We start from the raw sequence: 72,089 nt of genomic DNA on the forward strand, positions 1-72,089 counted from the left end.
TGGCAAATCTAAATTGCACCTAACCTGGAATAATACATTGTAGCTTTTCTATTGCATTTTAAACATCTTTATTATTATTTTTTTTATTCACTTTTTTTTGTAGTATTATCTCCGACATTAATTTCACATTTCCACAAACTTCAAAGTGTTTCCTTTCAAATGGTATCAAGAATATGCATATCCTTGCTTCAGGTCCTGAGCTACAGGCAGGTAGATTTGGGTGTCATTTAGGTGGGGGAAAAAAGAGAAAAAAAAGAGGGTCAGATCCTTAAGAGGTTTTAATGACAAAGCGCACTGGTATCTAAAATGTCAAAGCATACAGTGTGGTGAAAGTATTTGTCCCCTTTTATAATTTTCTCAACTTTTGCAAATTTTTGATCTTCAACCAAAACCTAATATTAGATAAAGGGAACTGGAGTGAACAAATAACCCAATACATACTTAATTCATTTATTTCATGAACAAAGTGATGCAACACCCACTGCACCTGTGTGAAAAATGAATTGCCCCCTTACACTCAACTTGTTGTGCCACCTTTAGCTGCAATGACTCCAACTCTGTTTTAGTGTTTAGAAATACAGTAGACGCACTCTGTGTATCTAGTCCCCCCGACCCCATTTTAAAGGCTAATAAGTATTTGTACAAATTCACATATAGTGTATTAAATGTAGTCCAAAGTTTTATTTGGTCCCATATTCCTAGGAACTTGTTGGGTGCATTTGGTTTGGTTGTGTTGCGGATTAGAAATGAATAGTAAGTAATGTATTGGATAATCATGAATGATGAGTGAATAATGATGAGTCAGAAAGATAGAGGAACATTGATCATACCCCCCCCCCCCCAAAAAAAATGCTAACATCCCATGTTATTGGTAATGGTGAGAGGTTAGCATTTGGGGGGGGGGTATGGTCTTTGTTCCTCTGTAACTTTCTCACTCAGCATTATTGACGATTCATGTTTATCCATATGAAAGTTGCTACACAGGATTTCTTTGAATTTTTGCATTGTAATTTTAGAACATTTCCATAATATACTGGATCTGGCGCTAATAGTGGAATTATAGTGTTTCACAGTACAGGTTTCATACGCATTTAGACCGATGGAATTTTGGGACTTTTCCATGACTTCTAACAATATTTCCATGACCAACCATTAGCGGCGCCTCTATGTACGTTTAACGAAGTAAGTGTAATGTGGTATTGACACTGGGAGGCTGCTCTCTGATCCCATGGACCATCTCCTGTGGTTGTGCAAGGCACTTAACCCCACGCAAAGTAGAACACCTGTTAGGCAACTCTATAAAACACCTGTGGCCAACCCTTCATCTGGAGAGCTAATGGGTGTGAAGGCTTTTGATCAAGCCCGGCTCAAACACATCTGAGTGATTTTTATCAAGGTCCAGTTGAGCAGCTCATTTCTAAAATGTGGTTTGTTAAAGGGGGACTGGGGAAAAAAAGCCTGCACACCCATTAGCTCTGCTGGAGGATGGTTGGCCACCCTTGATGTACAACATTACAACCAAATACATTTCATGACTTTTGAAATAACTTACTAATTGAATACACCGAGTGTACAAAACATTAAGGACACTTGCTCACCTGCTCCATGGCAAAGAATGACCAGGTGAATCCTGGTGAAAGCTATGATCCCTTATTGATGTCACTTGTTAAATCCACTTCAATCGGTGTAGATGAAGGGTGTTTGAGCCTTGAGATATGGATTGTGTATGTGTGCCATTCAGAGGGTGAATGGGCAAGACAAAATATTTAAGTGCCATTGCACGGGGTACATTAGTAGGTGTGAGGCACACTTGTTTGTCCATGTTCAACAGTTTCCCATGTGTATCAAGAATGGTGAACCACCGGACATCCAGCCAACTTGACACAACTGTGGGAAGCATTGGTGTCAACATGGGCCAGCATCCATATGGAACGCTTTCAATAAGTTAAGTCCATGCCTCGACGAATTGAGGCTGTTCTGAGGGCAAAAGGGGTGCAAACTCAATATTAATGTCTGTACATTCAGTGTATATCAAATGGCTCTGGTTGGCTACAAATATTTTTTATTCAGCTGAAGCAAGCTCACACATTTTTTTTTAGTTTAGTCATGTTTATCTTAGCTACTTTAGAAGTGTTTGCAGGCTGACTGAACCGAATCCAAACTAATACAAACTCGAAGTGAATCGTTCGTTTTGTAAAAACAAGAATGATGTCAACTTCTTTTGTATCGTTTAAATGAATCAACTTTGTATGGTCTTATTCGCGAGTGTCGGTAAGTTTTTGGGTACATGACGAAAACATCAATATGTCTTAATAATAGCTAAACGGATAACTAGAGGTTATAATATATTGTAACGACCCTGGGTTTAAAACCGCGGAAATCGACTCTGCCGCACGAGGAATATTTTGCGGCACAGTCGTTAGCGGACCTCGGGCTAGAAGGTCGAGGGTTCGAGACCTGCTCCCTGCCTGTTTCATTACAATATGTTTTGAATTGGCTACCTAGTTATTAGTCTGTTCTCTATCATATTTTGTAGGGTATATAGGCCAACCTGCTGCTGCAATATCCGATTGTCTCTCCTTGACCAACGGCCCACTCGTGTACGCCCAAACACAGACAGGCTAAAGTGACATTCCGATTCTGGCTGATATGTAGATTTTTATTTGATTGATAAAATATTTAAAAACTGTGCCAAAATCAATTACATTAAAATAAATTCCCATTACTTTTCCAAAAATGTTGGGATTTGATTATTTCCCCAAACTTTTCCAGGCCTGAAAAACACCAATTTAAAATTCCATGACTTTTTTCAGGATTTTCATGACATTATTACCACAGATAGAACAATTAGACAGATATTTTACTGGATGTATAAATGTGAAGCATCCGGTTGCTGTTTCCACGAAGCCCACTGGCGGGCAGTAGGGGAGATGGAACGTCATGGATTTTGGCCGACAGTCTGCAAATATTCTCATCAATTAAACATTGGATCTCAGTATAATTTTCTGTTCCGAAAACTAAAATATAGTATGAAAAGAACGGACTAAGTTTAGTAGACTTTACTCTTTGCAAAAGTTTTTTAAATTTTTTAATTGTGCTGTTTAGGAGTGCAAAGGCGAATTGAGTTATTGAACACAGTCGCACTCCCTAAAAGGAATATGCAGATGTACCTAGAACGCACCAATAGGATATCGCTAGGGTTTGTTCTTGCCCACCTCCTTGCTTGTTCTGCTCGCTATGACTCATTTGTTCCCATTGGAAACGACAAGCTATGGTCTATCTTGGTGTATTGGTATTACTGTCGGCCAGTGTTGTTGATGGGCTGTGATATTCGCCTACTGATTTCTCCTACCAAAGCGGCATATGTTAAATTAGAGAAAGCTCTTCTGACTTTGTGGCTGGGGTATCTAGTGGAAATCGCTCTTTAATTTCCTGGTTGCTACCACCACCTTCAAACAGCGGTTTTGGCCCACCAGATTTAAATCGTTTTTACAGCTATGTATTGGTTTTATTGAAAAGATATCTACAGAAATGTAGATGGTACAATGACTCGCTACATTATTCAGTGCTTGTTTTCTTAACTGAAATTGAGCGAACAGTGTCAATTTTTAGCAACCAGGAATACATCTATTTCCACTAGATAACGCAGCCACAAACTCAGACCAGATTTCCCAGATGCCGCTGAGACAGACAGGATAAATCAATAGGCGAATATCAAAGCCAATCACAACACTGGCAAGTAGGTAATACTGTAAAACACTTATAATTCCACTGTTAACGCCAGATATATTATGGACATTTTATGAAATGACAATGCAAATGTGTTTTATGTAGAAGTGTTCAGAAAATGTTATATTCTTACTTACAATTAAAGTGACACGAAAATGCACAGGTGAAACATACGCATGACACGCGTGACACATACGCACAGAAAGCCTATTTGTCTAAAAAAAATTGTTTTACATCCCTGTTAGTGAGCATTTCTCCTATGCCAAGATAATCCATCCACGTGACAGGTGTGGCATATAAAGAAAATGTGCAGTTGTCTCACACAACACAATGCCACAGCTGTCTCAAGTTGAGGGAGCGCGCAATTGCTATGGTGACTGCAGAAATGTCCACCAGAGATATTGCCAGAGATTTTAATGTTAACATAAGCCTCCTCCAAAGTTGTTTTCGAGAATTTGGCAGTACGTCCAACCGGCCTCACAACCGTAGACGATGTGTAACAATGCCAGCCCAGGACATCCTCATCCAGCTTCTTTACCTGCAGGATCGTCTGAGACCAGCCACCCGAAACCGTCTCAGGGAAGCTCATCTGCATGCTCGTTATTCTCACCAGGGTCTTAACCTGACTGCAGTTCGGCGTCCTAACCAACTTTAGTGGGCAAATGCTCGCCTTCGATGTCCGCTGGCACACTGGAGAAGTGTGCTCTTAATGGATGAATCCCAATTTCAAATGTACTGGGCAGATGGCGTGTATGGCATCATGTTGGTGAGCGGTTTGCTGATGTCAATGTCGTGAACAGAGTGCCCCATGTTGGCAGTGGGGTTATGGTATGGGCAGGCATAAGCTACAGTCAACAAACACAATTGCATTTTATCTATGGCAATTTGAATGCACAGAGATACCGTGACGAGAGCCTCAGGCCCATTGTCGTGCCATTCATCTGTCGTGCCATTCATCTGCCGCCATCACTTCGTTTCAGCATGGTAATGCACGGCCCTATGTCACACGATTCCTGTAAGCTGAAAATGTCCCAGTTCTTGCATGGCCTGCATACTCACCAGACATGTCACCCGTTTAGCATGTTTGGAATGCTCTGGATCGAGGTGTATGATAGCGTGTTCCAGTTCCAGACAACATTCCAAAGGCCACAATCATTAGCCTGATCAACTCTATGAAAAGGAGATGTGTCGCGCTGCATGAGGCAAATGGAGGTCACACCAGATACTGATGTGTTTTCTGATCCACGCCCCTACTTATCTGTGACCAACGGATGCTTATCTGTATTCCCAGTCATGTGAAATCCATAGATTAGGGCCCAATGAATTTAATTGACTGATTTCCTTAAATGAACTGTAACTGAATAAAATCTTTGAAATTGTTGCATTTATATTTTTGTTCAGTGTAGTTGGCCCCTTCGACGACAGCCCCAAGGCTATAAATGACTGCCTACCTAGAGCAGAGAGTTACATTAGACTGTGACTTTACAGTGTAATCACTGTTACGGCATATACAATATATATTCCATTAGTATAAAAGCTACAGTATGCTTCAATTCCCAGTCATGTGTGCCAGGAAGCTCCCTTTGCTACTTGAGACCTGTCTTGTGCAGACAACCGAGGATGGATCACTGAATATGAAACATGAAATCCATGCAATTCATGAAGTTTCCTACAAAACAATTTCCTTTGGCCCATTTTAGGCAAACATAAACACGCCACATTCCCTTCAGTATGGGTCAGTTACCTCTTCCTCTGTGACCTGTTCCTAGTGTAACAATTCCCCATCCCCTGGCTTAAAGCACTGGAAGGAGGGCAGCCATGATTGATCCCTGAACAAGGGGCAGCCCCACTGAGCTATATATGAACTGGTGACGGCGTCCAAGATGGTCAACCGTTGTTTTCAATGTAATCTTCACACATCCGCGTACACTGTTTCATGGGTTGTTGCCATCGTTCTAGAGAGCCGATTACACCTGCACTCAGTGCTCACTGGAGCAGCGCAAGCAGCGACGACGTCATCCAGAAACATGACAGATAGTGGATTCATATAAAAACATATCATCTTTGGCTGTGAGTGCAAAAAAAAATGACACTTACGTGAATACTTGAATGGATCTTTTGTGTACAAAGGTGATGTATTATTGGCAATTTTCAAATTTGACTTATCTATGAGGCCGTCTATAGACGGGTTGGTTGTTTAGCAACAAAACCAATGCGGGCACAACTATGGGGTAAAACAGACGTGGTTGGCTTAGATTGTTGACAACATGTAAGCTGTATTTCGTCTCCAATGTTTATTGAAAACATAAATACATTTGAGCACTTGTCTCAAATACATTGTTACAGTTGTTGGTTAGCTAGCTAGCTAACTGTATCCATATTAGCATTGACATAAAATAAGTCAAAACAAGACATGGTATCAAGAACAATATGAAACTAGCTGAAATGAGTCATTTACGATTCCCCACATGGCAGTTTCTTGTCATTGTTAGTAGCTATCTGGAGTTCTGCTCCATTGCAGCGTGTGCATCATTTTTGTGATGTTGTCAGCTAACCCATCTATGGGAATTGTGTTTTTGGGCTCAACTTCAGCTAAACTGCAATAATCCTAGGCCTGTAGGCGCAGTGGAAAGCAGCTTCCAGACAGGAACCCTGGGCCTTGGGCAGGCCTGACTGACTCCCCTTTAGCTTCAGACACACAATCAGAGGCTGAATGTTTTTGTTGAAGTGCAGGATAACCGACCTCAGCTAAGGGTTAGTTCCTGTTGTAGGAAATGTTACTAAACTCAGCAAAAAAAAGAAATGTCCTCTCACTGTCAACTGCGTTTATTTTCAGCAAACTTAACATGTGTAAATATTTGTATGAACATAAGATTCAACAACTGAGACATAAACTGAACAAATTCCACAGACACGTGACTAACAGAAATGGAATAATGTGTCCCTGAACAAAGGGGGGGGTGTCAAAATCAAAAGTAACAGTCAGTATCTGGTGTGGCCAATTACAATGGCAAAGTCACAATAATGGCTTCAGATCAAAGTCTACATTGAGACCTGATTATTGTGACTTTGCCATTGTAATTGTTTGTAAGCTTGTGTAGTCTAAAATTAATTTATGATCGTATTCTATCCATTTGTTTTTTTGTATGCTGTTCTTTGTATGCAATTTTAATATTTGAGAATTAACCAATGGATATTAGGCCACTCTTGGCCATGATTACAGACACCCGTGTGTCTTTTGACACAATATAAACGAGTCATCTCGCAGTGTTTGATTATACCCTGATGATTATACCCTGTCGGATATTACATTTTTTTGCATCTGAGCTCCTAGAGTGTGCGGCTCTCCTTTATTTTCAAATTTTCTAATCCGCTAGCCAGCACCTCGCCTTAATAGGTGTGCATTTCTTTTTCTTCTCGATGGGGATGTACATATCATATAAATGATAAGGCCTCAACAGCTTTGGCCCATCCTATGTCGACTAAAGCTCCTATGAACAGAAAGTGCACAGTCTACAAGAGAAATAAAAACATGGCTCGGAAAGGCAGTGGTAAAGAAATACCCAAAATACAATGATATTAGTGCAATTTTTTTGGGGACAAACAAAAGGGAATGGGGGTTGATCCAGTTGAGACCAAGCCACAGTAACCTCAACACGGCAGAACTCCAGTCGAGTATCTTATCGGACCTGGAGAGCTACAGATGAGTCTAAACTGTCCACTGAAAATAAGAGTAAAGCCAGAGCCATACTGTAGATGAGTATGATGTTACAGTCTGTCTGGATATATTTCTCTGGATAAAACAGTGCCGAGGGGAGAGAACAGAAGGATGCATAGAAGCAGAACTCAAGACTCCAGGGCCCGTACCCCAATCACTCAGAACAAAGGGAATGTTTTGAGAGAACAAAATGATTTACCGGACAAATGACATGAAATCCATAATATAATTAGAATTATATTAATTATATAATTATTCAAAGCCTGGATTAAATAGTAACGGATTTTGATTGTCAATCCCAACCCATCCTCTGCTTTTTAGAGAACGGGAATGTTTCTGAAGATGATGTGTTTTTGTTTTTCAAAAGGTAGTTTTACCTTCAAGTCCTTAGAGCTCAACAGTTTGATGAACAGTAGCAACATACAGTTTTGCTCTGTGTGAGTGGGTAGCACCATGAGCAATGTGAGAGACAGCTGGGCTTTACCATCCCCCACTAAGGTCAAAGTTCACAGTAAAAACCCAGGGTCATATTCATTAGGGCACACTAGCAAAACGTTTCAAAAAAAATTGTGCAAATGAAAACATTCAGGTAGTCTATATTCAGTTTGAGTTAGTTTTCTTCCATGTGTTGCCTATCATCCCCATCACCCAGGACTAAGAGACAGTGGGGTATTTTTACACCACCTACAGTAGCTCAATGAGCTAAGTCTTTTACAGTTTATAGTCTTTCGGGTCTCTGGTCTTCTCTGGACTAGTTCTGTCCTAGTAATTCCTTGGGTTGTTGTCGGACACCGAGAGTGGGGGTGTGCTGGTGTTTGGTGCGGCCACAAGGGAGCCGAGCTCTGGGGCGTATGGCTGCAGGCCCAGTTGCTTGTTGTCCTTGAGTTTGCGGACCACCACGCGGCAGAAGTCCTCGCTGTGACGGTGGCAGGTGTCAAGGAGCTGGCGGACCTTGGCAGTGCGCGTGGCCCGGTTCACCACCAGCTCGTAGTCCTCGCGCATCAGGAGAGAGCACGCAAGCAGGGCGTCCAGGCTCTGGTTCAGGCAGGCCTCCGTCATCTTGGAGACGATTTCCTCGCGACGTGCCGCGATCCAGCATGCCATGGGGCCCAGCCTGGGGCCGAGGGGGTTCGATGGCAGGGTGAAATCTGGGGAAGGTGGGGGGCAAAGTAGGTATTAGATGAGAGGTAATATACAGTGCCTAAAGAAAGTATACGCACCAAGACTTATTCAACAATTTAGATATGGTGTAACAGATCTACACACAATACCCCATAATGTCAAATTGGAATTTCGTTTTACATCAAATTAAAATTAAATGCTTACATTTCTTGAGTCAATAAGTATTCAATCCCTTTTATGGCATGCATAAATATGTTCTGGAGTAAACATTAGCTTTTTTTTTTTAATTTAACCTTTATTTTACTAGGCAAGTCAGTTAAGAACAAATTCTTATTTTCCAATGACAGCCTAACCCAACCAAACCCTCCCCTAACCCAGACAACATTGGGCCAATTGTGTGCCACCCGATCAAGGCCGGTTGGGATACAGCTTGGGATCTAACCATGGATTGAACCAGGGTCTGTAGTGACGCGTCTAGCACTGAGATGCAGTGCCTTAAACCGCTGTGCCACTCGGGAGCCTAATGTGCTTAACAAATCACATAATATAAGTTGCATGGACTCACTTGTGTTCAGTAATAGTTATTAACATGACTTGAATGACTACCCAATCTCTACCTCACACACAAATATCTGTAAGGTCCCTCAGTTGAGTAGTGAATTTCAAGCACAGATTCAACCACAAAGGCCAGGAAAATTTTCCAATGCCTCTCAAAGTAGGGCACCTATTGGTAGATGGGTAAAAAAATATCAAAGCAGACACTGAATATCTCTTTGATAATGATGAAGTTATTAATTACACTTTGGATGGTTGTATTAATATGCCGAGTCACTACAAATTTCAAGCCTCCTTCCTAACTTAGTTGCCAGAGAGGAAGGAAATTGCTCAGTGATTTCACCAGGAAGCCAATGGTGATTTGAAGACAGTTACTGTTTAATGGCTGTGATAGGAGAAAATGAAGAATGGTTCAGCAACATTGTAGTTACTTCACAATTCTAACCTAATTGACAGAGTGAAAAGGAAGCCTATACAGAATACAAATATTCCAAAACATGCATCCTGTTTGCAACAAGGCACTAATGTAATACTGCAAAAAATGTGGCAAAGCAATTTTATTTTTGTCCTGAATTTACAGTGCTATGTTTGGGGCAAATCCAATACATTACTGAGTACCACTCTCCCTATATATTTTCAAGCACAGTGATGGCTGCATCATGTAATGGGTATCCTTGTAATCGTTAAGGACTGAGGATTTTTTTTCAGGATAACAAAAATAAATGAAATGGAGCAAAACACAGGCAAAATCCTAGAGGAAAACCTGGTTCAGTCTGCTTTCCACCAGACACTGGAAGATTAATTCACCTTTCAGCAGGACAATAACCTAAAACACAAGGCCAAATCTACCCTGGCGTTGATTACCAAGAAGACAGTGAATGTTCCTGAGTGGCCGAGTTACAGGTTTGACCTAAATCTACGGCAAGACCTGAAAATGGTTGTTTGGCAATGATCAACAACCAATTTATCAGAGCTTGAAGAATAATGGGGAAATGTTGCACAATCCAGGTGTGGAAAGCTCTTAGAGACTTACCCAGAAAAACTCACAGCTGTAACTGCTAAATCCCGCTAAATCAACACCTCCACTTCGCTGATTCTCAACACACGGGCCACATCAAGGGTGCGTGCTCAGCCCCCTCCTGTACTCTGTTCACCCATGACAGCATGGCCACGCAGACCTCCAACTCAATCATAAAGTTTGCAGACGACACAACAGTAGTAGGCCTGATTACCAACAATGACAAGACAGCCAAGACAGCCTACAGGCAGAGGGTGAGGGCCCTGGCGGCGGAGCCAAGAAAATCTCCCTCAACAAAATGAAGGATCAGATCATGGACTTCAGGAGACAGCCGAGAGAACACGCCCCTATCCACATCGACGGAGTAGAGAAGGTGAAAAGCTTCAAGTTCCTCTGCGTACACACCACTGACAATCTGAAATGGTCCACCCAAACAGAATGGGTTGGGCTGTTGGGCCTGGTACAGCAACTGCACCACCCGCAACCACAGGACTCACCAGAGGGTGGTGCAGTCTGCCCAACGAATCACCGGGAGCACACTGCCTGCCCTCCAGGATACCTACAGCACAGTAAGACCAATGTCACAGGAAGGCCAAAAAGATCATCAAGGACATCAACCACCCGAGCCATGGCCTGTTCACCCCGCTACCATCGAGAAGGCGAGGTCAATACAAGTGCATGAAAGCTGGGACAGAGAGACTGATAAACCACTTCTATCTCAAAGCCATCAGACTGTTAAATAGCTATCACTTGCCAGCCTCTACCCAGTTCCCTGTCCTGAACTTGGTCACTGTCACTGGCCGTCTATCACCCGGTTGGTTACTCAACCCTGCACCTTAGAGGCTGAAATGGTCCACCCAAACAGAATGTGGTGAAAAGGCAGAATAGCGCCTCTTCAATCTCAGGAGGCAGAAAAAAATGTGGCTTAGCCTCTAAGATCCTCACAAACCTTTACAGCTGCACCTTTGAGAGCATCCTATTGCTCTATGTATATAGACATGGAATCACTGGCCACTTTAATAATGTTTACATACTGTTTTACTAATTTCACATGTATATACTGTATTCTAGTCGATGCAAATTGGAATGTTGACTTAAGTAAATGTGATATTTCATTATTTATTCATATTTAAATGTTTTATATATCATCCACATACACACATGTTGAAGTCGGAAGTTTACATACACCTTAGCCAAATACATTTAAACTCAGTTTTTCACAATTCCTGACATTAAATCCTAGTAAAACATTTCCTGTCTTAGGGCAGTTAGGATCACCACTTTATTTTAAGAATGTGAAATGTCAGAATAATAGTGATTTATTTCAGCTTTTATTTCTTTCATCACATTCCCAGAAGTTATACATACATACACACATACACATACACATACACACACACACACACTTAGTATTTGGTAGCATTGCCTTTAAATTGTTTAACTTGGGTCAAATGTTTCAGGTAGCCTTCCACAAGCTTCCCACAATACGTTTGGTGAATTTGGGCCCATTCCTCCTGACAGATCTGGTGTAACTGAGTCAGGTTTGTTGGCATCCTTGCTCACACACGCTTTTTCAGTTCTGCCCACACATTTTCTATAGGACCGAGGTCAGGGCTTTGTGATGGTTACTCCAATACCTTGACTTTGTTGTCCTTAAGCCATTTTGCCAAAACTTTGGAAGTATGCTTGGGGTCATTGTCCATTTGGAAGACCCATTTGCGACCAAGCTTTAACATCCTGACTAATGTCTTGAGATGTTGCTTCAATATATGCACATAATTTTCCTATCTCATGATGCCATCTATTTTGTGAAGTGCACCAGTCCCTCCTGCAGCAAAGCACCCCCACAACATGATGCTGCCACCCCCTTGCTTCATGGTTGGGATGGTGTTCTTCGGCTTGCAAGCCTTTTCCCTCCAAACATAACGATGGTCATCATGGCCAAACAGTTCTATTTTTGTTTCATCAGACCAGAGGACATTACTCCAAAAAGTACGATGTGCAGTTGCAAACCGCAGTCTGGCTTTTTTATGGCGGTTTTGGAGCAGTGGCTTCTTCCTGGCTGAGCGGCCTTTCAGGTTATGTCGATATAGGACTTGTTTTACTGTGGATATCGATACCTTTGTACCAGTTTCCTCCAGCATCTTCACAAGGTCCTTTGCTGTTGTTCTGGGATTGATTTGCTCCTTTCGCACCAAAGTATGTTAATCTCTAGGAGACAGAACGCGTCTCCTTCCTGAGCGGTATGACGGCTGTGTGGTCCAATGGTGTTTATACTTGAGTACGATTGTTTGTACAGATGAATGTGGTACCTTCAGGCGTTTGGAAATTGCTCTTAAGGATGAACCAAACACGTGGTGGTCTACAATTATTTTTCTGAGGTCTTGGCTGATTTTCACATGATGTCACACAAAGAGGAACTGAGATTGAAGGTAGGCCTTGAAATACATCCACAGGTACAACTCCAATTGACTCAAATGATGTCAATTAGTTTTTTAGAAGCTTCTAAAGCTATGACATCATTTTCTGGAATTTTCCAAGCTTTTTTAAAGGCACAGTCAACTTAGTGTATGTAAACAATTGTTGGGAAAATTACTTGTCATGCAAAGTAGATGTCCTAACCGACTTGCCAAAACTATAGTTTGTTAACAAGAAATTTGCGGAGTGGTTGAAAAACAAGTTTTAATGACGCCAACCTAAGTGTATGTAACCTTCCGACTTCAACTGTACATATGTATAGCAATATTAAAGTAACATAAGTTTTAATTATTTTATACATTTTTTTGTACATATTTTTACTTTACAGATATGCAAAGTATGGATGGTGTTCTCCGTTTTGCTCTGAACCCCCAAGTGTCAAATAGCTAATACACACTGTGCATTCGGAAAGTATTCTAAAATTGATTACATATCTTTCCCCCCCTCAATCTACACACAAAACCACATAATGACAAAGTAAAAAAAAAACATTTTTTGCAAATGTATACCTTATTTACATAAGTATTCAGACCCTTTGCGATGAGGCTCAGGTGGAACCTGTTTCCATTGATCATTCTTGAGATGTTTCTACAACTTGATTGGAGTCCACCTGTGGTAAATTCAATTGATTGGACATGATTTGGAAAGGCACACACCTGTCTATATAAAAAGGTCCCACAGTTGACATTGCCTGTCAGAGCAAAAATCAAGCCATGAGGTTGAAGAAATTGTCTTTAAAGCTCAGAGACAGGATTGTGTCAAGGCACAAATCTGGGGAAGGGTACCAAAAAATGTGAGCAGCATTGAAGGTCCCCAAGAACTCAGTGGCCTCCATCATTCTCAAATGGAAGAAGTTTGGAACCACCAAGAGTCTTCCTAGAGCTGGTTGGCCAGCCAAACTGAGCAATCTGGGGAGAAGGGCCTTGGTCAGGGAGGTGACCAAGAACCCAATGGTCACGGTAGGGACTTGAAGACTAGTCAGGATCGAGGGAAAGATGAACGGAGCAAAGTACAGAGAAATCCTTGATGAAAACCTTCTCCAGAGCGTTCAGGATCTCAGACTGGATTGAAGGTTCACCTTCCAACAGGACCACAACCCTGAGCACATAGCCAAGTCAATGCAGGAGTGGCTTCTGGACAAATCTCAGTTTCCTTGAGTGGCCCAGACAGAGCCCAGACGTGAACCCGATCTAACATCTCTGGAGTGACCTGGAAATAGCTTTGCAGTGACGCTCCCCATCCAACCTGACAGAGCTTGAGAGGATCTGCAGAGAAGAATGGGAGAAACTCCCCAAATACAGGTGTATCAAGCTTGTAGCGTCAGATGATTTGAGGCTGTAATCGCTGCCCAAGGTGTTTTAACAAAGTACTGAGTAAAGGCTCAGAATACTTATGTAAAATGTGATATTTCATTTTTTTTTTGCTTTGTCATTTTGGGGTATCGTGTGCAGATTGATTTAATACACTTTAGAATAAGGCTGTAACGTAACAAAACGTGGAAAAACTCAAGGGGTCTGAATAATTTCTGAATGCACTGTACATAAATTCAGAAAAAAAAGAAACAGCCCTTTTTCAGGACCATGTCTTTCAAAGATAATTTGTAAAAGTACAAATAACTTCACAGATCTTCATTGTAAAGGGTTTAAACACTGTTTCCCATGCTTGTTCAATGAACCATAAACAATTAATGAACATGCACCTGCGGAACGGTCTTTAAGACACTAACAGCTTACAGACGGTAGGCAATTAAGGTCACAGTCATGAAAACTTAAGACACTAAAAGAGGCCTTTCTACTGACTCTGGAAAAACAACAAAAGAAAGATGCCCAGGGTCACTGCTCATCTGCGTGAAATACTCCTCAGCACCTGCCCACCCCCCTCAGATGATCCCACAGGTGAAGAAGCATGATGTGGAGGTCCTGGGCTGGCATGGTCACATGTGGTCTGTGGTTGTGAGGCCGGTAGGAAGTACTGCCAAATTCTCTAAAACGACGTTGGAGGCAGAAAATTATATTCTCTGGAAACAGCTCTGGTGGACATTCCTGCAGTTATGCCAATTCCTGCATGCCAATTGCACGCTCCCTCAAAACTTGAGACATCTGTGGCATTGTGTTGTGTGACAAAACTACACAAATTAAAGTGACATTTTATTGTTCCCAGCACAAGGTGCACCTGTGTAATGATCATGCAATTTCATCAGCTTCTTGATATGTCACACCTGTCAAGTGGATGGATTATCTTGGCAAAGGAGAAATGCTCACTAATAAGGTGAGCACAACAATAAGGTGAGCACAACAATAAGGTGAGCACTATTTTGTGTGTAGATTTATTATTTCAGCTCATGAAACATGGGACCAACACTTTACATGTTGCGTTTATATATTTGTTCAGTGTATTTCTTAATTCCAGTCTTCTACTTTTAGATTTGTGTGTATTGTTCTGAATTGTTAGATATTACTGTACTGTTGGAGCTAGAAACACAAGCATTTCGCTACACCCGCAATAACATCTATAAAATGTGTATGCAACAACAACAAAAAATCTTTGATTAAGATTTTCTACAAAGTATTGACTCAGGGGTGTGAATACTTATGCAAGTGAGATATCAGTATTTTAGATTCAATACATTTTCAAAAATGTTGAAAAACATGTTTTCATGTTGTCATTATGGGCTATTGTGGATTACATCTATTTAATCCACTTTGAACTCGGGCTGTGACACAACAAAATGGTGAATAACTCAAGGGATATGAATACTTTCTGAAGGCACTGTAGGTAGTGAGACTAGGAGGGTGTAATGTTAGTCATGTTGTGATTTGGTTGTGAACTTCTATTACCTGGCTGTGGTTGGTATGGCTGTGACTTCAGGGTGAGGTTGTCCAGGTGCATCACACACTCCGTCTCCGGCAGGCCTGGTTTGAGGGGAATATTGAGGTTATTCAGCGGCCTGGCACTCTGGGGGTAGTCGTTGAGGGGGTTGTCCTCTAGGGTCTGCTTTCTGAGGGGCTCCAGGTTGTGGGACATGAACGACGTGAGGGATACTTCTAGGAGGGATGAGAAGGAGGGGTTGGGGGGGAATGGGAGACGAGGAGAGATGGGTGTCAATCAGAGGAGGCTCCTCCAGGGAAGAAGAGGAGGATATTCTCCTCATTAACTTGAGGAAAGATGTATCAATTCAAAGTATTTTCAAAAGAGAAGAGTATACAACGCAGCAACAGAATAGTACTTAGGAAACTCTTCAGCAGTCATTTGCAGCTGTCAATCACAGTACAGGAAAGGAGGTAGGCTTACCTTTAAAAGGTGGAGCATTGGTGCTAGTGAGGGAGCTCGGTCGGGAGATGTCCGTGTCCTGGGAGGAGCAAGACTCAGAGCCAGAGCTTCCCTATGGCAGTGAGAGAAGGACGGTAAGAAAATCTGGTTACCGCTCCAATCTACTACACCTTCCTAATATTGAGTTGTTCCCCCTTTTGCCCTCAGAACAGCCTCAATTTGTTTTGGCATAGACTCTACAAGGTGTCCATAGGGATGCGTTCCATAGGGATGCTGGCCCAAGTTGACTCAAATGCTCACAGTTGTGTTAAGTTGTCTGGATGTCCTTTTGATGGTGGACCATTCTTGATTCACACGGAAAACTGTTGAGAGTGAAAAACCAGCAGTATTGTAGTTCTTGACACACTCAAACCGGTGTGTCTTGCACCTACTACCGTGTCCCGTTCAAAGGCACTTAAATATTTTGTCTTGCCTATTCACCCTCTGAATGGCATACATACACAATACATTTCTGAATTGTCTCAAGGCTTAAAAAGTATTACACTGCTCAAAAAAATAAAGGGAACACTAAAATAACACATCCTAGATCTGAATGAATTAAATATTCTTATTAAATACTTTTTTCTTTACATAGTTGAATGTGTTGACAACAAAATCACACAAAAATTATCAATGGAAATCAAATTTATCAACCTATGGAGGTCTGGATTTGGAGTCACACTCAAATTAAAGTGGAAAACCACATTACAGGCTGATCCAACTTTGATGTAATGTCCTTAAAACAAGTCAAAATGAGGCTCAGTAGTGTGTGTGGCCTCCACGTGCCTGTATGACCTCCCTACAGCGCCTGGGCATGCTCCTGATGAGGTGGCGGATGGTCTCCTGACGGATCTCCTCCCAGACCTGGACTAAAGCATCCGCCAACTCCTGGACAGTCTGTGGTGCAACGTGGCGTTGGTGGATGGAGCGAGACATGATGTCCCAGATGTGCTCAATTGGATTCAGGTCTGGGAAACGGGCGGGCCAGTCCATAGCATCAATGCCTTCCTATTGCAGGAACTGCTGACACACTCCAGCCACATGAGGTCTAGCATTGTCTTGCATTAGGAGGAACCCAGGGCCAACCGCACCAGCATATGGTCTCACAAGGGGTCTGAGGATCTCATCTCGGTACATAATGGCAGTCAGGCTACCTCTGGCGAGCACATGGAGGGCTGTGCGGCATCCCAAAGAAATGCCATCCCACACTATGACTGCCAAACCGGTCATGCTGGAGGATGTTGGAGGTAGCAGAACGTTCTCCACGGCGTCTCCAGACTCTGTCACGTCTGTCACGTGCTCAGTCTGAACCTGCTTTCATCTGTGAAGAGCACAGGGCGCCAGTGGCGAATTTGCCAATCTTGGTGTTCTCTGGCAAATGCCAAACGTCCTGCACGGTGTTGGGCTGTAAGCACAACCTCCACCTGTGGACGTCGGGCCCTCATACCACCCTCATGGAGTCTGTTTCTGACCGTTTGAGCAGACACATGCACATTTGTGGCCTGCTGGAGGTCATTTTGCAGGGCTCTGGCAGTTTTCCTCCTGCTCCTCCTTGCACAAAGGCGGAGGTAGCTGTCCTGCTGCTGGGTTATTGCCCTCCTACGGCCTCCTCCACGTCTCCTGATGTACTGGCCTGTCTCCTGGTAGCGCCTCCATGCTCTGGACACTACGCTGACAGACACAGCAAACCTTCTTGCCACAGCTCGCATTGATGTGCCATCCTGGATGAGCTGCACTACCTGAGCCACTTGTGTGGGTTGTAGACTCCGTCTCATGCTACCACTAGAGTGAAAGCACCACCAGCATTCAAAAGTGACCAAAACATCAGCCAGGAAGCATAGGAACTGAGAAGTGGTCTGTGGCTCCCACCTGCAGAACCACTCCTTTATTGGGGGTGTCTTGCCAATTGCCTATAATTTCCACCTGTTGTCTGTTCCATTTGCACAACAGCATGTGAAATTTATTGTCAATCAGTGTTGCTTCCTAAGTGGACAGTTTGATTTCACAGAAGTGTGATTGACTTGGAGTTACATTGTGTTGTTTAAGTGTTCCCTTTATTTTTTTGAGCAGTGTATTTTATCCTGTCTCCACCCCTTCATCTACACTGATTTGAAGTGGATTTAACAAGTGACATCAATAAGGAATCATAGCTTTCACCTGGATTCACCTTGTCAATCGATGTCATGGAAAGAGCAGGTGTTCCAAATGCTTGTATTATTGGTTGAAATTATGTTGGATTTAAGATTTGATTTAAACACATGTTATTTGGCCTTGTTTCAGTGTTGGTAGTGCAATGGAATGTTTAAATCAATGTCACTGTTTCAATGCCATGCCATCAATCTAAATAAAGACGTACTGTATATTGAAATAAAAGGAGAAGGCACAGTCCAACGATTCCTGCCTGAACAGTGACTCCTACTGTTAGGAGGGGTAATGCACTTAAGTTAGAATTGGTCTACCATCCAGATGCCTACCTCTATAAACACCTGCTTAGCTTTGGTAACAAGCAAGCTGTGTATGTTTCAGTTTTAGCTATCATGTCAACACATTTTGACATTGATCAGCTTCCATATTCATTTGCGTATTCTACCAAAATAACATTGAATAGTTGAAAGTAACAAACGTTTCTTACACAAGTTGTATGTGGAGTGAGTTTGGGTTTATGTAGGCTACATTGACATCTGATGTGTCCAACAAAGGACACCATCATGTTATCGAGTAGCTTGGGTATACTGTCATTCATCCATGGTTGACTGGATCTTTGGAAGTTTAGTAGTAGTTACTATTCACCTTATAAATAGGATGCCAAATTCACAATATTAATAAAACACTTTTATCTTTTGATATTGTCTTGTATACGAAGGATGTTGGTTGATTTCACATTTTATCTACAAGTTCTTAATATGTTGGATTCACATCTCCATCAAAAAAAATGAAGTTGAAGAATAGGAATAAATCAAATCAAACTTCATTTGAAGTGCATTTAAAAAGTTTGATTTAGTGACATTTAGTACATTTTTGTGTGCAAATGTATTAAAAATAAAAAAACGGAAATATCACATTGACATAAGTGTTCTGACATAAGTGTTCTCAGTACTTTGTTGAAGCACCGTTGGCAGCGATTACAGCCCCGAGTCTTCTTGAGTATGACACTACAAGCTTGGCACACCTGTATTTGGGGAGTTTCTCCCATTCTTCGCTGCAGATCCTCTCAAGCTCTGTCAGGTTGGATGTGGAGCGTTGCTGCACAGCTATTTTCAGGTCTCTCCAGAGATGTTCGATCTGGTACAAGTCTGGGCTCTGGCTGGGCCACTCAAGGACATTCAGAGACTTGTCCCAAAGAAACTTCAGCATTGTCTTGGGTCTGTGCTTAGGGTTGTGGTCCTGTTGGAAGGTGAACCTTCACCCCAGTCTGAGGTCCTGAGCAGGTTTTCATCAAGGATCTCTCTGTACATTGCTTATTTCATCTTTCCCTCGATCCTGACTAGACTCCCAGTCACTGCCACTGAAAAACATAATCACAGCATGATGCTGCCACCACCATGCTTTAGGGATGATGCCATGTTTCCTCCAGACGTGACGCTTGGCATTCAGGCTTGGTTTCATCAGATCAGAGAATCTTGGTCTGAGAGTCTTTAGGTGCCTTTTGGCAAACACCAAGCAGGCAGTCATGTGCCTTTTACTGAAGAGTGGCTTCCGTCTGGCCACTCTACCATAAATGCCTGATTGTTGGGATCTGCAGAGATGGTTGTCTTTCTGGAAGGTTCTCCCATCTCTGCAGAGGAACTCTGGAGCTCTGTCAGAGTGACCATCGGTTTCTTGGTCACCTCCCTGACCAAGGCCCTTCTCCCGCGATTGCTCAGTTTGGCCGGGTGGCCAGCTCTAGAAATAGTCTTGATGGTTCCAAGCTTCTTACTTTTTAGAATGATGGAGACCACTGTGTTCTTGGGAACCTTCAATGCTGCAGACATTTTTTGGAACCCTTCCCCAGATCTGTGGCTCGATACAACCCTCTCTCTGAGCTCTACAGACAATTCCTTCGATCTCATGCCTTGGTTTTTGCTCTGACATGCACTGTCAACTGTGGGACCTCATATAAACAGGTGTGTCTTTCCAAATCATGTTCAATCAATCAATTTACCACAAGATGCACCTGAACTCAATTTTGAGTCTCATAGCAAAGGGTCTGAATACTTAGGTAAATAATGTATTTCAGATGTTATATTTGTATACATTTGCTAAAATGAGCTTCTTTCCCTCAAATGTTATGCAGAAATGTATTTACATCCCTATTCTTGAGCATTTCTCCTTTGCCAAGATAATCCATCCACCTGACTAGGGACTAGGGCCACTTTAAAATGTGCAGTTTTTCACACAACATAATGCCACAGATGTCTCAAGGTTTAATGTCCACCAGAGCTGTTGCCAGATAATTTAATGTTTATTTCTCTACCATAAGCTGCCTCCAAGATCGTTTTAGAGAATTTGCCAGTACGTCCAACCAGCCTCACAACCACCACATCCGGCTTCTTCACCTGCGGGATCGTCTGATGGGGGGTGCTGAGGAGTATTTCTGTCTGTAATAAAACCCTTTGGTGGGGAAAAACTCATTCTGAATGGCTAGGGCTGGCTCCCTAGTGGATGGGCCTATGCCCTCCAAGGATCACTCATGACTGCAATTACATATTTTTTCATTTTTGTCATTTACGAGATGCCCATATCCAGAGCGACAATGGCCATATCCAGAGTGAGTACATTTTCATACTGGTCCCCTGTGGGAATCAAACCCACAACGCTGGTGTTGCAAGTGCCATGCTCTACTAACTGAGCCACAAGGATCCAACACCCCTGCGAAGTCATGTGAAATTCATAGATTAGGGCCTTATGAATTTAATTAAATTGACTGATTTCCTGATATGAAATTAAACTCATAAAATCATTGAAATTGTTGCGTTGATATTTTTGTTCAGTATAATATACACAGTACCCGTCAAAAGATTGAACACACCTACTCATTCCAGGTTTTTTCTTTATTTTTAACATTGTAAAACATGGAATCATGTAGTAAACAAAAAAGTGTTAAACAAATCAAAATATATTTTATATTTGAGATTCTTTAAAGTAGCCATCCTTTGCCTTGATGACAGCTTTGCACACTCTCAACCAGCTTCCATGAGATAGTCACCTGGAATGCGTTTCAATTAACAGGTGTGCCTTGTTAAAAGTTCATTTGTGGAATTTCTTAACTTCTTAATGCGCTAGAACCAATCAGTTGTGTTGTGACAAGGTAGGGGGGTATACAGAAGATAGCCCTAATTGGTAAAAGACCAAGTCCATATTATGGCAAGAAAAGCTCAAATAAGCAAAGAGAAACGACAGTCCATCATTACTTTACGACATGAAGGTCAGTCAATTCGGAAAATGTCAAGAACTTTGAAAGTCTCTTCAAGTGCATTCGCAAAAACCATCAAGCGCTATGATGAAACTGGCTCTCATGAGGACCGCCACAGGAAAGGAAGGCCCAGAGTTACCTTTGCTGCAGAGGATAAGTTCAGTAGAGTTAACTGCACCTCAGATTGCAGCACAAATAAATGCTTCACAGAGTTCAAGTAACAGACATCTCAACATCAACTGTTCAGAGGAGACTGTGTGAAATCAGGCCTTCATGGTCAAACTGCTGCAAAGAAACCACTACTAAAGGACACCAATAAGAAGAGACTTGCTTGGGCCAAGAAACACAAGCAATGAACATTAGACCGGTGGAAATCTGTCCTTTGCTCTGATCAGTCCAAATTTTAGATTTTTGGTTCCAACCACCGTGTCTTTGTGAGACGCAGAGTAGGTGAACGGATGATCTCTGCATGTGTGTTTCCCACCGGTGAAGCATGGGGGAGGAGGTGTGGGGGTGCTTTGTAGTGCATTGACTGCTTTCAGAATATGGCCCTCTTATTGCTCTCACAACTTGAATGTGCCTCAAGCCGACTAGGTAAACTATTCTACTATGGTGTTGTCTGATGTTCTTTTAACAATGTTAGCACTGGAAAGTTATATCCTGAGTGATAAAGTAGAGGCTTTGAATTACTTATCCAGCAGCTAGAGTACGCAACATACATCTGAGTTGAGCGCCGCTGTGAAGTACATTAGAAACTATTTAAATTCCCTTCATCTGAACATTGGTGTTTCAGCAACAATCATGCATGTCAGTTCTGTGCACACGGCATAACTGAGAAAATCTAATATTTGAGAATACATTTGTATTCTGTCTGCATTAAGCCGTGTCATCTCAAACCAAACCAGCCCCCCCCCCCCCCCCCAAGAGATTTTTATTGATCTACACCGATCTCATAAACGTCCTCTCCAGAATCTATATGACGGAAATCCATTGCAGTGACAGAACTTTATCCCCTGTGGATGGTGCTGTTTCAAAGGTCAGTGTACTCACTTGCCAGGGACCGGGGTTGTCCTTCAGAATGTTTAAAATCTTCTCCTCCCTCCCCTTCTCACCCGCCACGGGTGTGGCAGAGTAGCAGCCTGCCCTCCTCATCAGCTAGAGAGAGAGAGGGGGACGAGAAAGAGAGGGAATATGATATCCGATGCCACAAACAGATGCAAATCACCGTGTACATTTTCTTCCACCTCCTAACGTTGAAGAATAAAGTAAAAGTAGGCGGTGCCGGATTATTTGTACCAAAACGTCAAGTCATCCATTTGTCTCTCTGTTCGTCATTTGTCGAGTCATCTATTTCAAGCCATATCACGAAACACGACGCTGCAAACCCTGGTCAGGTCTGATGTCATCAAATTTGTGCAACGAAAACCTTTCGCAATACACACATACAGTGTTACTTGAGTCGTACTGAATGACTTGGAACTCTGTATGTATATTGACAAACGTATTTGCACTGCCAAAAATATCCTGCCAAATTATGTTCCTTGTGACCTGTGTCCTGTGCAGTCTCGCACTGACAGACCTTTGACTTCTTGACCTCCAGCACGGCCTCCAGGATGTCGATTTCATCAAACCTCCTCAGCATTGGCTCCAGCTCTATCACACACACTGCACAAGACAGGGAGAAGTGGTTATGGCTGTGTAGCTTTCAGGGTCAAATGTATACTTGCAACACCTACATAGATAATACATTGATAATACATTGAAATATTGCGTTAGACATGTTGATCAAGGACGGTTTCAGCTCCAAGTAACAAGGTAAGGTGACAGGGGCAGATCCAGAATCAGACAGAACCTTAACTAACCATTTGGGTTAGGAAAGCACCAAACTGATCTGAGATCTGTGTCTAGGGGCAACTTCATCCTACGTTAAGGTAATGAGTTGGAGGTCATGGCTCTTACAAATTAATTGAGGTCAAAGGTTAGAGCTCGCAAGCTAAAATATGATTTGAACGATGCAGCAACACCGATCAGCAGCATCAACTTGTTGGCCTGCCCAGGTTCCCGGAGGGAAGTGGACTGCGTGTGAGGGGATGGAGTGGCTCGCCTCATAGGAGGCTTCTCCGGACTACTGCCGAGGTGTGGTGGTCTTACTGCCCGCTAAGCATCACCCAGGTGGGTGCTACACTTCTTGTGGTGGACGATCCAGCCTAACCTCAAAGGAAGAGCTGTGAACGTCGAAGACGACGAGGTGCCCGATGAAGCACTCTGGGACCTGTCTGTCAGAGGATCTCTACCTCCCTGCCTGGCTGCACCATCAATGCTCTCTCCCTTCAAGATACTGCTTTTCCAAACTGCATCTGAAGTTGTGGAAGACTATTTCCCAAGAACTCCCTTATTTGATTTAAGTGACTTTGAGATTCTACTTGTAATGAAAAACACTATAGAAAATAAATATACTATTATTATTATTATGTCTCTTACTGAGAAAGCAGGGCCGTTCGTAAGGGTTGGCGGTCCAGCCGCAGGTCATGAGGTTGATGAGTGTCTCCCTGCTGGGGATGTCCCCTGGCAGACAGTCCAGGCCTATGTCGGGACGTATCCCACGCAGTACGCTGAACATGACCTGCATGGGGTTGGTTGCCTCTGTACAGAAAACATACCAATTCTCACTCAGCGTTTTAGTTCCAAATGAAGATTTAATATCACTTGAGGCTGGAAATCCCACCTCTGCCACCAACTATATTTGGTCTTTGTTTTTCCTTTTTTCGAGCATGCAGAGGACCAGAAACGTCAACTCATGAGTTTGGTATACGTCACTGACTACAAACACAGTGAGGTCATGTGGCTAATCTATATGTATGGAAGCATATAGCTGACAAAATTATATTTTTTGAATGAAGCTACAGTATATGCTTCCACAAAAGTGAGGTCATTAACATCCATGATTCTTATACAGAACTAATGTTGGCAAATGCAATGCATTCTAACAGTAAAGAAAGCATCTACACAATGACTTACCTTCAAATGGTATCCTCCTGGATAGCACCTCCCACATAATGATAGCGTAACTAAAAACAGGAACATCACGAAAAACAGGAACATCACATTATATGGCTCACAGTTAGAATAGCAGCCTCTGGGGACAAATAACCACTTATGTCAGATGAGTTGGCCTTCCCTTAAAGGGAGGAAGTCACACATTTAATTTCCTCAGTCTTACACCAACACAATTTCCAGTGACAAAATGACTCAGTCATAATGACTCATCTGTTCAAGTCCCAAAAGCCCCAGTGAATGTAAATCAGAGGTTAGGGGAAGTTGAAGGGCTAGTGTCATATCTTTTTTTATACATTTCCTTTTTGACATATTCGCTCTAACAAAAGATTCATTTAAGGGGGCGTTCATCTAGAAAGGGCAAGCTCCCTATAGTCAATCACTGAGATGAAATTGAAATTGGAGCTTAACACAAAATACCTCACTGTTTGTGAGGAATGTGGTCCGATTTACCGTAGGCTAAGTAATAGACGTGCCTTGTAGTTTTACCGTAGGTTAAATAATAAACGTGCCTTGCAGTACAGAGACGTCTCTTTTAAAAAGTTATATAAAAAATCCTTAGCTGGCTGACACACTTCTGCTCCTCTCCCTTTAAAAAGACACACTGAGAATGTTGTAGTTGTGTTGTAAAGTGGTGGGTCACCACAGAAAGACTGCTCAACTTCCAGAGAAACATATTTTCTATTCAAATTTCACCCACGTTTCAAATTGCGTTTGATTTGGTTAAGGGAGTTATTGTCAGTCATTATTACTGCAAAACATTTTTTGTTTGTTAAATCATTGAGTAGATCTGGGTAGGTTTTATATTACACATTGAATCGTGAAGGCACCTTTAAGACAGTGGTCTGAAGAAATGTTAATATTCTTCCTCGGTAGCCCGGATGTCATATCACTTCATACTTTAGCCTAGTGCACGGATTTTCATTGTCATGCCAGAGATGCTCTGTAAAGCACAAAGAGATCTGTCAACATAGCTAGAACTCAAACCCTGGTTCTGGTTGGCTGGCTCACCTGTAGATGTCGTGTTTGACGACTGCACAGCGGTTCTTGGAGGGTTCGTACTCCTCTGGGGGCATGTAGATGATAGTGCCTCCCATCTCAGGTGGCTTGGATCCCGAGCCTTTACTGATCGACAGCTGGTGCCACTTAGACAGGCCAAAGTCTGCTATCTGGACAGACATTTACATTACATTTGAGTCATTTAGCAGATGCTCCTACCCAGATAGACTTACAGTTAGTGCATTCATCTTAAGATAGCTAGGTGAGACAACCGCGTATCAGAGTCGTAGCCCTAGGTAGATGTTTCCTCAATTAAGATGTTGTCAACAAAGTCAGTACTGGTAGGAAAAGACAAGTGTAAACTTATGGGAATAAGGCAGATATCTTATTTAAAGATACTCTTTGAAGAGGTAGGGTTTCAGACGTTTCCAGAAGATGGGCATGGACTCTGCTATCCTAGCATCAGGTGGAAACTGGTTATACCATTGGGATGCCAGAACAGGGAAAGAGCTTGGACGGGGCTGAGCGGGAGCTGCCCTCCTGTAGGGGTGGATAGGCCAAGAGACCAGATGTGGCAGAAGAGTGCTCGGGTTGGGGTGTAGACAACAATGACAACAACCTGTTGGAGAGCTGGGTCATGTTCAGTAGGGCACACGTAAACAAACTGTTTTGTAGTGAAAAAGTGAAAATCAATGTTCTTATTGGACATGGAGTCCAAGTAGTACCGACCCACTTCGCTCAACGTTCTCTCCCTACAGAACACAACCCTGGACTTCCAAAAAGACGCTGACAATCAGACTAACCAAATATTTAGGTCTACATTAGGGGTCTCCAACCTTTTCTAGCATGAGATCTACTTTTAAAATGATAAAACATGTTGCGAGCAACTTATTATTTTTCGCTTTTCACTCTCAAAATTACAATTGTTCATTGAGTATTTCTCAGTGACATTGGAAAGTGGAGTTGGTGCACAACCAAATTAAATCTGGGCCAAGTTAAAAGACACATTAGGCAACTAGCATGAAAATAAGGACAAATTAAGATCCAATTGGTTGATGCAGGATGGTTGCTTTGGATAATGGAGTGCCGATTCATTCATATTCTAACCCTCTCTCCTGACCCCCACTGGCTTTCGCCGACTGGTCAAGCACCGGTTCAGATGTTGCTCTACCGGAGTTCCACAGTAATAGGGTCACTGCTCTTAGCTTCACGACTGACATTTTTGGACCAGCGATATCTGCCCCATGAGCATGCCGATTCGGACAGCAGAGTGGGTCATCTAGGATTTCTTACTGAGGTAAGTCGTATTTGCACGCTCATGAATGTGCTGGTTGTCATACCGCTGCTGCCACTTCAATGGCATTTGAGAACATGTTTGAAACATGAACACACTAGCTAGCTCCATTCGAACAACTGACTCGAGAAATAAGCTCATCAACTGCGTTTGCAGCAGACGTAATACACTCTGTCATGGCGTTGAAATACCTGCTTAACAAAACTGCAGACACAGGCTGTGAACAAGAGATTCAGTTGCATTCTCTTTACTGTGTCGCCAACATGCTCGATGCTATGTACAAGGACCACTACTTTGATGCAGAAAAGAAACAGGGTTTACGTGAAGTGTTAAATACACAGCTGGACAGGGTGGAAACGGACAAAGTGACAGTACGCAGTGAGGAAGAGAGGCCACGGACAGACAGAGATGAAACTTCATCATGTAAAGCAGTGAAATCCTGGTTGAGAATGAAACGACTGAACAAATGAAACGGCACAGGAAGTAAGTGAAAGAAATAAGTTCTGATTATGTTTTACTGGTAAATGCGGACATACAGTTGAAGTTGGAAGTTTCCATACACCTTAGCCAAATTCATTTAAACTCACTTTTTCACAATTTCTGACATTTAACCCTAGTAAAAACTCCCTGTCTTAGGTCAGTTAAGTTTATTTCTTTCATCACATTCCCAATGGGTCAGAAGTTTACATGCTCCCAAATGCTAATTGATTGTATTGCCTTTAAATTGTTTAACTTGGGTCAAACGTTTCGGGTAGCCATTCCTCCTGACAGAGCTGGTGTAACTGAGTCAGGTGTGTAGGCCTCCTTGCTCACACACGCTTTTTCAGTTCTGCCCACAAATTTTCTATAGGATTGAGGTCAGGGCTTTGTGATGGCCACTCCAATACCTTGATATTTTTGTCCTTAAGCCATTTTGCCACAACTTTGGAAGTATGCTTGGGGTCATTGTCCATTTGGAAGACCCATTTGCAATCAAGCTTTAACTTCCTGACTGATGTCTTGATATGTTGCTTCAATATATCCACATAATTTTCCTACCTCATGATGCCACCTATTTTGTGAAGTGCACCAGTCCCTCCTGCAGCAAAGCACCCCCACAACATGATGCTGCCACCCCCGTGCTTCATGGTAGGGATGGTGTTCTTCGGCTTGCAAGCCTCCCCTTTTTTCCTCCAAACATAACGATGGTCATCATGGCCAAACAGTTCTATTTCTGTTTCATCAGACCGGAGGACATTTCTCCAAAAAGTATGATCTTTGTCCCCATGTGCAGTTGCAAACCGTAGTCTGGCTTTTTTTGTGGCGGTTTTGGAGCAGTGGCTTCTTCCTTGCCGAGTGGCCTTTCAGGTTATGTCGATATTGGACCTGTTTTACTATGGATATAGATACTTTTGTACCCATTTCCTCCAGCATCTTCACAAGGTCCTTTACTGTTGTTCTGGGATTGATTTTCACTTTTCGCACCAAAGTATGTTCATCTCTAGGAGACAGAACGCTTCTCCTTCCTGAGCGGTATGACGGTTGCGTGGTCCCGTGGTGTTTAAACTTGTGTACAATTTTTTGTACAGATGAACATGTTACCTTCAAGCGTTTGGAAATTGCTCCCAAGGATGAACCAGACTTGTGGAGGTCAAACATTGATTTTCTGAGGTCTTGGCTGATTTCTTTTGATTTTCCCATGATGTCACGCAAAGAGGAACTGAGTGTGAAGGTAGGCCTTGAAATACATCCACAGGCACACCTCCAATTGACTCAAATGATGTCAATTAGCCTATCAGAAGCTTCTAAAGCCATGACATCATTTTCTGGAATTTTCCAAGCTGTTTAAAGGCACCATCAACTTACTGTATGTAAACTTCTGACCCACTGGAATTGTGATACAGTGAATTAATGCACTGCCCTATGGGATTCCCAATCACGGCCGGATGTGATACAGCCTGGATTCAAACCAGGGACTGTAGTGACGCCTCTTGCACTGAGATGCAGTGCCTTAGACTGCTGTGTCCATGTGTGTGTGCGTTAGCTGTACTAGAATGTTTAAAAGCCCGCAAAAATGTAAAAATAACGGTTATCAGTTTCTTTGGCAAGGAAAATATCGGATATCGGTATCGGCCAAAAATGTAATATCGGTGCATCACTAATTGAAACCATGAAGACAACTGTCATACTAAATGTAATTTAAAATGTAACAAATTGCCTTTGCAAACAGGAATTAGACTTTATAATGTGAGTCCAAGCTTCGTAAGACTGAGGGTGACACACACATACACACACACCTTGATATGAAACTCTCCATCCAGCAGAATGTTCTGTGTCTTGAGGTCGTGGTGCAGGAGGGGGGGGGTCATGTTGTGTAGGAAGTTCACCCCCAGAGCTATCTCGTACAGGACACGCAGCCTCAACGACCAGGCCAGCGGGGGGTAAAGGTTATTCTACAGAGTGTGGGAGGAGACAAGGGGAAAGAGTACATGTGAAAAAAAAAGTCTACACAGAAGGTAGAGAGGAAATAGTAGGGAGAGAACGAGAAAGTGAAGCAGAATGTATTGGTTTGAAAATTCGGCATTGGCTTTGATACTACAGTGAAGAGGCGACTCCGGGATGCTGGCCTTCTAGGCAGAATTGCAAAGAAAAAGCCATCTCTCAGACTGGCCAATAAAAAGAAAAGATAAGATGGGCAAAAGAACACAGACACTGGACAGGTGAACTCTGCCTCGAAGGCCAGCATCCCGGAGTGGCCTCTTCATTGTTGACCTTGAGACTGGTGTTTTGCGGGTACTATTTAATGAAGCTGCCAGTTGAGGATTTGTGAGGTGTCTGTTTCTCAAACTAGACACTCTAATGTATTTGTCCTCTTGCTCAGTTGTGCACCGGGTTCTCCCACTCATCTTTCTATTCTGGTTAGATCCAATTTACGCTGTTCTGTGAAGGGAGTAGTACACAGACTTGTACGAGGTCTTCCGTTTCTTGGCAATTTCTTGCATGAAATAGCCTTTATTTCTCAGAACAAGAATAGACTGATGAGTTTCAGAAGAAAGTTAATTGTTTCTGGCCATTTTGAGCCTGTAATCGAACCCACAAATGCTGATGCTCCAGATACTCAACTAGTCTAAAGAAGGCCAGTTTTATTTCTTCTTTGAAATCAGCACAACAGTTTATTGCTGTGCTAACATAATTGCAAAAGGGTTTTCTAATGATCAATTAGCCTTTTAAAATGATTCACTTGGATTAGCTAACACAACGTGCTATTGGAACACAGGAGTGATGGTTGCTGAAATTGGCCTCTGTACACCTATGTTGATATTCCATTAAAAACAATCTGCCGTTTCCAGCTACAATAGTCATTTACAAAATGAACAATATCTACACTGTATTTCTGATCAATTTGATGTTATTTTAAAGGACCAAAAAAAGGACATTTCTAAGTGACCCAAACTTTTGAACGGTAGTATATATAGTATATATATATATATATTTATTAATTATTATTAATTTTTTACAATTTGTTTTGGGGGGGTTTGCAAAAAAATGTGGGGCTCAAAACAGATGGCCCCACCGACCCTGAATGACGGGTCGCCGCCATATACAATAATAACAGGTTTTTGGAGTACCACAGCCTCTTATAAATGGACAGGTTTCTTCTGTATTGAGAAGGAAGAAAGTATTGCCAAGAAAAGGTTAGTCAAAAATATCCTGATTACGGCTAAAGAGAAGCCTATGCACGACCTCAGAGGGGCTTTAGCTCTGCTGTGGAGTTTTGTGTTTACATGGCTTACATGTAAACACTTTGTACCAACATTGCAGCACTCACATTTCCCGTCCTAGTAGGAGCATAGCAGTAATCTGATACCAAAGCCTGAATTGTCAGTTTTTCTTTTTTATTTAACTAAGGTAAGTTGACTGAGAACACATTATCATGTACAGCAACTACCTGAGGAATAGTTACAGGGGAGAGGAGGGGGATGAGTGAGCCAATTGATAGCTGGGGATGATTAGGTGACCGTGATGGTATGAGGGACAGCTTGGGAATTTAGCCAGGACACCGGGGTTAACACCCCTACTCTTACGATAAGTGCCATGGGATCTTTAGTGACCACAGAGAGTCAGGACACCTGTTTAACATCCCATCCAAAAGACAGCACACAACACAGGACAGTGTCCCCAATCACTGCCCTGGGGCATTGGGATCTTTTTTAGACCCGAGAAAAGAGTGCCTCCTACTGGCCCTCCAACCCCACTTCCAGCAGCATCTGATCTACCATCTAGGGACCAACCAGGAATGCCAAAAGGTTATCTAATCATGACCCTGCTTAGCTTCGGAAACAAGCCAGCAGTGGGATGCAGGGTGGTATGCTGCTGGCCGCTTCAGTGGCTGCTTCTCCATTGAAAATGATTGAACTCATACTATAACTCTGTTTGAAACAGTGTATGTAGGCCTACCTCGTGAAGCAGCTGATCCAGTGAGCCATTGCTCATGTACTCGGTGACGATGCAGAAGAACTCAGGCTCGTTGCACACGCCAAAGATCTGGATGATGTAGTTGAATCTGGCCTTGTGGAGCACTTCTGCCTCCTCCAGCAGGCAATTCCTCTCCCTGCAAACACAGTCCTAGATTAGATAACCTTTTGGCATTACTGTCATGGTGTCATGATGGCACATGAATTAACATTCATATTGCTTTCTCATGTGTATAGAGAAAGTACATTCGAATGATATAAAACAATTATATTTATTTCACTGTCTCCCATTCATAGGGGCATGCATGAGAAGAAATCATGAATGATTTGAACAAAAATACCTTTCGCCAACAGGAGAATCCAATTTCAGGCACTTGATGGCAACGGTGGTCCGCCAATCGGAATGCTGTGCCTTGAACACGCTTCCGAACCCACCTTTGCTCAGGTAATGTAAATCCGTCAGCTTTTGATAGGAGATCACCGGTAGATTGCTCGTGAGACTACAAAGGTTCACACAGCCCATGTGGTGCTGCTCCATAATTATTGTGAGCCTAGAAAAAAAGGAACTCTTTCAAAAGGCTTGTCCTTTGCCTAAAAGAGAAAGGGGAATTGGGGGTTCCTGTTTCCAGACGAAACAAAAAAAAAACATTGGTGGAGTGATAGAGCAGAGCATCGATTGATAAATTCTCCATTCAGTTTAGGTACAATAGCCACCTCACTTGATGACGTTTGACTCGCATGCCAACCACGTCTGTTTTGCCCCATAGTTGTGCCCGCATTGGTTTTGTTGCTAAACAACCAACCCGTCTATAGACGGCCTCATAGATAAGTCAAATTTGAACATTTCCAATAATACATCACCTTTGTACACAAAAGATCCATTCACAAGTAAGTGTCTTAAAGGCTGCTAAAACATTTTTTTTTGCACTCACAGCCAAAGATGATATGTTTTTATATGAATCCACTCACTATCTGTCATGTTTCTGGATGACGTCGTCGCTGCTTGCGCTGCTCCAGTGAGCACTGAGTGCAGGTGTAATCGGCTCTCTAGAACGATGGCAACAACCCATGAAACAGTGTACGCGGATGTGTGAAGATTACATTGAAAACAACGGTTGACCATCTTGGACGCCGTCACTGCTCAAAAAAATAAAGGGAACACTAAAATAACACATCCTAGATCTGAATGAATAAAATACTCTTATTAAATAATTTTCTCTTTACATAGTTGAATGTGCTGACAACAAAATCACACAAAAATTAACAATGGAAATCAAATTGGTCAACCCATGGAGGTCTGGATTTGGAGTCACACTCAAAATTAAAGTGGAAAACCACACTACAGGCTGATCCAACTTTGATGTGATGTCCTTAAAACAAGTCAAAATGAGGCTCAGTAGTGTGTGTGGCCTCCACGTGCCTGTATGACCTCCCTACAACGCCTGGGCATGCTCCTGATGAGGTGGCGGATGGTCTCCTGAGGGATCTCCTCCCAGACCTGGACTAAAGCATCCACCAACTCCTGGATAGTCTGTGGTGCAACGTGGCGTTGGAGGGTGGAGCGAGACATGATGTCCCAGATGTGCTCAATTGGATTCAGGTCTGGGGAAAGGGCGGGCCAGTCCATAGCATCAATGCCTTCCTCTTGCAGGAACTGCTGACACACTCCAGTCACATGAGGTCTAGCATTGTCTTGCATTAGGAGGAACCCAGGGCCAACCGCACCAGCATATGGTCTCACAAGGGGTCTGAGGATCTCATCTCGGTACCTAATGGTAGTCAGGCTACCTCTGGCGAGCACATGGAGGGCTGTGCGGCCCCCCAAAGAAATGCCACCCCACACCATGACTGACCCACCACCAAACCAGTCATGCTGGAGGATGTTGCAGGCAGCAGAATGTTCTCCACGGCGTCTCCAGACTCTGTCACGTCTGTCACATGTGCTCAGTGTGAACCTGCTTTCATCTGTGAAGAGCACAGGGCGAATTTGGCAATCTTGGTGTTCTCTGGCAAATGCCAAACGTCCTGCACGATGTTGGGCTGTAAGCACAACCCCCATCACCTGTGGACGTCGGGCCCTCATACAGTCTGTTTCTGACCGTTTGAGCAGACACATGCACATTTGTGGCCTCCTCCACGTCTCCTGATGTACTGGCCTTTCTCCTGGTAGCGCCTCCATGCTCTGGACACTACGCTGACAGACACAGCAAACCTTCTTGCCACAGCTCGCATTGATGTGCCATCCTGGATGAGCTGCACTACCTGAGCCACTTGTGTGGGTTGTAGACTCCGTCTCATGCTACCACTAGAGTGAAAGCACCACCAGAATTCAAAAGTGACCAAAACATCAGCCAGGAAGCATAGGAACTGAGAAGTGGTCTGTGGTCACCACCTGCAGAACCACTCCTTTATTGGGGGTGTCTTGCTAATTGCCTATAATTTCCACCTGTTGTCTATTCCATTTGCACAACAGCATGTGCAATGTATTGTCAATCAGTGTTGCTTCCTAAGTGGACAGTTTGATTTCACAGAAGTGTGATTGACTTGGAGTTACATTGTGTTGTTTAAGTGTTCCCTTTATTTTTTTGAGCAGTGTATAATGAATGCATTGCTGATACTATGCATTGGCCATTGAGGGCCTTTGAATCCACGGGTCGGCCATATTTGGCACTCCCCAGTTTTTGCAGTCCTCCATAGGAATTAATGGTATTCTACAGTATTTAAATTACATGTTTAAAGGACAAAATTGCGTGCATTTAAATATGTTTATGTTGTATTGGGGATAGTAACATTGGTCATCTCTTTACTGTTTCACTCACATTATATATTTTAAATGTATACATTAAGGCGTCTGTAATATAATACATTTGGCAAAAACGAGTGACAAGATGGATGCACGGTGTCTTCAAAACAGCGCCCCATAAAAGTAATCTAGTGTAAATATAAATGATTGGTCACGGCATCGGGGCATGTTCTTCTTGACCCTGCAGAATAAGTCCGACATGAGATTACATTGTCTATGGGTAGGCGGCCTTTAGATTTCCGAAACTTGTTCTGTTCTTATCTAATGCCGCGAGGTATTATTATCAAGTGGAAATATGCCGCAATATTTACCTTTCTCTAGCTGTTTTACATCAATATATTTTCTACAAAGCCAAGTACTGTAGTACTTTATTTAGGTGCATACCTCCCTGCAAAAAGCCATCCAAATAAACTTGATCGATCTTTTAATCGAGTCACACACAACACAAACTCTTGAAGTGACATGAATCGAAAAATCAAGGAATAAACTTTAGTTCTTCAATTCTTCCTTCAGCCAAAAGGATCATCATCTACGTAAACATGGGAGCAAAAGCCAGATGGTACCGGTAGGCAAATGGGAATAACGTAACTTCCCCTGTTTAACCACAAGGTGGTACTGTAAACACACTTTCTTACAGTTCACTCTAGGCTGAACTGTTACGTAACATGTTAGATATTGAGTTGAAATGTATTTAAGTTTCAGTTTACATTCCAATATTCCACTTCATATAATCTCTTGTGGACAGACTAAACATAATTGGTAGATGGTAGATCTGTCGGCATGTTTTGGGATGTGTGAGTCAGTTAAGAAAAAAAATATTGTTTACAATGACAGCCTAGGAACAGTGCGTTAACTGCCTTGCTCAGAACGACAGATTTTTACATTGTCAGCTCTGGGATTCAATCTAGCAATCTTTCAGTTACTGGCCTAATACTCTAACCACTAGGCTACCTGCCCCCCCACCCCAGATATTCATACATACATATTATTTCCATTTTCCTATTATTCTTCCATCTAACAGATAGCTAAAGCTCCACATGCTTCCCATGAAGTCTCAGCATGGGCTTAAGAACAGGAAACACTACTCCGAGAGAGGCGAAAAAGGGAAAGGGTGTGATTGATTAACCTCTAAAAGTCTAAGCCGTTGGGGTGGTACTAAGCTAGCATATGGAATTGTTTTAAGATGGTCATACCATGGGTCATTTAGCTATTTGATTTAGAATTTTAGGACCCCTTTAGGTATAAAAAATATATATATAAAAACTATTTTTTAAATAAAATATTGAATTTGGCCTTTACTACTAAAGGCCATAGAAACGCATTGAATAACACATTCAGAAAAGTAAAACAATGTATCACAGGGAGTAAGCTAATAAAGCAAATGTAATTGAATTGAGTAAGGTCTATGACTAGGAGATATAAGAATGCTCAGGAAATATTTGTAATTAACCCCTTATTATTGTTCGCACAATGTTACCATGGGTTACCTTCGGTTGAGTCCCGTGACACTCGTTGGGGTCATAGAGCAAAACGGAGAACGCCATTGTGTTTGTGAGTCTCCCCTTTCCATAGAGTGAGAAGACCCATTTTTGAGATGTCTCATGATCTGACAAACACCATTGTAACTCGGCCACCTTCCACCACAGATGCGGAAGGCCGATATAGGCGGATGCGGTGGATTGAGACCCAGCCCATGCAACAAAAAAACAGATCTCTCTCTGGCTTAAATTGACGGGGATTTTTTATTATATTACTGTGTGTCAAATACACTCTAAAGGATTTTAAAGGTTTGCTGTGTGAAGTACTTGTACATAAAGAAGCACAAAGTACAAATACTTTGCCAAGAAGAATCACTCCCAAGATGTGCATATGCGATAAAAAAGTACACAGATTTGACTGTGTTATAAACATCCATTTCCAAACTCCTCGAGGTGTTTTTTTTTTTTTTTTTTGCCGTTTTTGTACTTTTCTGCCGTTTCGTCTCTAAAGGATACTCAATGTCCTGGACATATATTATGTTCTTCTCCTATAGCTTTCCGGCCCTATACAGTGCTTTAGGCCAGAGTCCTGATTGGGTCAGATTTGTGTTTGATTTTACACATTATGAGAGAGAGAGGCAAGGGCAGGGAGGAAAGATGTTGGGCAAAAGCACCAACAAAAATGTCTCTTCACATGTTCAAGGTCCCACATTTACAGTGGATTGGCTATTCACACAGACAGTTTGTTTGTTTATTGCTGTCCAATACACTTTGTAGTAATTGCAGGGCCGTTATGGTTGGCTGGTGGTTATTGAATCTGATCTCAAGAACACCTGGACTGAGTGGAAAAATCAGATAAAAAAATGAAATTCCTACATCAGTAGAGGCAGTTTTCCGTTAGTCCTCAGTGTTTGTTTTAGATGCATTAGCCCCAACAGTCTTTTTGCAGAGCTTTTGACCCTTCATTTTAAAGTCTTTGAAACTCACTTCTGAAACCCAGTGCAGAAATTCCATTATCTGCCATGATTTGAATTAGGGTCTGATTCTTCTAGTTCTGTATGTGGGGCTTTTCTAACCTGCACAAGTAACCAAGCGGTAAACATATGACACGCAAACCTCTTATTGCCGTCATTTTCTGGTTGTGAAGTTGGTTATAACCAGGTAAAGATGTATTTTTCATGCCGAGGTCAAGACATAAGTGGATACACCTCATATTTTGGTTGTTATCTAGTTAGATAACTAGATTACAACCGGATTAAGACATATTTCTCTGGTTGCTAAATACAAAAGTCATGAACAGTGAAAATCGTGTTTATCATCTAATTCGATATTTGGATGAAACCTGTTCATAGTTGGTACTCGGGATTGTCTCAAGGTAGGAAGTTTGTGGTCTGTTGATATTGATATCCCTTTAGTGGCGTGGGGGCTGTGCTTTGGCAAAGTGGGTAGGGTTATTTCCTGCCTGTTTGGCCCTGTCTGGGGGCATCGTCGGACGGGGCCACAGTGTCCCCCGACCCCCCCCCGTCTCAGCCTCCAGTATCTATGCTGCATTAGTCTATGTGCCGGGGGGCTAGGGTCAGTCTGTTTATCTGGTGTAATTATCCTGTCCTGTCTTGTCTGGTCGACTCTCTCTCTCTCTCTCTCTCTCTAATGCACCTGCTGTCTCGACCTCTGAATGCTCGGCTATGAAAAGCCAACTGACATTTACTCCTGAGGTACTGATCTGTTGCACCCTCTACAACCACTGTGATTATTTGCCTCTGCTGGTCATCTATGAACATTTGGACATCTTTAAGAACAATCAGGCCTTATTGGCCATGTACTCTTATAATCTCCACCCGGCACAGCCAGAAGAAGACTGGCCACCCTTCAGAGCCTGGTTCCTCTCTAGGTTTCTTCCTAGGTTCCTACCTTTGTAGGGAGTTTTTCCTAGCCACCGTGCTCCTACATCTGCATTGCTTGCTGTTTGGGCTTTTAGGCTGGGTTTCTGCATAGAACTTTGTGACATCTGCTGATGTAAAAAGGGCTTTATTAATATATCTGATTTGATTTGACATTTGATTTGATATCCATAACATGATGCAGCCACCCCTATGCTTGAAAATATGGAGAGTGGTGCTCAGTAATGTGTTGTATTGGATTTGCCGCAAACATAACACTTTGTATTCAGGACAGTTTTTGCAGTATAACTTTAGTGAGTGGTTGCAAACATGATGCATGTTTTGGAATATTTATATTCTGTTCAGGCTTCCTTCTTTTCACTCTGTCAATTAGGTTAGTATTGTGGAGTAACTACAACGTTGTTGATACATCCTCAGGTTTCTCCACAGCCATTAAACTCTGTAATTGTTTGAAAGTCACCATTGGCCTACTGGTGAAATCATTGAGCGGTTTCCTTCCTCTCCAGCAACTGAGTTAGGATGGACGCCTGTGTCTTTGTAGTGACTGGGTGTATTGATGCACCATCCAAAATGTAAGTTAATTCAATGTCTGCTTATTTTTTTACCCATCTACTAATCTGTGTTTGAAATTCACTGCTCTACTGAGGAACCTTCCAGATAATTGTATGTGTGGGCTACAGAGGTGAGGTAGTGTCACAGACGTCAAAGGAAGTGGACCAAGGTGCAGCGTGGTGAGCGTACATATTCCCTTTATTAGAAATGACGCCGACAAAAAACAATACAAAAACAACCGTGAAGTTTAAGGACTATGTGCCACAAACAAAGTTAACCTCCCACACTGAAAGGAGGGGAAAGGGCTACCTAAGTATGGTTCCCAATCAGAGACAACGATAGACTGCTGTCCATGATTGAGAACCATACCCGGCCAAAACATAGAAATACGAAATCATAGAATGCCCACCCCACATCACACCCTGACCTAACCAAATAGAGAAATAAAATGGCTCTCTAAGGTCAGGGCGTGACAGGTAGTCATTCAAAAATCATGTTAAACTATTATTGCACACAGAGTGAGTCTATGCAACTTGTTATTACTGAAGAGGAGACTCCGGGATGCTGGCCTTCTAGGCAGAGTTGCAAAGAAAAAGCCATATCTCAGACTGGGCACCCTCGTTGCGGGCCCCGGAATGGAGAATGTCGCTGGAGACTCCGGACTGGAGAACGTCGTGGGAGGCTTCGTGCCATGACTCCTCACTGGAGGTTTTGTGCCCTGGATCATCACTGGAGGCTTAGTGCCATGGATCATCACAGGAGCCTTCGTGCCATGGATCATCACTGGAGGCTTTGTGCCATGGATCATTACTGGACGCTTCGTGCCATGGGTCATCACTGGAGGCTTCTTGCCATGGATCCTCACTGGAGTGGAGAGACACACAGGAGGCCTGGCTCTGGGAGCAGGCACAGGACTCACCAGGCTGGGGAGACATACAGGACGCTTTGTCCTTGGCCGAGGCACCGGATACACTGGGCCGTGGAGGCGCACTGGAGGTGCCTCCCATGGCACGAAGCCTCCCACGACGTTCTCCAGTCAAGGCACCTGTCCTGGCTGGGTGGTTATCTTCGCCCTGCAAATGCGGGCTGTGCAGACGTACCGGAGACACAGTGCGCAGAGCCGGCGCAGGATATCCTGGGCCGAAGAGACACACTGGAGACAAGGCGCGCTGAACCGGCACCATCTGTCCTGGCTGGATGCTCACCCTAGCCCGGCCCGAGCTGGATGTAGTGCACCGGGCTATGAACAAGCACTGGAGACACCGTGCGCTCCACCGCATAACACGGTGCCTGACCAGTACAACGCTCGCCACGGTAAGCACGGGGAGTTGGCTCAGGTCTATAACCCGACTCTGCCAATCTCCCCGTGTGCTCCCCCCCAAAAAATCATTGGGGCTGCCTCTTGGGCTTCCTTGCTAGCCGTGTTCCCTCGTAACAATGCCGTTACGCCTTTGCTGCCTCCAGCTCCTCCTTGGGATGGCGATATTCCCCAGGGTCCTTTACCGTCCAGGATTTCCTAAACAGTCTCCATCACAGGGATTTTCCCCACACGTCCCATTTATCAGCTCCTTCCATCTGCAGACACTTTCTACATGTCTAAACATTTGACATCGCTTACACTGCAAAGGTCTGGATACGAAGGCCCTGACTGGATAGTACACATATCCCAGCTGCACTCCACATAAAAAAAACCCACAAAGACAGACAATCTCTTCTCTTTCCTGCCATTAACCACATGATTCTTCCAGCGTACATCAATCACTCCAGAAATGTATTTTAACATTTCAATGTCAACTTCTTACGAAACACCAGAAATTACTCCTTTAATAGGTGACCTTGAGTGAGATCCAACAGCCTTTTTCTGATTGTCAGAAACACAAGAAATCAAAACAAGCCCACTTCTTGTGATCTCCGGCGATTTTAATTTACCCAACGCTTTCTTCACCAGAGCTGGAACATCTAATTCAACTTGTCAATTAACATAAAAATAAAACATAAAGAATTGTAACAATATTATATGGATAACCAGAAGGAAAAAGGATCTACAAAGAACCTTTGAGATTGAGCAAGGCCCAACTTGCCTGACGAGGATTCAGTCTCCTAGCTTCCCGGATGTACTCCAGGTTGCGGTGGTCAGTCCAGATGAGGAAAGGGTGTTTAGCCCCCTCAAGCCAATGTCTCCACGCCTTCAAAGCCTTAACCACAGCCAACAGCTCCCGGTCCCCCACATCATAATTCCTTTCCGCCGGGCTGAGCTTCTTGGAGAATAAAAAACAGGGGCGGAGCTTCGGTGGCGTGCTCGAGCGCCGAGAGATCCCAACCTCTGACGCGTCCACCCCCACTATGAATGCCAAAGAGGGATCCGGATGGGACAGCATGGGAGCCGAGGTAAACAGAGCTCTTAGCTGCCCAAAAGCCCTGTCCGCCTCAACCGACCACTGCAGACGTACAGGACCCCCCTTCAGCAGTGAGGTAATGGGAGCAGCCACCTGGCCAAAACCCCGGATAAATCTCTGGTAGTAATTGGCAAACCCTAAGAATCGCGGCCAATGACGCACGGCTGCTATGCGGTCACTCTCCATCTCCACCCCTGATGTGGAAATGCGATACCCTAGGAAGGAGACGGCCTGCTGAAAGAACAGGCATTTCTCAGCCTTGACGTACAGGTCATGCTCCAACAGTCGTCCAAGTACCTTGCGCACCAAGGACACATGCAACCGACCACTGACCACTGTGTAGCGTGTAGCTGAGTATATCAGAATGTCATCGATATACACCACTACACCCTGCCCGTGCAGGTCCCTGAAAATCTCGTCTACGAAGGATTGGAAGACTGATGGAGCATTCATAAACCCGTACGGCATGACGAGGTACTCATAATGCCCTGAGGTGGTACTAAACGCCGTCTTCCACTCGTCTCCCTCCCGGATACGCACCAGATTGTACGCACTCCTGAGATCCAGTTTAGTGAAGAAGCGCGCCCTGTGCAGTGACTCAATCGCCATGGCGATAACAGGTAGCTAGCGGGTAACTGTACCTCACCGTGATTTGATTGAGACCTCTATAGTCAATGCACAGGCGCAGACCTCCATCCTTTTTCTTCACAAAAAATAAACTTGAGGAGGTGGGAGGACCAAATGTACCCCTGAAGCAGGGATTCGGAGACATGTCTCCATAGCCACCGTCTCCACTTGTGCCAGGGGATACACATGACTCCTGGGAAGTGCAGCGTCTACCAGGAGATTTGTCACACAATCCCACCGTCGATGGGGTGGTAATTGGGTCGTCTTAATTTTACAGAAGGCGAGAGCCAAATCGACATATTATGGGGGATGGCGCATGGTGGAGACCTGGTCTTGACTTTCCACCGTGGTAGCACCAACGGAAACCCCTACACACCTTCCTGAGCACTCTCGCGACCACCCTGTGAGAGCCCTCTGTTGCCAGGAAGGTGGGGTTATGACGAGCCAACCAGGGAAGACCTAGTACCACGGGAAACGCAGGAGAGTCAATGAGAAAGAGACTGATTCTCTCCTTGTGACCCCCCTAGGTCTCCATGGCCAGGGAGATGGTGGCCTCCCTGATTAGCCTGGACCCTAATGGTCGACTATCCAGAGCGTGAACCGGGAAAGGTCTATCCACAGGAATAATGGGGATCCCTAACGCTCTGTCGATAAAATTCCCAGCTGCGCCTGAATCGACAAGCGCCTTATGCTGGGAATGCGGGGAGAACTCAGGGAAACAAACAGGTACAAACAGGTGGACAACAGAGGACTCTGGATGAGAGTGGTGCAGACTCACCTGGGGTGACGCCAGAGTACCCTGCCTGCTGCCTCGACTCCCAGAGGGACCAACCCGGCACCGACCGGCAGTATGCCCTCTGCGGCCACTGATGGTGCACGTGAAGGCCCCTCCTCCAGCCTTCCTATGCGCAGCCCCTCCCAACTCCATGGGAGTGCTGGGAGATGGAACCCGACAGAGCCCCCTCAGGACGTCCACGGATGATCAGCAGGTTATCCAACCGGATGGACAGATCCACCAGTTGGTCAAAGGTGATGGTGGCATCCCTGCAGTTCAACTCCCGTCAGATGTCCTCATATTGGCTGCATCGATACTGGTCGATGAGGGCCCTGTCGTTCCATCCTGCTCCGGCTGCCAAGGTCTGGAACTCCAGCATGAAATCCTGTGCGCTCCTCATCCCCTGCCTCAAATGGAAGAGTCGTTCCCCTGCAGCTCTACCTTCGGGCGGATGGTCAAAGATGGCCCGGAAGCGGCGGGTGAACTCCTCAAAGTGGTCTAACGCCACGTCTTCCTCTCCCCACACGGTGTTTGCCCACTCCAGAGCTCTCCCCGAGAGGCATGAGACGAGGGCGGATACTCTCTCCCTTCCTGAAGGAGCTTTGTGAATGGTGGCCAGGTATAGGTCCAGTTGTAAAAGGAACCCCTGGCACTGTGCGGCCGTCCCATCATACTGGATCGGGATGGGATGGGTAGAGACTTCCTGTCTCTCCCAGCGGTCCATGGTCTGGACAACGCGATCCATCATGGCACCGAGATGATGTAGCATTGCCGCGTGTTCCTGGACGCGTTCCTCAACTCCTCTGATCGGGGTACCTGCTCCTGCTGACTCCATGGTAGGTGTAAGATTCTGTGATTTTGTGAAACAAGTGCACACTTTATTGAGACAAAAGTGCAAAACGCACAAAACAGTCACAATAATTATGTTTAACAATAAACATCTTTGTGAAATACCACAGAAAAAAACAAACCAATCTGGCGCGTCAACAACTAACACGTAACAAAAAAGAGCCGTCTCTTTTGGCTCCCAAATGGCTCTTTAAAAAAACATGTTTTGTATTTTTTCAAGTCAAACAGTTTGCGATAGTTTGACTATGATTGGTGTAATACAATTCTAATTAAATTATTAAAAGAAATCCTACTCTACCTTAACCACAATGTATATAGAAATGCATTGGTTTGTTACGAATTAAACATTTTCATTTAAAGTATATCTGTAATGTATATTAACAAAGTGCATATAAATCTAACCATTCAAAATGAATAGAATCTGAACAGCATAATAGAATATTGCACCATATCAAAGAAAAATACATAATAATTTGCAAAATTGCAGCATCCCACAAATTGAAATAAATGTAAAAAAGAAAGATACTATTATATGTCCATTTAAATTATAACTTTAATGTATATAAACAAAGTGCATAATAATGTAACAATTCAAAACAAATACAATCTGAACAACATAATAATAGAATATTGCACCATGTCAAAGAAAAATAAATAACAATGTGCAAAACTGCAGCATCCCACTTAAAACATTAAACTGGTCCCTCTTTTCTGTCTCTTCTTTATTGCCATGTTATAACCAGCAGCACACCGCAATGTTGACCATATTTTGTTTTTATGAGAGATTTGCATTCAGAAATGCAAGCTGCCTCACTTGAGGGGCTGATGGGGTTTCTTCTCTCAGGAATTATTTGTCCCGTTTTCGAGAAGACCCTCTCAGAGGGAACGGATGTGGCCACGATACAGAGTCTCCCTGTCATGACTTTAGTAAGCGGTTCAAGTTGAATTCCACCTTGTAGTGCAGTCTTGTTTAGGCCTCAGCTCAGGCGTCTCCATCTGGCATGTGTAGACTTTAGTTTTCAGCACCTACTGTGCTCCTATGGAAGTATTCCACAGCTGCTTTCACTTTTTCCACAGTGGGCTTCATCACCTTCAGAGCATCTCTTACAATCAGGTTGATTGTGTGGGCAAGACATGGATGATGGGTCCATTTTAAAATGTTCATGGCTTTGGTTATGTTAGCTGCATGGTCGCTAACACAACAGACCACTTTTCCATCTACTTGCCATTCTCTGACCAGGCTCAACAGTTCCTCTGCCAGGTTCTCTGTGGTGTGTCTGTTGCTGAACTCAAAGCAGTCCAGAAGACAGCTAGACATCAAACCATCTTCAATGAAGTGACATGTAACCGACATGTAAGAAGTGGTTACCCTTGATGTCCAGCAGTCCAGCAGTAAGGCAAACTGCAGTAGCTTTTTGGACTCTTTCCCTCACTGAAGCCTGTGTGCTCTCATATAGTTGTGGCATAAGTGATTTTGAAAGGGTTTTCCTGCTTGGAATGGTGTACATTGGATTTAGACTATTGCTATAATTTCTTAAACCTCTGTCCTCCACGATCGAAAATGTCTGGAAATCGGTGTCAATCATTTTAGCCAATGCCATATCAATTTGGCCTTGTTTTATCAATGGTTCTTTATAGAACCTTATATCAATGGATCTTTATAGAACCTTAGGAAATGGTTATTTATAGCACCATAAAGGTTCCATTAGAATCCATTAATTATATAAAACATATGTTTACAAAAAACATATGCTGATTGGGTTCAAACCCTGTTCAAATATGGTATGATTAAAAGCCCTGCTCCATTAATGTGCAAACCTATCAACCTGAGTGGTAATGACAGACATCCAGGGCAGGTGCCAAAACAAATCAGTTGGACGGGTCTTTTGGGCACGTTTTTTTCATGGGACCTCCTGTGTGCGCCCGCGTGTTAAATGGGTGTAATAGTAGGCTAATAGTAAAGACCATAAGAAGCTTGTGAGTTTCAAGTTTGTGGAAACGTACAATTTATCCTGCCATTTCTACCGATCTGCGTGCCAGTTATGATTATTTTTTTATGCACATTTTCATGGAACAGTTGCATTTCAATAATAACGTTCTCTTTTCTCAAAATCATTGTAGCATGGTTAATCATAAAAATCTGAAGCAAAGTTATAAAAAAATCTAAAAGTTAAAATTCTACTAAGGCGAGAGCACCAGCCTCATATGGACACATTAATACACTGTGATCCATTGTATATTTCACTGGTCATTCCCAAAGCCAACATTTCATTTGGCCGCCTTTCCTTGCAGTTATCTGCTGCCAATGACTGGAACGAATTGTAAAAATCACTGAAGCTGGAGACTTATATCTCCCTCTCTAACTTTAAGCATCAGCTGCCAGAGCAGCTTACTGTGCCTGTACACAGCCAATCTGCAAATAGCACACCCAACTACCTCAACCCCATGTTGTTATTTATCTTCTTGCTCTTTTGCACCCCAGTATCTCTACTTGCACATCATCATCTGCACATCTATCACTCCAGTGTTCATGCTAAATTGTAATTATTTCACCTCTATGGCCTATTTGTTGCTGTCACAGTTGTTAGAATGGACGGACCAAGGCGCAGCGTGATTAGAGTTCCACATCTTTATTTACAGTGAAACTTCCAACAAAACAATAAACAAACAATGAAACGTGCTCTACGTTGTGCAGCAAGCACATACACAAAACAATATCCCACAAATGCAGGTGGGAATAGGGACACCTTAAGTATGATCCCCAATTAGATACAACGATAATCAGCTGCCTCTAATTGGGAACCACACTCAAACCCAAACATAGAAATGTCATCGACTAGAACACCCCCTAGTCACGCCCTGACCTACAACACCATAGAGAACCCCGAAGGCTCTCTATGGTCAGGGCGTGACAATTGCCTCAACTCCCTACTCTTCTACATTTGCGCACACTGTACATAGATTTTTCTATTGTGTTATTGGCAGGTAGTCTAGTGGTTAGAGTGGTGGACTTGTAACTGAAAGGTTGCAAGATCAAATCCCTGAGCTGACAAGGTAAAAATGTGTACATATGGAATCATCAAATCTGAATATTTTGCTCTTTCACACCAAGGCTTGGTGATTATCGAGGCCGGGAGTGTTGGAAAGATTTATCAAATATAGATGAACTATCTTTCGATACAGATTTCGTTGACTAACTGTGTGTGAAGCTCAACGTATTGGTGGTGTATGTGGTGAGTTAATACAATCAGAAATCAGACGTTGCCAAAATGGCCGCTTTCGTGCACATGCATGTATTCTGTAGAGGAACCATATCTTCACCACACACCCCTCTTCTTCTTGATGCATCAATTTATACTCAAGACACATTATCTTCACACATATGTTAGATGCTTTTCACTGACAGCTGCAACTCAATCAGCTAGACCGTTTACGCACACTTCCCAAATTGCGGGCTTTCGTAAATAGGCATAGGCCTACACACTTGTGGTTCGAAACAATCCAGTTATATTTTTAAAAGAAGGTAATGATCCTCTGTGTCTACGTCATGCTCCTTGGGGGAAATGTTTTGAATTACTTTATTTAGACGGGAGTAATTATATAATTTTGGCGAAACATCTATTTACTTGTCACGCCCTGACCATAGAGCTTTTTATGTCTCTATTTTGGTTTGTTCAGGGTGTGATTTGGGTGGGCATTCTATGTTCTTTTTTCAATGTTTTTGTTTTGGCCGGGTATGGTTCTCAATCAGAGACAGCTGTCTATCTTTGTCTCTGACCATACTTAGGTAGCTTTTTCCCACATGGTTTTTTTGTGGGTAGTTCATTTCTGTTTAGTGTTTTGCACCTTACAGGACAGTTTCGGTTATTCTCTTTGTTATTTTTGTTATAGTGTTCAGTTCCAATAAAAAGCATGAACACTTACCACGCTGCGCGTTGGTCCGATGATTCCTCTTCCTCTTCTTCAGACAACGAATACCGGTTCAACTTTAAGACAATCCAGCATCCTGACGGTGCACTATGCACACAACTTTCCAATTCGCAAGAGACAATGGGAGTCTTTGTCCCAAAGGAGGGAATGCAGGTGACAAGCTTAGATCTGCATAATAAGCCCATAGAAACGCATTGGGTTTATTCTGGACTGATTTTGACGAGTGTGCCCTCTTGCTTCGTCACACACACACACTACATGTTAATGTTTTTAAATGTATGTCAATTGTAAAGTCTTTTGTCTAGTGTATTTTTCATTATGTGTCGGACGCCAGTAAGACTAGCTTTCACCATTGGTTTTAACTAATGGGGACCCTATTAATTCAAATAAATGATTATTCTCTGCTGAAACTATGTCACCGGAGAAAACAGCGCCCCTCTATATTTAGCCCATGTATCTGATGTCTGGTCAGAAATAGTATGACATGCCCTACTCTTTTGTTCCACAGCATCAGAATCTACACAAACTGAGACAGAGAGGAGATGTTTCGCTCTCTCGGATGCTTTAACTGAGATCAAATCAAATCATATTGTATTTGTCACATACACATGTTTAGGAGATGTTATTGCGGGTGTAGCGAAATGCTTGTGTTTCTAGTGCAGTGCAGTGATATCTAAAAATTCACAACAATGCACACAACCTAAAAGTAAAAGAATGGAATTAAGGAATATATAAATATTAGGATTAGCAATGTTGGAGTGACATAGACTAAAATACAGTAGAATAGAATACAGTATGTACATATGAGATGAGGAAAGCAAAAATATGTAAACATTATTAAAGTGACTAGTGTTCCATTATTACAGTGGCCAGTGATATCAAGTCTATGTATATGGGGCAGCAGCCTCTAAGCTGCAGGGTTACGTAACCAGGTGGAAGCTACCTAGTGATGGCTATTTAACAGTCTGATAACCTTGAGATAGAAGCTGTTTTTCAGTCTCTTGGTCCCAGCTTTGATGCACCTGTACTGACCTCGCCTTCTGGATGATAGCAGGGTGAACAGGCAGTGGCTTGGGTGGTTGTCATCCTTGATTATCTTTTTGGCCTTCCTGTGACATTGGGTGCTGTAGGTGTCCTGGAGGGCAGGTAGTTTGCCCCCGGTGATGCGATGGGCAGAACGCACCACCCTCTAGAGAACCCTGTGGTTGTGGGTGGTGCAGTTGCCATACCAGGCAGTGATACAGCCCGACAGGATGCTCTCAATTGTGCAGCTGTAACATTGTGAGGGTTTTAGGTGCCAAGCCAAATTTCTTCAGCCTCCTGAGATTTAAGAGGCAAAGTTGCGCCTTCTTCACCACACTGTCTGTCTGGGTGGACCATTTCAGATTGTCAGTTATTTGTACATTGAGTAACTTTCCACCTTCTTCACTGTTGATGAGGATGGGGCATACTACCTCTGCTGTTTCCTGAAGTCCACGATCAGCTCCTTTGTTTTGTCGACATTGAGTGAGAGGTTATTTTCCTGGCACCACACTCCCAGGCTCTCCCCTCCTCTCTGCAGGCTGTCTCGTCATTGTTGGTAATCAGGCCTCCTACTGTTCTGTCATCTGCAAACTTGATGATTGAGTTGGAGGTGTGCATGGCCACACAGTCATGGGTGAACAGGGAGTACACATACACCCCACATACACCCCCTGTTCACCCAGGACTGCGTAGTCATGCACACCTCCAACTTAATCATCAAGTTTGCAGACGACACAACAGTAGTAGGCTTGATTGCTAACAATGATGAGAGCCTATAGGGAGGAGGTGAGGGCACTCGGAGTGTGGTGACAGGAAAACAACCACTCACTCAACGTCAACAATACAAAGGAGATGAACGTGGACTTCAGGAAACAGCAGAGGGAGCACCCCCTATCCACATCGAAGGGACCTCAGTGGAGAAGGTGGAAAGTTTTAAGTTCCTCTGCGTACATTTCACGGACAAACTAAAATGGTCCAACAGTTTTCAGCTGTGCTAACATACAGTGCCTTGCGAAAGTATTCGGCCCCCTTGAACTTTGCGACCTTTTGCCACATTTCAGGCTTCAAACATAAAGATATAAAACTGTATTTTTTTGTGAAGAATCAACAACAATCATGAATCAACACAATCATGAAGTGGAACAACATTTATTGGATATTTCAAACTTTTTTAACAAATCAAAAACTGAAAAATTGGGCGTGCAAAATTATTCAGCCCCCTTAAGTTAATACTTTGTAGCGCCACCTTTTGCTGCGATTACAGCTGTAAGTCGCTTGGGGTATATCTCTATCAGTTTTGCACATCGAGAGACTGACATTTTTTCACATTCCTCCTTGCAAAACAGCTCGAGCTCAGTGAGCTGTTTTGAACAGCAGTTTTCAGTTCTTTCCACAGATTCTCGATTGGATTCAGGTCTGGACTTTGACTTGGCCATTCTAACACCTGGATATGTTTATTTTTGAACCATTCCATTGTAGATTTTGCTTTATGTTTTGGATCATTGTCTTGTTGGAAGACAAATCTCCGTCCCAGTCTCAGGTCTTTTGCAGACTCCATCAGGTTTTCTTCCAGAATGGTCCTGTATTTGGCTCCATCCATCTTCCCATCAATTTTAACCATCTTCCCTGTCCCTGCTGAAGAAAAGCAGGCCCAAACCATGATGCTGCCACCACCATGTTTGACAGTGGGGATGGTGTGTTCAGCTGTGTTGCTTTTACGCCAAACATAACGTTTTGCATTGTTGCCAAAAAGTTCAATTTTGGTTTCATCTGACCAGAGCACCTTCTTCCACATGTTTGGTGTGTCTCCCAGGTGGCTTGTGGCAAACTTTAAACAACACTTTTTATGGATATCTTTAAGAAATGGCTTTCTTCTTGCCACTCTTCCATAAAGGCCAGATTTGTGCAATATACGACTGATTGTTGTCCTATGGACAGAGTCTCCCACCTCAGCTGTAGATCTCTGCAGTTCATCCAGAGTGATCATGGGCCTCTTGGCTGCATCTCTGATCAGTCTTCTCCTTGTATGAGCTGAAAGTTTAGAGGGACGGCCAGGTCTTGGTAGATTTGCAGTGGTCTGATACTCCTTCCATTTCAATATTATCGCTTGCACAGTGCTCCTTGGGATGTTTAAAGCTTGGGAAATCTTTTTGTATCCAAATCCGGCTTTAAACTTCTTCACAACAGTATCTCGGACCTGCCTGGTGTGTTCCTTGTTCTTCATGATGCTCTCTGCGCTTTTAACGGACCTCTGAGACTATCACAGTGCAGGTGCATTTATACGGAGACTTGATTACACACAGGTGGATTGTATTTATCATCATTAGTCATTTAGGTCAACATTGGATCATTCAGAGATCCTCACTGAACTTCTGGAGAGAGTTTGCTGCACTGAAAGTAAAGGGGCTGAATAATTTTTCAAAAACAAAGACATTTCTAAGTGACCCCAAACTTTTGATCTGTAGTGTATATTCTTATTCCATTCCTTTACTTAGATTGTGTGTATTAGGTTTTGAATGATTTGTTAGATATTGCTGTACTGTCGGAACTAGAAGCACAAGCATTTTGCTACACCCACAATAACATCTGCTAACCATGTGTATGTGACCAATAACATTTGATTTGACTAAAGAAAGGTAAAAAGAAAAATGCATTTTTTCAGAACAAAATGTAATCTATGATAATTCCCTATTTATGTCTGGAGAATATATCTGGGAGTGGCAGGTAGCCTAGTGGTTAGAGCGTTGGACTGGTAACTGAAAGGTTGCAAGATTGAATCACTGAGCTGACAAGGTAAAAATCTGTCGTTCTGCCCCTGAACAAGGCAGTTAACCTGCTGTTCCTAGGCCATCATTGAAAATAAGAATTTGTTCTTAACCGACTTGCCGAGTTAAATAAAGAAAAAATAAAAAAATATCTAAGGATAACCACACCCAATTTGGTGAATGACAATGCTTCCTAGGCTGAGAAATATGTGTTGGCGTGTGGGAAGTCTGAGGGAAACGGCAGTTACAGTTTTTTCTGAATGCTTAAACCCTAACAATGATTCTTGAAGAAAACCATTGAAACTTGCAGCCAATGCATTTAGCAAGTGTGCCAAAATGAGTGTTTGTAATTTTATAACACATCGCTACACTATTTCGCCAATTGCCTTTCCACATTGACACATGTGAAAACACTTTTAGATAACGAGTTGACTTACAAATCAGAGCTAGAGCACTATAAATAAGCCACAGGTAAACATAAGGTTTGGACAACAATGGAGGCCAATATTGGACGGAGAGTAAGAGAGATGAGACTAGAGGAGGACGAGGACGTGAAGTAGTAAGAGGAGGAGGAGGAAGTGGAGAAGTAGGATGGTGAAGAGGAAGGGGAGTCAGGAACACAAAAACTGATGCAATCAGAGTGACTGTGGTTGACCATGTTGTCAACCATTGGATGAGCATGAGGGAGGCTGGGCAACGGGTTCAACCAAATCTGAGCCGCTGTACTGTTGCAGGTATCATTCAGATATTTCAAAATGAAAACCGGTAAATAACTGTAAGTGCTGTAGTCTTACTGGTGCAGTAATATGTACTGTACTTTCATAATGAGAAGGCTCTATCACTAAAACCATTCAAATGTTTTTACAGAAGTGCAAGAAAACCATGATCTGGTGGAAGAGGTCGACTGTTCAGCCCAAAGCAGGAGACCCACATTGTAAATATGGTCATTGCAAATAACTGCATCAGACGCCGAGAACTGCAGGACCACATAATGGCAGATAACACCATATTCCAAAATGTCAACAGAGTGAGTCTCTCTGCACTGTCTCGTCTACTGAAACACACATCATTTTTATTTATTTTTTATTTAACCAGGTAGGCTAGTTGAGAACAAGTTCTCATTTACAACGGCGACCTGGCCAAGATAAAGCAAAGCAGTTCGACACATACAACAACACAGAGTTACACATGGAGTAAACAAACATACAGTCAATAATAAAGTAGGGAAAAAGTCTATATACAGTGTGTCGAAATGAGGTAAGATAAGGGACGTAAGGCAATAAATAGGCCATAGTGGCGAGGTAATTACGTTATAGCAATTAATCACTGGAGTGATAGATGTGCAGAAGATGAATGTGCAAGTAGAGATACTGGGGTGCAAAGGAGCAAAATAAATAAATACAGTATGGGGATGAGGTAGTTGGATGGGCTATTTACAGATGGGCTATGTACAGGTGCAATGATCTGTGAGCTGCTCTGACAGCTGGTGCTTGAAGTTAGTGAGGGAGATATGAGTCTCCAGCTTCAGTGGTTTTTGCAGTTCATTCCAGTCATTGGCAGCAGAGAACTGGAAGGAAAGGCGGCCAAAGTAGGAATTAGCTTTGGGGAGTGACCAGTGAAATATACCTGCTGGAGCGGGTGCTGCGGGTGGGTGCTGGTATGGTGATCAGTGAAATGAGATAAGGCGGGGCTTTACCTAGAAAAGACTTGTAGATGACCTGGAGCCAGTGGGTTTGGCGACGAGAGTGAAGTGAGGGCCAGCCAACGAGAGAGTACAGGTCGCAGTGGTGGGTAGTATATGGGGCTTTGGTGACAAAACAGATGGCACTATGATAGACCTCATCCAATGCTATTTTATAAATTACATCGCTGAAGTTGAGGATTTGTCCCACTTGTTGTTGATTCTTCACAAAAAAATACAGTTTTATATCTTTATGTTTGAAGCCTGAAATGTGGCAAAAGGTCGCAAAGTTCAAGGGGGCCGAATACTTTCGCAAGGCACTGTATAATGTTTTGCTGGATTGGTGTAAGGTTTTGTGGTTAGTGTGTAGAGTTTTGCAAAAATAGCCTAGAATTTCAAAGATAGTGCCTAAGCAGTCAGAAAGAACTATAAAGGACTACCAAACACTGATTGAGATCTACCATCACAATCTCTTCAAAGTAAATTACTAGATATAGACCTTTTCAACTGTCAACACATTCTATATGCATGCACAATCAAGAAATTCTCCAGTAAGCATTGGGCACTGCAGCAAACCATAATTGATAGCTATAAATATTACAAGTTCGTATTTCTTGATCCAACCTTAAAACAGAACAAATTACTTATATACATACACATTAACTTGTTGATACCAGATCCACTAAACAAAATCATCAGACAATGTTTATTTCTCGTTTATTCTCCGTTTGATCTGGTGTTACATTTGGCTTAGCGTTGGGACACAACACCGGGAGTCACTGTGTATCGACTCCGGATGTTGTGTCCCAAAGCTACATTTGGCTAGCACAGCAAATAACACCGCAAAGCTAGCGTGATGTGAAGGTAGAGAAAGATCAGCTTACTTTGTTAGCCAGCTAGCTCGATAGATCTCACGACACCCAACAATATAACTATGTAGTAGCATATGAGTCCAATGTTTCACGGCCACATTGTTTACTTAAACAGTTAGCTAGCAGCAGTAATTACTCCACTAACAACCCCTCTCTCCTCCCTCACCAATCTGTCACTACACTTTTTGTCTGCTTTCTCCAAAACGCCACTATATTTTACCCAGATCTATTGCCCACTTAGTTTTGATTAAGAAACATACTGCAGCTTTAATGAATCGCCGACTTGTGCAAGTCATTTATTAATCAACCTCATGTTTACGAGATCTAGCCATGTCACGATCGTTTTGAAGGACGGACCAAGTGAGTTGGGTTCCACATCTTTTATTTCAGTGAAACTTAAACAAAACAATAAACAAACTACAACGAACGTGAACTACGAGGTGCTGAATGCACTCACTCAAAACAATATCCCACAAATGCAGGTGGGTACAGGGAGACCTTAAGTATGATCCCCAATTAGAGACAACGATAATCAGCTGCCTCTAATTGGGAACCATACTAAAACCCAAACATGGAAATATTCGACTAGAACACCCCCTAGTCACTCCCTGACCTTCAACACCATAGAGAACCAAGGGCTCTCTATAGTCAGGGCGTGACAAGCTAGTCGTTTGTTTACAGTAAAGCTAGACTAAACAAATTCTAGCACTGACACCTTGTGGTGATAATGTTGAACTGCATTACATTATACTAGGATGATACATAACATGAAGCAAACAAATTGCAACTTAATTTCAAGCAGAAAATTTGGCAATGTATTTTGAAATTAAATCACATGAACCTTAATATATTCCTTTCTGCACACCCTCATGATAGTGATATTTGCTAATAATGGCTTTCTCCTGTGCATGTCCTTAAGGCCTACCTTCATTACAAGGGTAGGGTTTGCGCTAATCCATGATGATGCCAGTGTTTTCGACTTGTAATTCCGAGATTGATGACCGTTTAAAAAGATTATTCCCAGTTGGAGTGCGTTTTTTTCCCTGCTGTCTTGAACAAACCATCAGTTACGGCTTCGCAGATGAACCAGAAAAGATTGTCTGTAGCCCCACCCAGTGAACTTTCCCAACAGCAGAGTGCCGGAATGTTGTTGTTTTGTGCAAACATCAGCTGGCTAAGTAGCTAGCATTTAGAATGACGTATTTGGAGTACACTTGAGTTAACGATAGGACTAAGCATGTATTAATTGAAGAGTCACCTGAAGCTTGAGATAAATGGGAGATGCAATAGAGGAATGAGGGCTGAGGCAGAGGGCTCGTAATGATGTCAACTGGCTAGCTACTATTCTGAACAGTGAGTGGTGAGCTTTCTGGCACACAGAGGTGCTGAGGCAATACCCATGTACCATACATTATGAAGGAGAAATCCATTGGCTACACAACTCGGGCTGGTTCCCAGAGTAGCTAGCCCTCTACAAGATCGTCACCAGACTCCATCTTCATCTCTTCATCAACCATCTCCCTGACCACCTTCCTCTGGTCAAGCCGCCATAAACTGTCCCTCTCCATCTTTGGAGGATGCATGCGCTCAAAGACTTGACCTTGTGACCTAACCTTGATCTTGCTTGTTTTTTTGTGTGTGCTTTTGATGAGATTGTTATGAAAAGCGCTATAGAAATGTAATAAATTATTATTATTTTACATGAAATTGTTTATTTAGTGTAGCAGAGCAAAGAACTCTGACGAAGGCCAAGAGGCCAACATGTAAGCTTCAATAAAAAAGTGATACTAGCAAGAGCAGTGTGTGGGTTTCTTTTTTTCTTTCAACTTATCTAATTGTTACCTGTTAAGGAATTTTTATGAATAATGACTAAATTATGTATACATTTCAATCAGAACTATGACTAAACAGAATACTACTATGTTATTGTATGGATATATGAATCTTATTATAATCATCATGGGGCGGCAGGGTAGCCTAGTGGTTAGACCGAAAGGTTGCAAGTTCAAACCCCCGAGCTGACAAGGTACAAATCTGTCGTTCTGCCCCTGAACAAGGCAGTTAACCCACTGTTCCTAGGCCGTCATTGAAAATAAGAATTTGTTCTTAACTGACTTGCCTAGTTAAATAAAGGTCAAATAATACTGAATGTAATGTGTGTAGTTATCGTCCAGAATTAGAAAGACTGTCTGTTCCTTGTTAGAAATTAATGGAGCTATCGTCAGACTGGCTGGAATACTGTGTTCCTTACAGGACATCCTGTCTCTACACAGGGAGAGGAGAGACCTTTGGCTAGTAGTAGATTATTTAACAGGTGGTGGACAATGTGGGAAGGCTTGTGAACTATACTGCCATTGTATCGGAGTGGAGGAAGGACAGAATAAAACCTATGTCATTTTTAGTATATAACCTGTTGTAAATTGTACCATGATCAGTACTCTCGAGAATAAACGCTATTGATGGATTTTGAGACTGGTCTCTGTCCATTTTATGCAAATAAGTATCTTACAAATTCTTAGAAATGGGCAGAGTGTTTTATTTGAGTTGGTTGATGAACATATAGGAATCAAATTCCTTTAACATTACCATGCACCTGCAACAAGTTAGCTCAAATGTGCCAGTGCATTCTTTTATGTTGATGTTATGTTGAAAGTAAAACACATCATCGTAAGAAGTGGACCAAAGTGCAGTGTGGTCAGCGTACATTTTCCTTTGAATTAAAATGTCACCAACAAAACAACAAACGAAGAAACAACCGTGAAGCTCACAGGGCTATAGTGCCACTAACAAAAGTCAACTACCCACAAAACAACAGGGAAAGAAGGCTGCCTACGATAGACAGCTGTCCCTGATTGAGAACCATACCCGGCTAAAACATAGAAGCACAAACCTAAAAAAAACATAGAATGCCCACCCAAATCGCACCCTGACCAAACCGAAATAGAGACATAAAAGGATCTCTCAGGTCAGGGCGTGACATCAACAGTAGATGGTGCCAGGACAACAACTTCTCACTCAACGTGATCAAGACAAAAGGAGATGATTGTGGACTACAGGAAAAGGAGGACCGAGCACGCCCCCATTCTCATCAACGGGGCTGTAGTGGAGCAGGTTAAGAGCTTCATGTTCCTTGGTGTCCACATCACCAACAAACTAACATGGTCCAAGCACATCAAGACAGTCATGAAGAGGGCACGGAAAAACGTATTCCCCGTCAGGAGACAGAAAAGATTTGGCATAGGTCCTCAGATCCTCAAAAGTTTCTACAGCTGCACCATCGAGAGCATCCTGACTGATGCATCACTGCCTGGCATGACAACTGCTTGGCCTCCGACCGCAAGGCACTACAGAGGGTAGTGCGTACGGCCCAGTATATCACTGGGGCCAAGCTTCCTGCCATCCAGGACCTCTATACCAGGCGGTGTCAGAGGAAGGCCTTAAAAATTGTTAGACTCCAGCCACCATAGTCATAGACTGTTCTCTGTGCTACCGCACGGGAAGTGGTACCGGTGCGCCAAGTCTAGGTCCAAAAGGCTTCTTAACAGCTTCTACCCAAAAGCCATAAGACTCCTGAACAGCAAATCAAAGGGCTACCCAGACACTTTGTTTACACTGCTGCTACTCTGTTTATTATCTATGCACAGTCACGTTACCTCTACCTGTATGTACATTTTACCTCAATTACCTCGACTAACCGGTGTCGCCGCACCTTGACTCTGTACCGGTACCCCTTGTATATTGCTATTTTACTGCTGCTCTTTAATTATTTGTTACTTTTATTTTCACTTTGTTTTTACTTATCTATGTTTTACTTAACACACATTTTTGGTTAAGGGCTTGTAAGTAAGCATTTCACTGCATTTCACTGTACACCTATTGTATTTGACGCATGTGACAAATAACATTTGATTTGATGTACCGAGATATACAGTACCAGTTAAAGGATTGGACACACCTACTCATTCAATGGTTTTCTACATTGTAGAATAATAGTGAAGACATCAAAACTATGAAATAACAAATAAGGAATCATGTAGTAACCAAAAAAGTGTTAAACAAATCAAAATATATTTTATATTTGAGATTATTCAAAGTAGCCACCCTTTGCCTTGATGACAGCTTTGCACACTCTTGGCATTCTCTCAACCAGCTTCATGAGGTAGTCACCTGGAATGCATTTCAATTAACAGGTGTGCCTTATTAAAAGTTAATTTGTGGAATTTCTTTCCTTCATAATGTGTTTGAGCCAATCAGTTGTGTTGTGACAAGGTAGTGGTGGTATACAAGTCCATAAAAGACCAAGTCCATATTATAACAAGAACAGCTCAAATAAGCAAAGATAAATGACAGTCCATCATTACTTTAAGACATGAATGTCAGTCAATCCGAAAAAAAGTTCAAGAACTTTGAAAGTTTCTTCAATGTGCAGTCGCAAAAACCATCAAGTGTTATGATGAAACTGTCTCTCATGAGGACCACCACAGGAAAGGAAGACCCAGAGTTACCTCTGCTGCAGAGGATAAGTTCATTGGAGTTACCAGCCTCAGAAATTGCAGCCCAAATAAATGGCTGTGATGGGAGAAAACTGAGGATGGATCAACAACATTGTAGTGACTCCATAATAATGACCAAATGAAGAATAAAAATATACAGATAAAAAACATTGCAAAATAACTGTATGCAAAAAGGCACTAAAGTAATACTGCAAAAAAACATGGAAAATTAATACTTTTGGCCTAAATGCAAAGCCATATATTTTTGGGAAATCAAACACATCACTAAGTAGCTGCCTCCTTATTTTTCAAGCATGGTTGTGGCTGCATCGTGGTACAGTAAGGAAAAGGGAGTTTTTCAGAATGAAAAGAAACGGGAGCTGCGCACAAATACAATCCTTGAGGAAAACCTGCTTCAGTATGCTTTATACCAAATACTATTAGAGGAATTCACCTTCCAGCAGGACAATAACCCCAGGTACAAAGTCAAATGTACACTGTATTTGCTAACCAAAAAGACAGTGAATGTTCCTAAGTGGCCGTGTTATAGTTTTGACTTAAATCTGCTTAGACTGGCCTCTATGCGGGTGCCTGCAAATCACTAAGCCCGTCACGGGGTGTGTGGATCAAAACTTTCTGAGTGGTCAACACCTTTAATCTTGATGCAATCTGTTACTATATCATAAATAAAAAATGACATATCTATTTTAATACATACTAGCTCAAAGCACTGCTAATCATTGAAAATGACAAATTACCCAATGGATCGTGATAATTTTCTGGTTTAAAAAAAGTGCAGTACAAAAAGTCGTTTGAGGGAAGGGGGTGCTGTGATTTTTTTTCTCCACTGCAGGGTCCACTAATACAGGACTAGTAAATGCCCAGTGCACTCCTTTGGTGAAAAACCAAAGTGTATTTGTATTTGAGTGTTTACCAGCATTTGCAACTTGAGTCTAATAATTATCTGTAAAAAAAACAGTTAATCTGATAATACTTGTGGAATCTGATAATACTTGCTTGATATGTTTTCCATTTTCTTGAAATACTTTGCAAATGCAACTTATTTCTATGTGTAAACGGAAATGGTCTATTGCTTCCTTTGACATTTTAGTAGATGTTCTTATCCAGAGCAACTGACAATAGTGATTACAACACATTTTCATACTTTTTCATACTGGTCCCCCTTAGGAATCAAACCCATAACCCTAGTGTTGCAAGTGCCATGCTCTACCAACTGAGCCTCATCACCACATGATGTCACAATGTACTAAATTACTGTACTGTGCATGGTTTTTCTTAATGGTGATGGAAAGTCTACAGGTACCAAACCTAGATGACCAGCATTTGTACGATACAGTAATGTGCAATTACATTAAGTGGTTTGTAAGGATGGTAAATTAATACTGCACAAAAATGGTTGTTTTTCATGTTATTTGACCAAGAAAAATATTGACTTTGATGTGGATGTTTTGTGTCTGTGCACATAACTTTGCACCTTTTCGGAAAGTATTCAGACCTGTAACGGCTGTCGTGGGTTGAAGAAGGTGAGGACCAAGGTGCAGCGTGGTACGTGTTCATTTTTTATTATGAATTGAACACTGAATGGAAAAACAACAAAAGAGAATGAAACAAAGAGTTCTGTCTTGTACTGACTACAAAAACAGAAAACAACTACCCACAAACACAGGTGGGAACAGGCTACCTAAGTATGGTTCTCAATCAGAGACCACGATTGACAGCTGCCTCTGATTGGGAACCATACCGGGCCAAAAGCAGAAATACAAAACATAGAACAAAAACATAGAATGCCCACCCCAACTCACGCCCTGACCAAACTAAAATAGAGACATAAAAAAGGAACTAAGGTCAGGACGTGACAGGACCCCTTCACTTTTCCACATTTTGTTACGTTACATACAGCCTTATTCTAAAATTGATTAAATTGTTCTTTCCCCCTCATCAATCTACACACAATACCACATAATTACAAAGCAAAAACAGGTTTTTATAAATGTTTGCAAATGTATAAAAATATATATACACATATATTAAATGTAAATTGTGTGTAGATTGATGAGGACATTTATTTATTTAATACATTTTAGAATAAGGCTGTAACATAACAAAATGTGGAAAAGTGGAAGGGGTCTGAATACTTTCCGAATACACTGCATCTAATTAATCAGCTGTTGCCTAATTTTTAGGACGTAAGTATTGGTATTCGACCAAGGCCAGTGTAAGAATTTGCTGTTTCAGTATAAAAAGGACAAGCCACTTGTGAAGACAAGCCACATGTGAAGGGTCACTTTCACATGAGCTGCAAAGTAGCCATGTAATATATGAGTTCCATCCCTGTATGGCTGGGACTCAAACCCTAGTCAAAGGACACTTGAAACTAGCATGCCAACCACTGGAAGAGCACAGTGAGTGTAGGAGAATGAAGCAAATCAGCGCAAAATTGTAAGAGATCCTTTAAAATATAGATCTATTCATGATAGACAGGAGGAGACACTACTTCAAGTCTCTTTTACTCATGTCTCTCTATTATATCACGCAATTTATACCATTTATAAAACGTTCACCCACGACTGCGTGGCCAAGCTCGCCTCCAACTCAATCATCAAGTTTGCAGACAACACAGCAGTAGTGGGCTTGATCACCAACAACGACGAGACAGCCTACAGGGAGGAGGTGATGGCACTCGGAGTGTGGTGTCAGGAAAACAACATCTCACTCAATGTCAACAAAACAAAAGGAGATGATCGTGGACTTCAGGAAACAACAGAGGGAACACTCCCCTATCCACATCAACAGAACAGCAGTGGAGAAGGTGGAACGTTATAATTCCTTGGTGTACACATCACAGACAAACTGAAAAGGTCCACCCCACAGACAGTGTGGTGAAGTAGGCGCAACAGCGCCGAATCAACCTCAGGAGGCTGAAGAAATTTGGCTTGGCCCCTAAGACCCTGACAAACTTTTACAGATGTACAATTGAGAGCATCCTGTCAGGATGTATCACAACTGCACCGTCCAAAACGTCAGGGCTCTCCAGAGGGTGGTGCGGTCTGCACAACGCATCACCGGGGGCAAACTACATGCCCTCCAGGACACTTACTGCACCCGTTGTCACAGGAAGGCCAAAAAGATCATCAAGGACAACAACCACCTGAGCCACTGCCTGTTCACCGCACTACCATCCAGAAGGCGAGGTCAGTACAGGTGCATCAAAGCAGGGACCGAGAGATTGAAAAACAGCGAGAGATTGAAAAATTGAAAAATTGAAAAATCAGACTGTTAAACAGCCGTCACTAACACAGAGAGGCTGCTGCCTACATACAGACTTGAAATCATTGGCCACTTTAATAAATAGATCACTAGTCACTTTAATAATGCCACTTTAATAATGTTTACATATCTTGCGTTACTCATCTCAAATGTATATACTGCATTTTATACCATCTATTGCATCTTGCCTATGCCGCTCGGTCATCGCTCATCCATGTATTTAAATGTATATATTCTTATTCCATCCCTTTACTTAGATATGTGTGTATAAGGTAGGTGTGGTAGAATTGTTAGATATTACTGCACTGTCTAAGTAGAAGCACAGGCCTTTCGCTACACTCACAATAACATCTGATAACCATGTGTATGTGACCAATAAAATGTGAAAAATAAGCTAAAAAAAAAAAAATGTGAACATTTTACAAATTATCCAATGGATTATGATCATTTTCGTGTAAAAAAAAAAAAAAAGTGGAGGTGCTAAAACAAATTTGCACTCCCTGTTTTAATTTGCACTATGGCTCATGCGGCCAAGTGGACACAAGGCTGTTTGGATCATCTCAGTCACAGGAATAGCTTTGCAGCCGTTTCTGATTAATAAACAATGCCATGCTGGTGGGTGGTAACATTCAAATAAAGCCCAGGCTTAAAAAGAAACGCAGGCTGAAAATAATTTGTATGTCATACTGTTTCATCAGGAAAAGACACCGCATTCACACGGTTTTGCAGCCCAAATACATCATGCTTTGGACTAAAACGATGACATATTGACTTAAATCGTTAAAATCCTTAAATGCTCTGGCCATCGTCTCTCAGTCGAAAGAAAATGGATTTCCCCTGGTGTGGGCTTTTAAATAAATAAATCAATGTAGGGTGCAGGTTGTGTACTGTACATAGCCTACAGCCCTCTAAAGAGGAATGGGAGGTGTTTGGCAAGAAGGATGGAAGGCTCCCAGCTGTCGTTGTGCCAATTGACCCCACATGTCCTTAGCCAAGTCTAGCTAGGGGGAGGGCATACATGTCGAGAACATCCTGTTTCTTGATGTTGCATTCAGACCAACCCGTGACCCAAATACCATAACGCTCCGAACATACCTGCACGTGGGTTCAGTGCTGTGGCAGTAAATAACATTACAAAGTTAAAGATTGCCCCTCACAGAGGGCCATATTAACATGGGAAACGCAGTGCAGCTGAGCGCAACAGCACATCATCAATCAAGATGTAGATCTCAAGTTGATCCTGCATACAGAACCCATCGGCTTTGACAACAAAAATGTATGAACTCCTGGGCGGCACTTTGTTAGTATCAGGGAAAGGCTGCTTGCTACTGCTTGACTTAGGGCTGGCTCTATTCAATCAGATCCGCTTTAGCTGACATCAGCGTAGTGGTGTCAGAGGTGGAACTGGGTCATCCTATGAATTATTGACCAGCTATTTAAAAAAAAAAAAATACATTGTTTTTTTTGTAACCACAACTTAGCCAGATAGTTATTAATAACCCGTTAATGTATATCAACATAAATGACAGCTTAATATATTTTTATAGTTTTACTACATAAAGAAAATGTGTTGCCTTTTTGTCAATGATGTTACCTATATTTTAATGAGAATTCAGACTTTCCAGAATGTAATTTGACAATTTCATTGACATATATAATCAAAGACAGAAAGGGATCATTCATGATAATATTAAGAGTAACCATTTTCTTTAAACAAAACACGTTTCTATAATAACACCAGTGATAGTAATACCAGTACCTGTCACGACGTCCTGACCTTAGTTCCTTTTTTATGTCTCTATTTTGGTTTGGTCAGGGCGTGAGTTGGGGTGGGCATTCTATGTTTTGTTCTGTGTGTTGTATTTCTATGTGTTTGGCCTGGTATGGTTCCCAATCAGAGGCAGCTGTCAATCGTTGTCTCTGATTGAGAACCATACTTAAGTTGCTCTTGCCCACATGGGTTTTGTGGGTAGTTGCTTTCTGTTTTTGTGTCTGCACCAGACAGAACTGTTTCGGTTGTTCTCGCTGTTGTTTTGTTAATCAGTGTTCAGTTCCATTATTAAAATGACGAACACGTGCTGCGCTTTGGTCCTCACCTTCTTCCACCAACGGCAGTTACAGTACCCAGACAACTTATATTAAAACCATAGGAGGCTGCTGGGGGGGGGGAGAACAGGTCATAATAATGGCCAGAATGACGCGTGAATGGAATGGCATCAAAACACCTGGAAACCACTACTTGATGTATTTGATACCATTCCACTTATCCCGCTCCAGTCATTACCATGAGCCCGTTCTCCCCCACTAAGGTGCAACCAACCTCCTGTTATTAAAACCAGTAGGAACAGTAACACTAGTTACTGTAACACCAGTAACAAATCAGCAGAAAGTAGCTCAAAACACACTTCTTAAATTGTAAATAAATCACTTAATCATGTGATCAATTATTTTAATCACATTTCCTTTTCCCCTTACAATGAACTGTGTAATATCAATGACACATAAATCAAATCAAATCAAATTTTATTTGTCACATACACATGGTTAGCAGATGTTAATGCGAGTGTAGCGAAATGCTTATGCTTCTAGTTCCGACAATGCAGTAATAACCAACGAGTAATCTAGCTAACAATTCCAAAACTACTACCTTATACACACAAGTGTAAAGGGATAAAGAATATGTACATAAAGATATATGAATGAGTGATGGTACAGAGCGGCATAGGCAAGATGCAGTAGATGGTATCGAGTACAGTATATACATATGAGATGAGTATGTAAACAAAGTGTCATAGTTTAAAGTGGCTAGTGATACATGTATTACATAAAGATGCAGTAGATGATATAGAGTACAGTATATACATATACATATGAGATAAATAATGTAGGGTATGTAAACATTATAGTAAGTAGCATTGTTTAAAGTGGCTAGTGATATATTTTACATCAATTCCCATCAATTCCCATTATTAAAGTGGCTGGAGTTGAGTCAGTGTGTTGGCAGCAGCCACTCAATGTTAGTGGTGGCTGTTTAACAGTCTGATGGCCTTGAGATAGAAGCTGTTTTTCAGTCTCTCTGTCCCAGCTTTGATGCGCCTGTACTGACCTCGCCTTCTGGATGATAGCGGGGTGAACAGGCAGTGGCTCGGGTGGTTGTTATCCTTGATGATCTTTATGGCCTTCCTGTGACATCGGGTGGTGTAGGTGTCCTGAAGGGCAGGTAGTTTGCCCCCGGTGATGCGTTGTGCAGACCTCACTACCCTCTGGAGAGCCTTACGGTTGTGGGCGGAGCAGTTGCCGTACCAGGCGGTGATACAGCCCGACAGGATGCTCTCGATTGTGCATCTGTAGAAGTTTGTGAGTGCTTTTGGTGACAAGCCAAATTTCTTCAGCCTCCTGAGGTTGAAGAGGCGCTGCTGCGCCTTCTTCACGATGCTGTCTGTGTGGGTGTACAGTTTGTCTGTGATGTGTACGCCGAGGAACTTAAAACTTACTACCCTCTCCACTACTGTTCCATCGATGTGGATAGGGGGGTGTTCCCTCTGCTGTTTCCTGAAGTCCACAGTCATCTCCTTAGTTTTGTTGACGTTGAGTGTGAGGTTATTTTCCTGACACCACACTCCGAGGGCCCTCACCTCCTCCCTGTAGGCCGTCTCGTCGTTGTTGGTAATCAAGCCTACCACTGTTGTGTCGTCCGCAAACTTGATGATTGAGTTGGAGGCGTGCGTGGCCACGCAGTCGTGGGTGAACAGGGAGTACAGGAGAGGGCTCAGAACGCACCCTTGTGGGGCCCCAGTGTTGAGGATCAGCGGGGTGGAGATGTTGTTACCTACCCTCACCACCTGGGGGCGGCCCGTCAGGAAGTCCAGTACCCAGTGGGACAGGGCGGGGTCGAGACCCAGGGTCTCGAGCTTGATGACGAGTTTGGAGGGTACTATGGTGTTAAATGCTGAGCTGTAGTCGATGAACAGCATTCTCACATAGGTATTCCTCTTGTCCAGATGGGTTAGGGCAGTGTGCAGTGTGGTTGAGATTGCATCGTCTGTGGACCTATTTGGGCGGTAAGCAAATTGGAGTGGGTCTAGGGTGTCAGGTAGGGTGAAGGTGATATGGTCCTTGACTGGTCTCTCAAAGCACATAATGATGACGGAGGTGAGTGCTACGGGGCGGTAGTCGTTTGGCTCAGTTACCTTAGCTTTCTTGGGAACAGGAACAATGGTGGCCCTCTTGAAGCATGTGGGAACAGCAGACTGGGATAGGGATCGATTGAATATGTCCGTAAACACACCAGCCAGCTGGTCTGCGCATGCCCTGAGGGCGCGGCTGGGGATGCCGTCTGGGCCTGCAGCCTTGCGAGGGTTAACACGTTTAAATGTTTTACTCACCTCGGCTGTAGTGAAGGAGAGGCCGCATGTTTTGGTTGTGGGCCGTGTCAGTGGCACTGTATTGTCCTCAAAGCGGGCAAAAAAGTGATTTAGTCTGCCTGGGAGCAAAGCATCCTGGTCCGTGACTGGGCTGGTTTTCTTTTTGTAATCCGTGATTGACTGTAGACCCTGCCACATACCTCTTGTGTATGAGCCGTTGAATTGCGATTCTACATTGTCTCTATACTGACGCTTAGCTTGTTTGATTGCCTTGCGGAGGGAATAGCTACACTGTTTGTATTCGGTCATGTTTCCGGTCACCTTGCCCTGATTAAAAGCAGTGGTTCGCGCTTTCAGTTTCACGCAAATGCTGCCATCAATCCACGATTTCTGGTTTGGGAATGTTTTAATCGTTGCTATGGGAACGACATCTTTAACGCACGTTCTAATGAACTCGCTCACCGAATCAGCTTATTCGTCAATGTTGTTGTCTGACGCAATACGAAACATATCCCAGTCCACGTGATGGAAGCAGTCTTGGAGCGTGGAATCAGATTGGTCGGACCAGCGTTGAACAGACCTCAGCGCGGGAGCTTCTTGTTTTAGCTTCTGTCTGTAGGCAGAGAGCAACAAAATGGAGTCGTGGTCAGCTTTTCCGAAAGGAGAGCGGGGGAGGGCCTTATATGCATCGCGGAAGTTAGAATAGCAATGATCCAAGGTTTTACCAGCCCTGGTTGCGCAATCGATATGCTGATACAATTTAGGGAGTCTTGTTTTCAGATTAGCCTTGTTAAAATCCCCAGCTACAATGAATGCAGCCTCAGGATATATGATTTCCAGTTTGCAAAGAGTCAAATAAAGTTTGTTCAGAACCATCGATGTGTCTGCTTGGGGGGGAATATATGATGTGATTATAATCAAAGAGAATTCCCTTGGTAGATAATGCGGTCGACATTTCATTGTGAGGAATTCTAAATCAGGTGAACAGAAGGACTTGAGTTCCTGTATGTTGTTGTGACCACACCACGTCTCGTTAACCATAAAGCATACGCCCCCGCCCCTCTTCTTACCAGAAAGATGTTTGTTTCTGTCGGCACGATGCGTGGAGAAACCAGCTGGCTGCACCGACTCCGATAGCGTCTCTCGAGTGAGCCATGTTTCCGTGAAGCAAAGAACGTTACAGTCCCTGATGTCCCTCTGGAATGCTACCCTTGCTCGGATTTCATCAACCTTGTTGTCAAGAGACTGGACATTGGCGAGTAGTATGCTAGGGAGTGGCGCGCGATGTGCCCGTCTCCGGAGCCTGACCAGAAGACCACTTCGTTTGCCTCTTTTACGACGTCGTTGTTTTGGGTCGCAGGCTGGGATCCATTCCGTTGTCCTGGGTGAAAGGCAGAACACAGGATCCGCTCCGGGAAAGTCATATTCTTGGTCGTACTGATGGTGAGTTGACGCTGCTCTTATATTCATTAGTTCTTCTCGACTGTATGTAATAAAACCTAAGATGACCTGGGGTACCAATGTAAGAAATAACACGTAAAAAAAACAAAAAAACTGCATAGTTTCCTAGGAACGCGAAGCGAGGCGGCCATCTCTGTCGGAGCCGGAAGTTACCTTTGCATGAAATTACAAAATGAATCATCAAATTGCTAACATTTGAAGAGAGCGCAGACTCGACATGTGTCACGCCCTGACCTTAGAATTATTTGTTTAATTTATTATTTTGGTTTTAGGTCAGGGTGTGACATGGGTGATGTATGTGTTTTTGGCCCTGCCTAGGGGTTTTGTATGTTAATGGGTGTTTACTAGTCTAGGTGTTATGTATGTCTATTGTTGCATAGATTGGTTCTCAATTAGAGGCAGCTGTTTATCGTTGTCTCTGATTGGGAACCATATTTAGGCAGCCATATTCCTTGGGTATTTCGTGGGTTATTGTTAGTTGCCTGTGTCTGCACTTGTTTATAAATATATATATATATATATATATATATATATATATATATATATATATATATATATATATATAATCTCGTCACGTTTGTTTTGTTGTTTTGTAAAGTTTAAGTGTTCTTCGTGTCATTAAAAAGAAGAATGTATTCACATCACGCTGAGCCTTGGTCTACTCCATTCAACGAACGTGACACCATGTGCTTTTCAAAACAGCCCTGCTTCCAATGAACCGTTGACCCAGTAAGAAGTTGGTATTTATAATGGGGTAATTCAGTGACATTAAATTGAGGGACAACTTATTCCCTGTACATTACTATAATATTTAGTTGCTATTTTAGTTAAATAATCCACTAAATAACTGATGTATTCCTTTGTATTATGACATTTAAAATGGGAGAAAAATATATATATAAAACTCAAAATAACTATATAAAACTCAAAATAACTAAACCACGACTCCTGACCCAACCATACAAGCTATTTTCATGGTGTTCTACAATATATATAAAATAGTTTGCAATTGAACTGTCTTACATATCTTTTATAAACAAAAAAATCATTCAATTAAAACAAAAACATGTTGTGTCATTATTTGACATTTTTAAGTGTTTTTCCTTGTGGTTAAGGCAGAGAACTGGAAAGCCATCATTTTCGTAGAATGACCCAACTGCGTTAAAGCTGTCAAATCCACAAGCAGCTCCTGGCAATGATTAGGCCATACCTGAAGTGGACATTGCCATTAGCTGCATGGAGTCTCATTAACAGAAATCCCATGCAGCCTTGTTTACAAGTTCGAACACTGGAATGTGAGATGTAATCTACACCAGGCTCAATCATTATTTAGTTTAATGACTTTTCAATTTCAGCGTAATTATTTATATAGCCCGCACTTTCTCATTCTGAACGTCTAACTGGAGTGGCCTGGTTGTGGCTTCCTGACATGGCCAGCTCTAGCCTTTTGAGGGCCCCCTGGAGGTCAGGGCCCCTGGACACCTGCCCTGCGTGCCTGGTTGGTATTCAGCCATGATTACTACAAGTTTAGATAGTGTAGCCAGTTAACTTACTGATCTAAAAATTGTTAGCTGACATGGCTAATTGAGTGACTGATAAAACAATAGCAAATCTGCTGATGCACAACCACATTTTGAAGTTTAACATAATTTTTGTACCTTATTTTAACTAGGCAAGTCTGATACGAACACATTCTTATTTACAATAACGACCTACCCCGGCCAACGTTGGGTCAACTGTGCGCCACCCTATGTGACTCCAAATCACGGCCGGATGTGATACAGCCTGGATACAGCGAGTAATACAGCCAGAATTTACACCTTGTGTATTCTACTATTCTAACTCTCAACAGTAAATTGAGACCCAGACTGAAAAAAATAATTATGTCGTGTATGCTTGGACCCAGTTTGTGTTGCTAATGCATGGAGCCGGCCCTACTTCTTAACAATAATCGCAAAAATCAGCTGCCCCCAGATTTGACAGCTACGGTCAACTCTTGATCTGATTGAATCTAGACCTTATAGTTAGGTTAAATTATGGAAAACATAATGAAACCCAAATTGGGTTGATCAACAGTCTACTTCAAAGTCTGAAATACATTGTGGGCGTGGAAGACTTTGCTACACTTAAACCCAATTGTACAACAACCCTCCACAAGAGCGAGAACCTTCTGAGTTACGATATTGATAGCATAAAGACATTTTTAGTCAAATAAATATATTCATTTACCCCCTAAGGATAAAAAAGTTACCTGTAAGTAGCCTATCCCAATGTGTCAAATAAATGTAATAGCGTGCTCTTGCCTGAACAGTGCAGCTGCCTGAGCATATAACATTATTCACATTGTTATTACACCCGGATTCACAGCTTATTCCAAGCATTGGAAGTGGAGATGTTGGGGAAACATTTTCTCTGGATTTATCTCATTTCGGTGTCTTTTACGTTATTTTTCACTGAAGAGCTGAAGAGGGATGGACATAAACAACATGAAAATGATTCAGGTGAAGCCCTTTTGCATGTTTTCTGTTTTGATTAAACTGGGTTGTTTGCGCGTGTTGCTGAGTGAAACGATGTAACGTTACTTGAGTGCCTAGACTAGCTAGCCTACTCCGGGCAAGTGTTATACCTTTTGCACTAAAATGGCACATTTGTAATTTATTTAACCTTTATTTTATCAGGGAGTCATACTGAGACAAGGTCTCTTTTACAGATGAGCCCTGAATTACATACATTACAGAAAATACATACAATATAAATAAAACATACTAGCAGAAAGAACAACATGGTCATAAAAATCATGTAATCAGTAATAAGGTCATCAATCAGCCTTCTGAATTGCCCTAGGCACCAAAACATCAAATTCATGAACATTTTGAAGATTGTTCCACAAATAAGGTTCAAGAAAACTTTAAGCTGATTTACCTAACTCAGTTTAAAGACCAAATTAATTTCCAGAGTTAGCCATCCTTGAAACCGAGTGTGGCAACTCCTATGTCTAAAGTTTAGTAAAGATGTTAGGTACAGTCAGTGGGAATTTTTGTAAAAATTAAAACATTGCAATGTATCAACCTATGTGACATCAAAGAGGGCCAACCAACTTTTTGGTAGAGAATGCAATGGTGAGTACTACAATTGTCACCCATAATAAAGCACAGTGTACTATGATAAACTGCATATAACTACTTTAATGAAGTGGCAGCTGTGTTTTTATTCTCAGCTCTTTAAATAACTCACAGTTTTTCATCTATCCAGATGTCTTCGGAAAGTATTCCTTTCATTTTTCCACATTTTCTTGTGTTCCAGCCTTAATTTAAAATTGATTAAATTGGGATTTTTGGTGATGCACCACCAGTGAGCCTGGGCGCAAACCCAGAGTCTCTGGTGGCACAGCTAGCGCTGCAGTGCCCTAGACCACTGCACCACCCTTTTACTCATTCATGAAAAATTAACATCTGAAATGCCTTGAGTCAATAAGTATTCAACCCCTTTGTTATGTCAAGCCTGAATAAGTTCAGAAGTAAAATAGTGCTTAACAAGTCACATAATAAGTTGCATGGACTCACTCTGTGTGCAATTATATCATTTAACATAATTTTTTTATGAGTATGTCATCTCTGTACCCCACACATACAGATCATTTTAAGGTCACTCAGTCGAGCAGTCAATTTCAAACACAGATTCAACCACAAAGACCGGAGAGATTTTCCAATGCCTTGGCAAAGAAGGGAACCTATTGGTAGATTATAATAAAACATTGAATATCCCTTTGAGCATGGTGAAGTTATAAATTACACTTTGGATGGTGTAGTCAATACACCCAGTCACTACAAAGATACAGGCGTCCTTCCTAACTCACTTGCCGGAGTTGAAGGAAACCGCTTAGGGATTTCACCATGAGGCCAATGGTAAAAACAGTTTAATGGCTGTGATAGGATAAAACTGAGGATGAATCAACAACATTGTAGTTTTTCCTTTATTTAACCAGGCAAGTCAGTTAAGAACAAATTCTTATTTACAATGACAGCATAGGAACAGTGGGTTAACTGCCTGTTCAGGGGCAGAACGACAGATTTGTACCTTGTCGGCTTGCAACCTTCCGGTTACTAGTCCAACGCTCTAACCACTAGGCTACCCTGCCGCCCCACAATACTAACATAATTGACAGAGTGGGAAAAAAAACATGCATCCTGTTTGCAACAAGGCACTAAAGCAATACTGCAAAGAATTTGGCAAAGCAATTAACCTTTTGTCCTGAATACAAAGTGTTATATTTGGGGCAAATCCAATATAACATTACTGAGTACCACTCTGCATATTTTCAAGCATAGTGGTGGCTGCATCATGTTATGTGTATGCATGTAATTGTTAAGGACTTATAAAAAATAAACAAAAATGGAGCACAGGCAAAATCCTGGAGGAAAACCTGGTTCAGTCTGCTTTCCACCAGACACTGGGAGATTAATTCACCTGTCAGCAGGACAATAACCTAAGACACAAGGCCAAATATACACTGGAGTTGCTTTACCAAGACAACAGTGAATGTTCCTGAGTGGCCGAGTCACAGTTTTGACTTAAATCCGCTTGAAAATCTATGGCACGACTTGAAAATGGTTGTCTAGCAGCAACCAATTTGACAGAGCTTGAAAAATGTTGGAAAGAATAATGGGACCAAGTCCATTTTATGGCAAGAATAGCTCAAATAAGCAAAGAGAAATGACAGTCCATCATTACTTTAAGACATGCATGAAGGTCAGGATCTGGAAAATCTGGAAAATGTTGAGAAGTTTGAAATGTTCTTTAAGTGCAGTCGCTAAAACCATCAAGCGCTATGATGAAACTGGCTCTCATGAGGACTGCCACAGGAAAGGAAGACCCAGATTTACCTCTGCTACAGAGGATATGTTCATTAGAGTTACCATCCTCGGAAATTGCAGCCCAAATAATTTCTTCACAGAGTTCAAGTAACAAAGAAACTAAAGAAACCACTACTAAAGGACACCAATAATAAGAATATACTTTTTTGGGCCACCATGTCTTTGTGAGACGCAAAGTAGGTGAAAGGATGATCTCTGCATGTGTGGTTCCCACCATGAAGCATGGAGGAGGAGGTGTGGGGGTGCTTTGCTGGTGACACTGTCAGTAATTTATTTAAGATTCAAGGCACACATTCTGCAGCGATAAGCCATCCCATCTGGGACTATCATTTTTTTTTTCAACAGGACAATAACCCAAAACACACCTCCAAGCTGTGTAAGGGATATTTGAACAAGAAGGAGAGTGATGGAGTGCTGCATCAGATGACCTGGCCTCCACAATCACCCGACCTCAACCCAATTGAGATGGATTGGGATGAGTTGGACCACAGAGTGAAGGAAAAGCAGCCAACAAGTGCTCAGCATATGTGAGAACACCTTCAAGACTGTTTGAAAAGCATTCCTCATGAAGCTGGTTGAGAGAAAAATAAAGAAAACTCTTGAATAAGTAGGTGTGTCCAAACATTTGACTGGTACTGTAAATTAGATATTTCTGGAGTTCATTTTCAATACATTTGCAAAAATGTTTAAAAACATGTTTTCACTTTGTCATTATGGGGTATTGTGTGTAAATGGGTGAGAAAACCCCCCAACGTAATCAATTGAATTCAGGCTGTAACACAGCAAAATGTGGAATAAGTCAAGGGGTATGAACACTTTCTGAGGGCAGTGTATA

At 42.5% G+C, this 72,089-nt stretch overlaps 2 protein-coding genes across 4 annotated transcripts in view; one reads left to right on the forward strand and one right to left on the reverse strand.

Annotated features, from left to right (window-relative positions):
- Positions 1-8,106: 8,106 nt before the first annotated feature.
- Positions 8,107-31,886, reverse strand: LOC110530062 (receptor-interacting serine/threonine-protein kinase 2). 3 transcript variants are annotated; one of them, XM_021612849.3, is made up of 11 exons: positions 31,464-31,886; positions 31,106-31,259; positions 28,945-29,100; positions 25,387-25,544; positions 24,340-24,389; positions 23,803-23,964; positions 22,901-22,986; positions 22,372-22,476; positions 15,912-16,002; positions 15,458-15,664; positions 8,107-8,595 (listed from the first exon to the last, which is right to left on the reverse strand). In XM_021612849.3, exons 1-11 carry the CDS (start codon positions 31,658-31,660, stop codon positions 8,210-8,212), a joined length of 1,752 nt encoding a protein of 583 aa, XP_021468524.3. In that variant the 5' UTR covers positions 31,661-31,886; the 3' UTR covers positions 8,107-8,209. The 3 variants fall into 3 exon arrangements, with proteins under 3 accessions (XP_021468524.3, XP_090038026.1, XP_090038027.1); XM_090181900.1 differs by lacking the exon at positions 23,803-23,964 and having other exon boundaries at positions 31,464-31,711; XM_090181901.1 differs by lacking the exons at positions 23,803-23,964; positions 25,387-25,544; positions 28,945-29,100; positions 31,106-31,259; positions 31,464-31,886 and having other exon boundaries at positions 24,340-24,515.
- A 36,222-nt stretch (positions 31,887-68,108) lies between these two features.
- Positions 68,109-72,089, forward strand: part of LOC118965524 (uncharacterized) — a 21,263-nt gene continuing 17,282 nt past the window's right edge. The window contains exon 1 of the mRNA XM_036985605.2: positions 68,109-68,881. Coding sequence (XP_036841500.1) covers positions 68,773-68,881 — 109 coding nt within the window. The 5' untranslated portion in view covers positions 68,109-68,772. The remainder of the gene's footprint in view (positions 68,882-72,089) is intronic.

Source organism: Oncorhynchus mykiss, chromosome 8 (genome assembly GCF_057628025.1).
Source record: "Oncorhynchus mykiss isolate SJ-2025 chromosome 8, ASM5762802v1, whole genome shotgun sequence".
NCBI classification, from domain to species: Eukaryota; Metazoa; Chordata; class Actinopteri; order Salmoniformes; family Salmonidae; genus Oncorhynchus; species Oncorhynchus mykiss.

What these genes read in the sequence shown, in the direction of transcription:
- LOC110530062 (XM_021612849.3), bottom strand. Translation starts at nt 31,660, where the DNA reads ATGGAGCAGCACCACATGGGCTGTGTGAACCTTTGTAGTCTCACGAGC. An exon ending in CGAACGGCCCTGCTTTCTCA is followed by an intron (nt 22,987 to 23,802) that starts GTAAGAGACATA and finishes TGTCTTGTGCAG; the next exon opens with TGTGTGTGATAGAGCTGGAG. An exon ending in TGGAGGTCAAGAAGTCAAAG is followed by an intron (nt 22,477 to 22,900) that starts GTCTGTCAGTGC and finishes CTCTCTCTCTAG; the next exon opens with CTGATGAGGAGGGCAGGCTG.